Source organism: Suncus etruscus, chromosome X (genome assembly GCF_024139225.1).
Source record: "Suncus etruscus isolate mSunEtr1 chromosome X, mSunEtr1.pri.cur, whole genome shotgun sequence".
Classification (NCBI taxonomy): domain Eukaryota; kingdom Metazoa; phylum Chordata; class Mammalia; order Eulipotyphla; family Soricidae; genus Suncus; species Suncus etruscus.
Genome location: NC_064868.1, coordinates 62,711,267 through 62,782,659, shown reverse-complemented (window position 1 = coordinate 62,782,659; position 71,393 = coordinate 62,711,267). Strand labels below are relative to the sequence as shown.

The following is a 71,393-nucleotide window of genomic DNA, read 5'->3' as shown; positions in this document are numbered from 1 at the left end:
TGATCAGAGTAGGTAGGGCTCTTTTTTTTGTAAGCCAGTTACATGGGTTCTGTCCTTCACACCCATATGGTACTCTGACACCTGCCAGGTATGCAGAGTGGGAGTCAACCCTTAGCTCTCTTGTGCATGTCGCTAATCCAAAGAAAGAACACACAAGAAGACTCGTTTCATGCTTCAAAGGGCTATAGCACATATGCTTTGCCTTCTGAATCTCGGGTTTGAGTACAGCAGTGATTGTCCTCTTCATCACCATCTGGAATTGTGCCACCCAAAGTAAAAGTTTTAAATGTAGGTGGCTTGGGGCCAGGACGTTGGTGCTAGAGGTAAGGTTTCTGCCTTGCAAAGTGCTAGTGTAGCATGGACCACGGTCAATCGCCCAGCGTCCCATATGGTCCTTGTAAGCCCGGTGCGATTTCTGAGTGCATAACCCGACTAACCCCTGAGTGTCAAACCGGTGTGGCCCCAAAACCAAAATAAAATAAAAAAATAAATAAATATAGGTGGCTTAATTTGCCAAGAACCCTTGATGCGTGGAAAGTGCTATATCAAGAATCAATCTACCATGTTCAAGGGGTTTGTTCGATTCTGAACTCCTCCTGAAGAGGAGCTATAGCTTGGGATCACTAAATTCATAACTGGACATTGGGTCACCTCAAACTACTGGGGTTTCTGGAGTTCCTCTCTGGGAAGACTAGGACAGTCTAAATCTCCTGTGAATTTCAATTGAATATGAGCCGGAAGCACAGGTACCTGAGAGTGGCTACATTATACCTCATCTTGGTGTAAGAGTCTCCTTTGGTTGGTACCGAATGTGTGCTAAAAGGACATATATCGGATGAGAAATTATGAGTGACTGAAACTGGACATTTGTACACTTTGACTCTTGCATTCTTATATTCTCACCCTGTTTATATATAATATGAAGCCAGATGGACAGACTATCAAAAATGGCATGGGACAATGACCTTCCTTAGGCCCAGGTTGAAATATTCTTAATCTTTGTTAAAATACTTTATTTAAACAGTATGGTTTACAAAGTGGTTCAGAATATATTTGATTCTGGCATTCATTCAGTGTCCCAAACACCAGGCCCACCACCAAAGCAACATTCCTTCCACCATTGGCCCCAGTTTCCAACCTATCTCCAATACTGCCCCCTGGCACGCACAAAATCATGCAGGAATGTGGGGAGACTTTCCAGGTGTCAGTGTTGTTCACTGAGATACAGCACATTTGTGACTGTCAAGAAGACAAGCATGAACCATGGTGGAGAAGGTAGGGATGGGAGGGACTTGTGCTTGAAGGCAACATGAAAGCTATGGACATGACCCTTAGTGTCTTACTCACCCCAGTCTCCCATCCCTTCTCTGAGTACACTGGCTTCTTTTCTATATTCACAATAAGTGTGCTCACCCACTCTGCTATAAACATGTACACACAAAAGATGGCCCACCTCAGGATTTTTCATTTCCAGGGAAAATTTGAGACAAACTGTGGCGCTTAGATTACAGAAATATATATGGGCCCCAAGCCAAAGGACATGGTCACAACCTCTCCTGACTCAGTATGCCCCCAGTATATCCCACTCTAGTCTGCTCTGCATTCATGGAAGCAATGGCAGCTGCCCAGAACACTGGGGTTGACCCTTTTCATCCTGCTTCTGTCTGGGCTATGTAGCTCATGCATCTCAGCACACATACACACCACCGTCAACACATCCCACCATGATTGCTCTCTATGGACATTTAGCAGAGGTTGGTGAACCCAAGAATAGTCAGAAGAACTGAGAGACCTGAGTGAGCAATTCTCGGCGTGGCTTTGGCTTTTTAGTTTGCTGTACTCTCTCATACAAACATTTTAGTGACCATTCAAGATTTTGAAGAACATCGTGAATTTTATAGGGTCTGCATTGAATATATAATACTTAATGTTGAAATCATTTTATTTCATTCTGTGCAGTATCATGGCCTGCTCCAGAATAGAGAGCACTGCCCTGCTGACTCTTGCTCACTGAATTGCTCACTCACATTCCACCTTACCTGGAGACTGCAGAGGAGGCACCCTATTCTGAGTTCAGAGTTCAAAGTCAGCTTAAAGGGAAATATGAGAGTGCTGGCATGCTGGTTATGGGGACTTTTATTCAGGTCCCACCATTTCAGCTAAATCAAGGCCAGGTACACAGCTCATCCAAACTCCAGAGCTCAGTTTGAGCAGATTAGCCACTGAAACTTCATTCTTCCATGGTGCATTGCAATGAACCCATCAGAACAGAAAGTGTCTGGAGAGAATCTTCCCATTTTAGGGTGAGTTATGGAGCAACCCTAAATGGATCTACAACATTAGCCCTCGGATGCTACACAGGTTTGTTACATATCTGATTCCAGGAACTGGGATATGTACATCTTTGGGAACCATTACTCCACGCACCACACTCAACTCTCTAGTGTTCAAACCTCTAACATTTCTTGGTTTAGCCAATTTCTGAGCAACAGTTACAGTCAGTAACTTTCGTGGTGTTTGATGATGTTTGGGGCAGTGTGAGGAGGTGGGAATGGGTTGATATGAACGTCACAAGCCCCCTCAAAAAAGCAGATTCAAGAGGATGGGCCTCAGTGTTCTCTTGGTCAGTTACCATCGCATTCCTGAATGCAGAGGAGACTTGAGCGGGAAAGGCTGCAGGGCATGTCCCCATGCCTTTCTTGTCCCCCATCCAATATAAGTTCTTGTGTCCCCCTGCTTCTTCCCAGTCACAAATTTGCATGACCTCTCACTGGGCAGAAATACCACATGGAAATTCTCCCCAAAGTCTTCCATGTGGACTGTACTGTACTGAATTATTACTCTCCCCCCAAAATAATCACTACATGGTTGCCCAGGCTTAGTCTGTGAACTCAAACCCACTCCTTCAACTGAGTTAAGAAAATAAACTTAAGTTAAGAAAATAAACCCCTTAAGAATGATCAAGCATGATCCCGATGAAGGTGATTGCCCGATGAATGCCATGTGTAGAGGCCACAGTGATCACACAGTGGGTCCAGTGTTTGTCTTGCACATGGCTGACCCATATTTTCCCCAGAATCCCATAAGTCCCCTATTGTCTTCCGGAAATTGTTCCTGAATGCATGGACCAGAAGTAAGCCTGAATTACTGCTGGGTGCCTCCCTACAACAAGAAAGAGCAATGCCATGTATGATGGTCTGTCTGATTTCACATTAAAATGCCCTGAAGAGACACTAAGAATACAGAAAGGCTGTAAAGAAAAATGCGGACGATTCCAGCTGTAGTTCACTCATCATTTCTGGACTCACTCATGTCCTATTATCACATTTTGGGGTGCCACCCATATGAGATGCCTGCTTTTGAAGGTAAGGTGTATTGCAGCCACTCTCAGGTAACTGTCCTAGGGTTTACATTCTATAGACATCACAGGAACTTTCAGACTTTTTAATTTCCCCAGAATGACTCAAAGCTTTCTCCAGTGATTTCAATATTTTGAGCTGATGCAATGCCCAGGTATAGTTTTTGTGATCACCCAGGTCATACCCCTTCTCCAGTGTTAAGAATTGAACCAACCTTTGAAAACATTACCCCGGTTCTTTATATGGCTCTTTCCATGGCTTGAAGGTTCTTTGATTTTTGTGACAGTTAAAAAAATTAAATCTTTTATTTTGGGTGGCTCAACTCCATGTGGTGATGGGACACGAGCAGTGCATGTACTAAAACGTGGGATGATGGCAAGCAAAATGTATGCTCCCTAGCCCTTTGAAGTATCTCCCTGGTCCTCTTGTGGGCTCTTTGTTTTGGGGCCACACTCAGAGGTTGTCAAGGCCGTCTCCTCTCTGCTCACAGGATTCACAACTAGTAGGGCTCCGGGGACCATATGGAGTGCCAAGTACCAAAACCGTGTCATCTCCATCTAAGGGAAGTTCCCTACACTTGCACTATCATCCTTTCCCTAAGCTGTGTGTTTTTTGACGAAATTGCTCTTCATTCACTGAAAAACATCACTGTTTATTGAAGGATTATCCTCAATTTAATCACAAATCCATATAGACTTATATTCAACATCAACTTTAGATAGTTTGAAAACATCATCTTGCCTTGGGGCATTACATATCCAGTCTTGGTGTCTTGACAGCCACACTTGAACACAGTTTGGGAAAATTCAAAATGTAATTGTTTATCTAAAAAATTACTTTATTTAAACACTGTGTGTTCAGGGGAGTTAATGGTACAGTTTTTTTTGAGAAAAGGCACTGTAAACACACTTTTATTTAAAATTAAGATTTCTCAAGTAACTACATTAAGAGTGGTATCATAGATCTCCAGCTAAATAAGATATAGAACTAAAATGACTATTAATTTTAATGCTTATGGGTTCTCCTTTAAAGCACCACTTAAAACTTACATTCTCTAAAAAACTAAATATAGAAACTCTTTTTAAAGTGAGAAAGCACAAGGAGGCAAGTTTTAAACCCCTGGTTATTAATACTCATGAAATACTAAGTTCAAAGCCATTGAGAATTTCCTACATTATTCACTTATAGGAAAACAAATACAAAGCTGTCTAAGAATTTCTTGGTACATTTATAGCCTCGAAAGCACTACAACTTTGCATAAATATAGTTACTGGCCAGAGGATTTCTAAATTTTTAATCTGTCATTCCAAAAAGGTGATATATTGAATTTTTAAGTATTTTATTTTTTTGGAGAAATTTTGGAAAAATGACCACAATTGCAGCACATCATGAATATTAGAATTAATTTTGACAATAACTGAATACTCTGAGGTTCTAGATTTATTCTGAAACTAACTTCCAAACAAAATAGGATAAAAATAATACATATGTATATTGTGCTGTTAAAGCAGCTTAAACCAGCCAACATATTTTCAGGGTAAGGGCTTTTGTGTCGATTTTCTTGAGTTTCTGGGTCATTTTCTGCTTGTCCCAACAAAAGAACCTCTGTAAAAAGAAAATCACTTGTAGCTATTTATTTTGGCAGGTCAAGGGCTTTTGCTCAAGAACCTCTGCACAATTCTGATTCCAGACAGATTAGCATGAGGTGCTGGGTGGTATCTGGCTGTTTCTTCCTGGTCTCATCACTTTCTGGAGCGCTTTTCACTCTTCTCCTTCCTGCTTCGCTCCCTTGACCTAGATGAGGAAGCTTGGGCGGAATCTCTGGCTTGATCACTGTGCTTGTAGGGGTGGGGTCGGTGCTTCTTTGGGTTTTCTTCTTTCTGGCCTGGCTTTTCACCGGCTCCTTCTACTGCCTTCTTTTTGCTCCTGCTTTTGCTCTTTATGGGAGGGCAATGTGTTCTTAATTGTGTTAAGGAGAAATCTCTTATTTGTGCCAGCAAGAGGACACTTCATCCAACCCATTGTTCCCATTGTTTCTGCTCTTGTTTTCCCACATTTTGCCTCTTTAAGCAGTTCTTCAATTGCTTTCCTCTCCAGTTCCAGGTCGTCTTCCATCACGAGAGACGACGCTTCCGGGACTCAGGAGGTGCCAGCGGCGCCGAGGCTCGGCTCCATAACGAGCAACGTGCGCGAGCGAAGCAGGAAGGAAGCGAGGACTGCTGTTTTTCTTTTGTTACGAAATTGTTCATGATTGTTTCCGTCATACAATGTACAATATATGTCACCAGTGCACATTTCCCATAACCATTATCCCAGTTTTCACTCACCCTTCGTCCTGTCTGCATCTGTGGTGGACATTTCTCTTCTCTCTCTTTCTTTATTTAGACACTATGGTTTGTAATATTGCTAGTGCACGGGTATCATGTATATCAATGTATATCCTTTGGGCACCCAGTCTTTGTCCAGAGTGATCATTTACATTATTATTGTCACATTGATCCCTTCTCTGTCTGAACTGCAACCCCAGGATTTGTGGCAAGCTTCGTACACTGGATTGGTTCTCCTAGCCCTATTAGAAACAATTGGTTTCTAATGTGTCTGATTATTACTTTAATAATTTTATATCCCACAAATGAGTGTGATTATCCTTCTTTTTAATTTTTTTATTTATTTAAAGAAAATGTATCATATAGTTCATATGACTGATCATAATACATTTGTTTTCAGGATAACAGAAAGCAAAAGTTATTTAGAAATAGAAATAGAGTAGAAAATTGAAAACAATGGGGAAAGACAGGGAGAGAGTTCATTAGCAGTTATAATTGTGAAAATTTTTGTATCACCAATTAAGTCATTTATTCAATAGCCGAAGGTTTAGTTTGCTCCTTCCCTTTTATTTCCTTAGAGGATGAAAAAAACTAAAACAAGCTGTCCATGTGTGTGTGTGCATGTGCGTGTGTGTGTGTCTGGCAATTGCTGTTTGCATAGTCAAATCAAAATATGGGAGTAAGTGGAACGAAAGACCTTGGGCCTAAAACACAGGGAGATCTTACCCCCAAAGTACTTTGGCATAAGACTAACTTAGTGTTCCAAGGATTCTCGGTTGTCCAAAACCCCTAGTCATTCTCGGTTGTCATCTCTTCAGCCTCGCAGTTTTTGCTGTCAGGTTTCTGTAGTGATAGATACTGGTTCCTGTACACATCCCGTGTTGAAGACCTGGTGCTGTGTAGTGTCTTCTGGTTCCGTCTCACCATCAGTTAGCATTTAAATTAAAGATTAAAATTCATGAAATATCAACATACGCTAGCCATTAACTATTTGTTAAATAATTCTTTATGCACCCTTTGTTTATCCGTTCATATTGTCACTCCCCTTTTGGAACACATTAGTGTGTTTTATGTTGTTCCACAGGCCTCTTGGGTTTGTTCTTCTCTCTTCCTTTCTGCACCTTTCAGTTGCTTACTCTGGATAATGGCATTGACCCTATCTTCAACTTTTCTGAGTCTTTGTTCACTTTGCTCTATACTGCTACATTGCTCTATACTGCTAGTGAACGTGGTGTTGCATATTCAGCTCCAGAGTGGCCATTCCGCTTGTGGTCTCTTTTTTGTATTTTCAGTTTTTATTTTGTTGTTTGTTTATCCTGTGTGGTTTTGTGTTTCTTCTGCTCTTTGAGAATACTTTCCTTGAGCTCGTTAAGCATATGCTGGCATACCAGAATAAAAATCTGCTAGAAGTTTCTCTACAGATTCCACAAAAGACAATTACTGTGGATTTCTTTTATACATTGGATGTGTTTTTATTCTTTATTTCCACACTCAAATGATTTAAAACGTTTATTGAGGGTCTTAAGAGGTAGTACATTGGGTAGAGAATTTACCTTGCAAGGGCCAGTCATATTTCCATCCCTGGCACCACAAGTGGTCCTGCAGGCCCTGAAAGGAGTGATCCCAGAGCCCAGACACAGGGAGTTATCCCTGAGCACTGCTGTCTTTGGCTCCCAAACTCAAACTATTTGGAGATTTTGTGGTTTGTCATTCTATTCGTAGTGGTTTTGCACACACATAATTCCACCACCAATACAGTGATGAAAAGTGAAAACTTTGGTATAAACTGTTAATACTGAAAATCATATTCAATTTTTTGGGGATCTCTGTTTGCTGTGAGATGAAGACCCATTAATTAGTTGGTGGCATCCAAATCCACTTTACAATCTGTATCCTTTGTCATGTATGATCGTTGTTCATCTCACTTGCATTGAACTCGTGTTTGGTCAAAGATTCCTTGAAATACATGAGGAGAAAGACAGAAAACTAAAAACAGAATAATAGGAAGATCAACAAAACCATGGGAAGAACTGGAAGAGGAGGCGGCACTGGAGGAAGAAGAGGATGAGGAGATGGAAAGGAAGGAGTGGGTAAGGAGGAGCAGGAGTAGAAGGAAGACGAGGGTAAAATCCAAATGAGGGATAACTATATGTGGTATATAGAATACTAGATGAGGACATGCAGAGCCGGTGGTCTTGAACCTCACTGGGTGTGACCCAGAGCAAAACAAATGAAAAATATACAGTAACGAGGGGATACCTCCATCCCCCTCGTTCCAAGATACAGGAGGTAAATGAAATGAATAGAGTGGAGGGGAGAGCGTGAAGAGACAGATGATAGCAAAAGGAGTCAAAGGGTTTCAAGTTCATCAGAGGTGTAATGAAGTGATAGAGGTTAATATGAAAACCACAAAATCATCAAACTTTAAAGCATGGGACCTAACCTTTAACAACCAAATTGAAAACCATGTCTATCAACAAAGAAGCTTGGGGAGGGAGGAATCCTGGGAACATGGTAGGAAGAAAGTTGACATTGGAGGTCGGAATGGTGTGAAAATATTATATGACTTTGGAAGTCATTATGCTTTAATAGAATACAAAACAGAAGACATAAGAGGAAGAGGAAGATGAAAAATAGAGGGAGATGGAAGAAGACAAGAGGAGGCAAGAACAGAGGAGTGAGAGGAAGAAAACGCGGACGATTTTGACTTTGCATATTAACTTGCTCTGACTCTCCCTCAGTGATCATCGAGGCCATTTAAGAAAACACATACCGACCTCCACTTCCTGCTTGGTGTGAATATATAGATCAGGCTAGAGTCGAAAACTTTGGGTGGTCTCAGGAAGTTCCTGAGCATTTGATCTGTTTTTGGACATGCATTCATATTTGTAAATTCCCCAGTAAACACAGGAACTTTGTGATTCACACATTCCCCACCCACACCTCCACCACCATCCACCACCACCCCACCACCCATCCCACCATCCACCCCATCTTTTCCTCCCGGTTATCAGCACTGCCTCAAGCTCCTCAACCAGAAAATGTTGCTTCAGGTGGCTGTGGATCATGCACCTTAAAATGTTGTCTAGAAGTAGATAACTGCACTTCGGCACCGAGTTGCTTGTGAGTAAGGTGCAAGTTCCTTCAGGTAGACCCGAGACAGACGAGAAAGAACAGCAGTTCTTTAAAACTAAGTTTTCTGTGCTCCCTTCAGTATCAGGGGTCTAGAGTCCCTCGAGAGAATGTGAACTGTAGTTCTCAAGCATGATGTGAGCCAGGAGGAGTGTGGTCCAAACACAAGCAAACACCAGAGAGGTATCATGCCTCCTTTGGCGTTGCTTTTCCTTGTTTTAGCATTGGCCTAGTGCAGAACATTTTGACTCCTTTCAAGAAATCTGTAAAGTGAGTCTTGCCATTTTTGCTTGATTGATTTCTACTCAGTGAGGAACTGGCCCGTGAAGGAAATCTGCTTCATTCACTTTCGCAGAAGTCAGTCACAAAAAGTGACAACAGACTTTTTTTTCACTCAGGTGGAAAAATCAATTCAAAGAAGAAAAGACAGTCACATATCAAAGTTTGACTATACATATGCAGAAAAACTGGAGTCATAACCAGACATCACGAGGCATATAAAACTTAATTCACAACAGACTACATAGCTGTGTGTAAACACTGTACACGTGAAGACTATACACAAGAAGGAAGCCTAAGGGAAAATCCTCATGGCCTGAGGTCAGGTAAAGTATTTTTTGAAATAACTCTGAACGGCTGATGCAGAGGAAGGGAAACATTGGTCCAAATGCATCTCATCAGTTATAAAATTATTCTCTCAGATGTTCCACAACATTAGCCACTAGAAAAGCACAAATTAAAGCCACAAGGGGCTACCACGAAATCCCTAGGTAAAATGTTTTAAAAAAGATTCTGCTAATTTCACACGCTGACAACTTTGCAGTAAAACTCAAAATGCACTCTGGGAGCGATAGCTCAGCAGTAGGGCATTTGGCTTGCACGTGGCTGATCCAGGATGGACCTCAGTTCGATGCCCAGCATCCCATATGGTCCTCCCAGCCAGGAGCGATTACTGCGCACATAGCCAAGAGTAACCCCTGAGCATCACCAGGTGTCCCCCACCCAAAAAAAAAAAAACATACGAGAATATTGGGGCCTGAGAGATAGCATGGAATTAGGGCATTAGCCTGGCATGCAGAAGCACAGTGGTTGGAATCCCGGCATCCCATATGGTCCCGAGCCTGCAGGAGAGATTTCTGAGCATAGAGCATAGAGCCAGGAGTAAACCCCCAAGCTGAGCGCTGCCGGGTGTGAACCCCCCACCAAAAAAAAAATAGCAAAAAAACCAAAAGAAGGGATTGCAGAAGTTATGTTGACTCCGTGAAAGAGCTTGCTAGTGTGTTTGAAAGTGTCACTGGAACACGGGTTCAGCCGCAGAAAGGCAGGTAGGTGTCTCACGCCTGTCCTAGCAAGACCCTCCCAACCGGGAGCCTTAAGTGATAGAAGAAGTTGTGCGAACAGGAAGAGGTTAGGGTCAATGCTCATCAATCGCCACTCCGAGGTGTGCCCAGCTCCCAAACTCCAGTGTCCCACATAGTGCGCTGGGCCTTTAAGAGAAGGCCCAAGTGCAGAGTGCTGAGGTTGGAGGGAAATGGTGTCTGGCCAATGAGAGAGAGGCACTAGCATGGGCAGCAGTGGCTGATGACTTCACAGATGTGGTGCAGAATTCCCCCCACCCCCAGGCGTTACCTGCAGCAACCGATTGCCTGTGGCGTCCATCTGGGGCCCAGAGTTTGCTGAAAACTTGCCTCTGCCTCCAGCAAGGAATAGGCCCATTTGTTTCTCCCCACAGTCAGGGCTACCTAAACTCGGAACATGAGTGCCCCGGAAGATGAGGACAAAGATGAGGTGACATTGCGTGGAGGGAATGAGGGCCTCGAAGGTGAGGAGCTGGCCAGCGTTGGGGGGAACAGGCTTCAAAGGCCCTTCCACACCTGGAATAGGCCTCAACCTGGGGGTTCTTCTAAGAAGCAAAGCTGAGGGAGGCGTCCAGGGCCTCTGGGGCTCCGAGTGGGAGCCCAAAGACCTGGCATGTGGGAGAAGCAGTGCTTTATGGCCAGAAAGGCCTCATGGCACCTCTGCTAACCGTCGCCATGACCCGTGGGATGATTTGGGATGATGATGGCCCTGACCCAGTGGCTTTAGTGCCCCCGACTACCCAGGAGTCCGGGGCAGCCAGGATGCCCCAGGTGCTCTACACAGAGCTACAGGATGTCGAGAGAAGCCTGTCTCCAATGAGCTGCTGGGATGAGGATTTCCACCCCTTGGCGGGGGCTCAACTCAGTGACTAGGGCTCCATTTCCCCCGGGGCCATGGAGAAGCATGGCCCGCACTTGGCCAACCCTCCCTTGCTCCTAGGGTGCAAGGGTGGCCGAGGTGCGAGAATGACCGGGAGAGGCTCCAGGGGTGGGTGGAGTCCTCCTAGGGACAAGCAGGGCCCTTTTGCGGTCAGCCTGGCCAAGCAGCCTTCTGAGCCCGAGTCACCAGGTGATATTGGGGAGCTACAGAGGGTGAGAGATGGGAAGGCAGCCTCCAGGGTAGGGGCCTCAAGAGGAAGGGGCCCAACCATTACCCATGGCCCCGTGAGTTCCAGCATTGCAGGCAGACAGTCTAAATTACCCTGGCGTGAAAATGTGCTTTCCATGCGAGGATCCACACCACCCTCCCTTCCCCGAAGGGGCACTACATCTTTAGAGAGGTGGGCTGTAGCAGGTCAGGACAAATCTGCCAGCAAGACTTTGCCTAATGTGGTGCTCGGCAAGAGCCAGGACAAGTCCAGCTACTCTGGAGTGTCTCTAACAAGCAGCCCTCCTCAGAGCACTACAAAGATGTAACCCAAGATAAGAAATACCCTAGGGGTCCCTCCAAATTGACTCTGGGGAGAGGTACTCCTTCCTGGGGCAGAGAACAGTACCAGCTCCCCAGCAGCCTGCCACCTTCCCACCAATTTCTGGTGTTAAATTTTCTGGGGGGGCCTGAGCGGGGTTCCTTGGTGCCACTGCCAAGCAAGCAGCCAAAGCAGACTGGTGCCAGTGGGAAGAAATATGAGACCTGGAGGCCAAGAGAGTACGAGCAGTTGGCTAGAGATGATGATCCAAATAGAGATCAGGTCCCCCAAGGGCCAGGTGAGTAGATCAGCTTTTCCCTTTCTCTACTCCCTTTCCTCACTCCTTCTCTGGATCTTGATCCCACTGTCCTATCTGGGTCATTGAGCGCCCTAGCACTTGGGTGCCCACAATCTCTAAGATGCCAGATGGTGCTTGTTTGCTTGTTGTGGGACAAAGGTGAAGCCAGCAATCCAGTATGCCAGACCGTTTTCTGCTACCTGGCAGGGGTTTTTTTTTCCTTCTCTTGCCTCCTTCCCAGGGAGGGAGTGCTGGAAACTAATTTAGTTTGGGGCAGTTCTGCAAAGACTGGTCCACAGAACTTCTGATTTTTTAGGTCCCTTTACTTCCCAGAACCTATCATATTTTGACCTGGATATATTTTTTTAATCATGGACTTCTTAGTTTGTGTGTGTGAATTTATCTTTGGTCCCCCTTCACTCGGCCCTGCCCCCTTGAACTGACTGATAGGGCTGTCCTGGGAAGAAGGAGCCTTAGACCTGACCCTATGAATTTCCTCTACTTCCCTCAGTCAGCCTCGCCTGTAAAAGTACACCCCTATTTCAAATCTGTGAAAAATGTTTGTTTTAGATCCAAGAAACCAGGCTGAAGCTTTCTGGCCAGAGGATGCACGTTGCACAAGGTGGCAATGGCAGTTGTGACATCAAAACCGAGAAAACTCCTGGAGATATTCCGGCCTTCGTACTGAACCAAGGGCAAATTATGGCCCGAGGGCCTGCTCGTTCAGGTGAGTTTCGTGGAGTGGCAGTGGAAGAAGGCAGGGAAAATGCAAAATGGAACCTGTACTTGTGGGGTTCTCAGCCTTGCCTTCCCTGGGAATTTGTTTAGAGAAACTGCAGTCCAAGAAGACAGTATCCTTTCCCTTAGGCTGTGTGGCAGAGATATTGTGTAGTAGTATCATTAACAATAGGATGTGGACTTTCAGTGGAACTTACAGGTAAAGTACTGTTAAGACATCCTGCAAACTCAGTGGCAGCAATGACCGCAGCTGTGTGTCTAAATCAGGACCACAAACATTGGGGCCCACAGTTCACAGACCACTTTTGGTCTCCATGGGACATTCTGGAGATGCTGAGCAGGGCAGAAGGCCCCTCACTGCCAGAGATGTTGCCTCATGTTACACTCCCTCCTCACTCTGCTCTGAGCCTTGGAGGCTGGAGAGTGTTTCTCTTCCAGGGGACCTGGAGCAACCTGAATATTCCCGCAGGACCAGAACTTCTGCACCTAGCACCTGAAAGTGACAACTGTCCACGGGTAATGCTCCCTCTGGCTCCTAGAAATGGAGGCCCCAAGCAAATGATGAGATCTGAGTCAGGGTGAAACTCTAACTCCCCCTTCCACTTCCCACATCCCACTGTGGCAACTCCTCCAATGAAGACTCCCTTCCCCTTCTAAACAGTGGGCTTTGTGATGCAAGATCCACATGGAGTGAACTAATCTTTTCTCTCCATCATCCAGTGTACTGTGCTACAGGGGGAAGTCGAAAGCCTCAAGAAGAGAATAGGTAGGCCACACTGGCTGGGGCAGTGAAGGGTGCTGGGTCTTAGTGTCCAATATGAGCAGAGGGGGCTATGGGAAGATAGGAGATGTAGCTACCCTCAAAGAAAATAAGAACCTGGGGAGAACAGAACCCAACAGGTCTGGCCTGGCCCTGCACCCTTCTCTGAATTGAATGCTAAGTGTGATCTACAGAGAGGAAAGCCTCTCTGTTTGCTTTGCCAGTGAAAATGAGACCTGGAGGAGGCATCCTTCTCTTCCCATGTTGGAAGGTCTCTCCCCTAGATTGTGTTTAATAGCTCCCTGGTATGGCTTGTACAGTGTGTGACTTTGGGGTGCTTTTTGTTTAACAAGTCTGAATGGGGTCCGATGTGCCCCAGAGATTGAGAACTGCACTTCTGTTTTTGGTGCCTTTTGGAAAACATTTGCACATGATTGAGTGGATGTGATGGTTGAGTTAGGCAGGTCCAGGGTTTCCTACGTGGGGCTGGCAGGGTTTCAGATTGCAGGGCTATGTGTTTTCCCCCAGGAAGACAGGGGCCCCAGGCAGTTTTTAGATACCTCTCTAAATGTGTCTGGAGTCTGGAATGCCTGTTAATGTACTTTTACTCTTTCAGCTAAAATGGAGAACCTAGCTGACAGACTGCAGGACATTTTTCGTATGTAATACACACAGCAGTCACTTGTCCCTTCTGGGATAGCCACTTGCCCTAGCTGAGGTGAGATCTGCGAGCTTGCCCTGACTTCGGGTCCTTCCCTGATTGTGCTCAGTTTTATAAGGTTGAACAGACGTCTTTATGAAGAAGCATCTTTTGCCCTTGGCGCCGACGTTCTGAAGACAAGCTGGTCTACTGCTGTTCTGTCCAAATCGCCTCCATGTATTTTGACCCACCTACAACCTTGGTTTAATGACATTTTTTGAATAAAGTGCTTCACATGATCAGTTGTCTGGTGTGTGTGTGTGTGTGTGTGTTTGTGTGTGTGTGTGTTGGGACTGGGATTATCACAGCCTCTTCCAGACCAGTATCTTTTCTCTTGATCACTCTATACCTGTCTCCCAGCAGGAACCCAATCTTGCCTGGAACTGCTTCTGTGTGGGTTCTGCCTGGCCTTGGTACATCTCCTTTCCTGGAAGGTCTCTTCCTTGTTATCACCTAACCCCTTTGTATGTGTGGTACCACCCTTCCCATTTATGGTTTTTGTTCTCTTCTATCTTGAGCCAGAAAACAGGACTCCTTTACAGGCTCCTTTTCATGTCCCTTGATTGAAATTTGTTTGATTCCCATAAAGAGTGAGTGTGATAGGTCTTGATGCTCTGCTTTGTACTTACTTCTATGGAAGTAGTCTCTTCCTCTTCTCCCTCACAGAGATTCTAGCAGACAGATATTTGTATGTCTCAGTGCCAAATTTCCCCTGTGGTTCTCCAGTCTGAACTCTTACAATTATCCCTCACTGTTATGTGGAGCTCCTTTCCTTCAGCTACCACCTAGAGTTCTCTCAGTGAATCTCTGGGTGAGATTCAGGCATAGACTTACGTTAAATTGTAATTGCATAGGTTCTGTGACATTCAGACTTCATCATAAAGGACTGGGTTTTTATAGCACATAAGGAAAACCAATCTTGATATACTAAGTTCGGTGTGTGAATGTGGTTTTCTATGTGTCTCTGTGAGTAAAATTTATCACTGAAGTGCAAATTATGTGACTGGGTGAGATAAAAGAGTTTGGGGACTAGAGTCATAAAACTCTCAAGAGGGGACCACAGAGATCAGAGTAGGTAGGGCTCATTTTTTGGTAAGGCTGTTAAATGAATTCTATCCCCCACACCCGTATGGTACTCTGAGACCTGCCAGGTATGATTTTCTGCAAGCAGAGTTGGAGTCAACCCTTAGCTCTCTTGTGCGTGTCCCCTAAACCAAGGAAAGAACACACAAGAAGACTCGATTCATGCTTCAAAGGGCTATAACACATATGCTTTGTCTTCTGAGTCTCAGGTTTGAGTACAGCAGTGATTGTCCCTTCATTGCCATCTGGAGTTGTGCCACTGAAAGTGAAAATTTTAAATGTAGGTGGTTTAAATTTACAAGAACCCTTGATGCGTGGAAAGTGCTATATCGAGAATCAGTCTACCATTTTTAAGGATTTGTTCGATTAACTCCTGAAGAGGAGGTATAGCTTGTGGGTCACTAAATTTATAACTGGAAATTGGGTCACCTCAAAATACTGGGGTTACTAGAGTTCCTCTCTGGGAAGACTAGACAGTCTAAAAGCTCCTGTGAACATCAATTGAATATGAGCCGGAAGGACAGGTACCTGAGAGTGGCTACATTACACCTCCTCTTTGAAGTAAGAGCCTCATATGGTTGGAACCCCCGATGTGTGCTAAAATGACATATATGCACCTTAAAATGTTGTCTAGAAGTAGATAAACTGCATGTACTTGTGAGTAAGGTACAAGGGTCCTTCGGATAGACGCCAGGCAGACTACAAAGAACATCAGTTCTTTAAAAATAAGTCTTCTCTGATCCCTTCGTTACCAAGGGTTTGGAGTCCCTTAAGAGAATGTGAACTGCAGTGCTCAAGACATGCACTGAGCCAGGGAGGGGTATGGTCCCAAGCAGAAGCAAAACACCAGAGGGTATCCTGTCTCCTTTGGCATTGCTTTCCCTTGTTTTAGCATGGGCCTGGTGCTGAATATTTTGACTGCATTCAAGAAATCTGAGTCTCACCATCTTTGCCGATTGGTTTCTACTCAGTGGAGGAACTGGTCCTTGAACGAATCTGCTTCGTCACCTTCACAGAAGTCAGCCACCAAAAGTGACAACAGATACTTTTGACACATGTGGGAAATCAATTTAAAAAGAAAAGAGTGTCTTCAAAAATAACTTATCAAAGTTTGATTATCCACATGCAGAAAAACTGGAGCCATAACCAGACATCACATGGCAATCAAAACTTAATTCTCAACAGACTACGCAACTGTGTGCAAACACTGTACATGTGAAGATTGTACACAAGAAGGAAGCCCAAGGGGAAAATCCTCATGGCCAGAGGACAGGTAAAGAATTCTTTAAAATAACTCTGAACTGCTGATGCAGAGGCAGGAAAACATTGATCCAAATGGATCTCATCAGTTAAAAGAATGATTCTCTCAGATGTTTAACATCATTTACCATTAGAAAAGCAGAAATTAAAGCCACAAGGAGGTATCACGGAATCTCTAGTAAAATGTCTTAAAAGAGATACCAACAATTCCATGCGCTGATGACTTTGCAGTACAATGCAAATGCATTCTGGATAGAAGGGATTGCAGATGGTATATTCACTCGGCAAAAGAGCTTGCTAGTTTTTTGCAAGTGTCATAGGAACTCGGGTTCAGCCACAGCAAGGCAATCGCCTCACTTTTGTGCTAGCAAGAACCGCCCAACAGTTAGCCTTAAGTGATGGAAGAAGTTGTGCTAGAGAAAGACATCAGGGTCAATGCTCAAAAATCGCCATTCCGTGGCAGGAGCAGATCCCAATCTCCAGGGATCCACATAGTGCTCCGGGCCTTTCAGAGAAGGCCCGAGTGCAGAGTGCGCTGCTTGGGGGGAAATGGTGTCTGGCCAATGAGAAGGAGGCAGCAGTGCTGGCGGCGGCAACTGATGACGTCACAGCTGTGCAGACCATATCTTTTTTCTTGATCACTCTATACCTGTCTCCCAGCACGAACCCAATCTTGCCTGGGACTGGCTTCTGTGTGGGTTCTGCCTGGCCTTGGTACATCTCCTTTCCTGGAAGGTCTCTTCCTTGTTATCACTTAACCCCCTCTTATTTGGGGTATCACATTTCCCATTTATGGTCTTTGTTCTCTCCCATCTTCAGCCAGAAAACAGGACTCCTTTACAGGCTCATTTTCATGTCCCTTGGTTGAAATTTCTTTGAATCCCATATTTAGTGAATGTGATAGGTCTTGATGCTCTGATTTGTACTTATTCTATGGAAGTAGTCTCTTCCTCTTCCCCTTTGCAGAGATTCGTGCAGACAGATATTTGTATGACCCAGTTTAAGTCCCAATTTCCCCTTTGGTTCTCCAGTCTGAACTCTTAAAATGATCTCTCACATTCATCAGGAGCTCCCTTCCTTCAGCTGCCACCTAGAGTTCTCTCAATGAATCTCTAGGTGAGATTCAGTCACAGACTTATGTTAAATTGTAATCGCATAAGTTCTGTGACATTCGGACTTCATCATAAAGGACTGGGTTTTTTATAGCACATAAGGAAAACCTAACTTGATATACTAAGTTCGGTGTGTGAATGTGGTTTTCTATGTGTCTCTGTGAATAAAATTTATCACTGAAGTGCAAATTATGTGATTGGGTGAGTTAAAGGAGTTTGGGGATTATGGTCATAAAACTCTCAAGAGGGGACCAGAGTGATCAGAGTAGGTAGGGCTCTTTTTTTTGTAAGCCAGTTACATGGGTTCTGTCCTTCACACCCATATGGTACTCTGACACCTGCCAGGTATGCAGAGTGGGAGTCAACCCTTAGCTCTCTTGTGCATGTCCGCTAATCCAAAGAAAGAACACACAAGAAGACTCGTTTCATGCTTCAAAGGGCTATAGCACATATGCTTTGCCTTCTGAATCTCGGGTTTGAGTACAGCAGTGATTGTCCTTTCATCACCATCTGGAATTGTGCCACCCAAAGTAAAAGTTTTAAATGTAGGTGGCTTGGGGCCAGGACGTTGGTGCTAGAGGTAAGGTTTCTGCCTTGCAAGTGCTAGTGTAGCATGGACCACGGTTCAATCCCCCAGCGTCCCATATGGTCCTTGTAAGCCAGGTGCGATTTCTGAGTGCATAACCCGACTAACCCCTGAGTGTCAAACCGGTGTGGCCCCAAAACCAAAATAAATAAAAAAAATAAATAAATATAGGTGGCTTAATTTGCCAAGAACCCTTGATGCGTGGAAAGTGCTATATCAAGAATCAATCTACCATGTTCAAGGGTTTGTTCGATTCTGAACTCCTCCTGAAGAGGAGCTATAGCTTGGGGATCACTAAATTCATAACTGGACATTGGGTCACCTCAAACTACTGGGGTTTCTGGAGTTCCTCTCTGGGAAGACTAGACAGTCTAAATCTCCTGTGAATTTCAATTGAATATGAGCCGGAAGCACAGGTACCTGAGAGTGGCTACATTATACCTCATCTTGGTGTAAGAGTCTCCTTTGGTTGGTACCGGAATGTGTGCTAAAAGGACATATATCGGATGAGAAATTATGAGTGACTGAAACTGGACATTTGTACACTTTGACTCTTGCATTCTTATATTCTCACCCTGTTTATATATAATATGAAGCCAGATGGACAGACTATCAAAAATGGCATGGGACAATGACCTTCCTTAGGCCCAGGTTGAAATATTCTTAATCTTTGTTAAAATACTTTATTTAAACAGTATGGTTTACAAAGTGGTTCAGAATATATTTGATTCTGGCATTCATTCAGTGTCCCAACACCAGGCCCACCACCAAAGCAACATTCCTTCCACCATTGGCCCCAGTTTCCAACCTATCTCCAATACTGCCCCCTGGCACGCACAAAATCATGCAGGAATGTGGGGAGACTTTCCAGGTGTCAGTGTTGTTCACTGAGATACAGCACATTTGTGACTGTCAAGAAGACAAGCATGAACCATGGTGGAGAAGGTGAGGATGGGAGGGACTTGTGCTTGAAGGCAACATGAAAGCTATGGACATGACCCTTAGTGTCTTACTCACCCAGTCTCCCATCCCTTCTCTGAGTACACTGGCTTCTTTTCTATATTCACAATAAGTGTTGCTCACCACTCTGCTATAAACATGTACACACAAAAGATGGCCCACCTCAGGATTTTTCATTTCCAGGGAAAATTTGAGACAAACTTTGGCGCTTAGATTACAGAAATATATATGGGCCCCAAGCCAAAGGACATGGTCACAACCTCTCCTGACTCAGTATGCCCCCAGTATATCCCACTCTAGTCTGCTCTGCATTCATGGAAGCAATGGCAGCTGCCCAGAACACTGGGGTTGACCCTTTTCATCCTGCTTCTGTCTGGGCTATGTAGCTCATGCATCTCAGCACACATACACACCACCGTCAACACATCCCACCATGATTGCTCTCTATGGACATTTAGCAGAGGTTGGTGAACCCAAGAATAGTCAGAAGAACTGAGAGACCTGAGTGAGCAATTCTCGGCGTGGCTTTGGCTTTTTAGTTTGCTGTACTCTCTCATACAAACATTTTAGTGACCATTCAAGATTTTGAAGAACATCGTGAATTTTATAGGGTCTGCATTGAATATATAATACTTAATGTTGAAATCATTTTATTTCATTCTGTGCAGTATCATGGCCTGCTCCAGAATAGAGAGCACTGCCCCTGCTGACTCTTGCTCACTGAATTGCTCACTCACATTCCACCTTACCTGGAGACTGCAGAGGAGGCACCCTATTCTGAGTTTCAGAGTTCAAAGTCAGCTTAAAGGGAAATATGAGAGTGCTGGCATGCTGGTTATGGGGACTTTTATTCAGGTCCCACCATTTCAGCTAAATCAAGGCCAGGTACACAGCTCATCCAAACTCCAGAGCTCAGTTTGAGCAGATTAGCCACTGAAACTTCATTCTTCCATGGTGCATTGCAATGAACCCATCAGAACAGAAAGTGTCTGGAGAGAATCTTCCCATTTTAGGGTGAGTTATGGAGCAACCCTAAATGGATCTACAACATTAGCCCTCGGATGCTACACAGGTTTGTTACATATCTGATTCCAGGAACTGGGATATGTACATCTTTGGGAACCATTACTCCACGCACCACACTCAACTCTCTAGTGTTCAAACCTCTAACATTTCTTGGTTTAGCCAATTTCTAGCAACAGTTACAGTCAGTAACTTTCGTGGTGTTTGATGATGTTGGGGCAGTGTGAGGAGGTGGGAATGGGTTGATATGAACGTTCACAAGCCCCCTCAAAAAAGCAGATTCAAGAGGATGGGCCTCAGTGTTCTCTTGGTCAGTTACCATCGCATTCCTGAATGCAGAGGAGACTTGAGCGGGAAAGGCTGCAGGGCATGTCCCCATGCCTTTCTTGTCCCCATCCAATATAAGTTCTTGTGTCCCCTGCTTCTTCCCAGTCACAAATTTGCATGACCTCTCACTGGGCAGAAATACCACATGGAAATTCTCCCCAAAGTCTTCCATGTGGACTGTACTGTACTGAATTATTACTCTCCCCCCCAAAATAATCACTACATGGTTGCCCAGGCTTAGTCTGTGAACTCAAACCCACTCCTTCAACTGAGTTAAGAAAATAAACTTAAGTTAAGAAAATAAACCCCTTAAGAATGATCAAGCATGATCCCGATGAAGGTGATTGCCCGATGAATGCCATGTGTAGAGGCCACAGTGATCACACAGTGGGTCCAGTGTTTGTCTTGCACATGGCTGACCCATATTTTCCCCAGAATCCCATAAGTCCCCTATTGTCTTCCGGAAATTGTTCCTGAATGCATGGACCAGAAGTAAGCCCTGAATTACTGCTGGGTGCCTCCCTACAACAAGAAAGAGCAATGCCATGTATGATGGTCTGTCTGATTTCACATTAAAATGCCCTGAAGAGACACTAAGAATACAGAAAGGCTGTAAAGAAAAATGCGGACGATTCCAGCTGTAGTTCACTCATCATTTCTGGACTCACTCATGTCCTATTATCACATTTTGGGGTGCCACCCATATGAGATGCCTGCTTTGAAGGTAAGGTGTATTGCAGCCACTCTCAGGTAACTGTCCTAGGGTTTACATTCTATAGACAATCACAGGAACTTTCAGACTTTTTAATTTCCCCAGAATGACTCAAAGCTTTCTCCAGTGATTTCAATATTTTGAGCTGATGCAATGCCCAGGTATAGTTTTTGTGATCACCCAGGTCATACCCCTTCTCCAGTGTTAAGAATTGAACCAACCTTTGAAAACATTACCCCGGTTCTTTATATGGCTCTTTCCATGGCTTGAAGGTTCTTTGATTTTTGTGACAGTTAAAAAAATTAAATCTTTTATTTTGGGTGGCTCAACTCCATGTGGTGATGGGACACGAGCAGTGCATGTACTAAAACGTGGGATGATGGCAAGCAAAATGTATGCTCCCTAGCCCTTTGAAGTATCTCCCTGGTCCTCTTGTGGGCTCTTTGTTTTGGGGCCACACTCAGAGGTTGTCAAGGCCCGTCTCCTCTCTGCTCACAGGATTCACAACTAGTAGGGCTCCGGGGACCATATGGAGGTGCCAAGTACCAAAACCGTGTCATCTCCATCTAAGGGAAGTTCCCTACACTTGCACTATCATCCTTTCCCTAAGCTGTGTGTTTTTTGACGAAATTGCTCTTCATTCACTGAAAAACATCACTGTTTATTGAAGATTATCCTCAATTTAATCACAAATCCATATAGACTTATATTCAACATCAACTTTAGATAGTTTGAAAACATCATCTTGCCTTGGGGCATTACATATCCAGTCTTGGTGTCTTGACAGCCACACTTGAACACAGTTTGGGAAAATTCAAAATGTAATTGTTTATCTAAAAAATTACTTTATTTAAACACTGTGTGTTCAGGGGAGTTAATGGTACAGTTTTTTTTTGAGAAAAGGCACTGTAAACACACTTTTATTTAAAATTAAGATTTCTCAAGTAACTACATTAAGAGTGGTATCATAGATCTCCAGCTAAATAAGATATAGAACTAAAATGACTATTAATTTTAATGCTTATGGGTTCTCCTTTAAAGCACCACTTAAAACTTACATTCTCTAAAAAACTAAATATAGAAACTCTTTTTAAAGTGAGAAAGCACAAGGAGGCAAGTTTTAAACCCCTGGTTATTAATACTCATGAAATACTAAGTTCAAAGCCATTGAGAATTTCCTACATTATTCACTTATAGGAAAACAAATACAAAGCTGTCTAAGAATTTCTTGGTACATTTATAGCCTCGAAAGCACTACAACTTTGCATAAATATAGTTACTGGCCAGAGGATTTCTAAATTTTTAATCTGTCATTCCAAAAAGTGATATATTGAATTTTTAAGTATTTTATTTTTTTGGAGAAATTTTGGAAAAATGACCACAATTGCAGCACATCATGAATATTAGAATTAATTTTGACAATAACTGAATACTCTGAGGTTCTAGATTTATTCTGAAACTAACTTCCAAACAAAATAGGATAAAAATAATACATATGTATATTGTGCTGTTAAAGCAGCTTAAACCAGCCAACATATTTTCAGGGTAAGGGCTTTTGTGTCGATTTTCTTGAGTTTCTGGGTCATTTTCTGCTTGTCCCAACAAAAGAACCTCTGTAAAAAGAAAATCACTTGTAGCTATTTATTTTGGCAGGTCAAGGCTTTTGCTCAAGAACCTCTGCACAATTCTGATTCCAGACAGATTAGCATGAGGTGCTGGTGGTATCTGGCTGTTTCTTCCTGGTCTCATCACTTTCTGGAGCGCTTTTCACTCTTCTCCTTCCTGCTTCGCTCCCTTGACCTAGATGAGGAAGCTTGGGCGGAATCTCTGGCTTGATCACTGTGCTTGTAGGGGTGGGGTCGGTGCTTCTTTGGGTTTTCTTCTTTCTGGGCCTGGCTTTTCACCGGCTCCTTACTGCCTTCTTTTTGCTCCTGCTTTTGCTCTTTATGGGAGGGCAATGTGTTCTTAATTGTGTTAAGGAGAAATCTCTTATTTGTGCCAGCAAGAGGACACTTCATCCAACCCATTGTTCCCATTGTTTCTGCTCTTGTTTTCCCACATTTTGCCTCTTTAAGCAGTTCTTCAATTGCTTTCCTCTCCAGTTCCAGGTCGTCTTCCATCACGAGAGACGACGCTTCCGGGACTCAGGAGGTGCCAGCGGCGCCGAGGCTCGGCTCCATAACGAGCAACGTGCGCGAGCGAAGCAGGAAGGAAGCGAGGACTGCTGTTTTTCTTTTGTTACGAAATTGTTCATGATTGTTTCCGTCATACAATGTACAATATATGTCACCAGTGCACATTTCCCATAACCATTATCCCCAGTTTTCACTCACCCTTCGTCCTGTCTGCATCTGTGGTGGACATTTCTCTTCTCTCTCTTTCTTTATTTAGACACTATGGTTTGTAATATTGCTAGTGCACGGGTATCATGTATATCAATGTATATCCTTTGGGCACCCAGTCTTTGTCCAGAGTGATCATTTACAATTATTATTGTCACATTGATCCCTTCTCTGTCTGAACTGCACACCCCAGGATTTGTGGCAAGCTTCGTACACTGGATTGGTTCTCCTAGCCCTATTAGAAACAATTGGTTTCTAATGTGTCTGATTATTACTTTAATAATTTTATATCCCACAAATGAGTGTGATTATCCTTCTTTTTAATTTTTTTATTTATTTAAAGAAAATGTATCATATAGTTCATATGACTGATCATAATACATTTGTTTCAGGATAACAGAAAGCAAAGTTATTTAGAAATAGAAATAGAGTAGAAAATTGAAAACAATGGGGAAAGACAGGGAGAGAGTTCATTAGCAGTTATAATTGTGAAAATTTTTGTATCACCAATTAAGTCATTTATTCAATAGCCGAAGGTTTAGTTTGCTCCTTCCCTTTTATTTCCTTAGAGATGAAAAAAACTAAAACAAGCTGTCCATGTGTGTGTGTGCATGTGCGTGTGTGTGTGTCTGGCAATTGCTGTTTGCATAGTCAAATCAAAATATGGGAGTAAGTGGAACGAAAGACCTTGGGCCTAAAACACAGGGAGATCTTACCCCCAAAGTACTTTGGCATAAGACTAACTTAGTGTTCCAAGGATTCTCGGTTGTCCAAACCCCTAGTCATTCTCGGTTGTCATCTCTTCAGCCTCGCAGTTTTTGCTGTCAGGTTTCTGTAGTGATAGATACTGGTTCCTGTACACATCCCGTGTTGAAGACCTGGTGCTGTGTAGTGTCTTCTGGTTCCGTCTCACCATCAGTTAGCATTTAAATTAAAGATTAAAATTCATGAAATATCAACATACGCTAGCCATTAACTATTTGTTAATTATTCTTTATGCACCCTTTGTTTATCCGTTCATATTGTCACTCCCTTTTGGAACACATTAGTGTGTTTTATGTTGTTCCACAGGCCTCTTGGGTTTGTTCTTCTCTCTTCCTTTCTGCACCTTTCAGTTGCTTACTCTGGATAATGGCATTGACCCTATCTTCAACTTTTCTGAGTCTTTGTTCACTTTGCTCTATACTGCTACATTGCTCTATACTGCTAGTGAACGTGTGTTGCATATTCAGCTCCAGAGTGGCCATTCCGCTTGTGGTCTCTTTTTTGTATTTTCAGTTTTTATTTTGTTGTTTGTTTATCCTGTGTGGTTTTGTGTTTCTTCTGCTCTTTGAGAATACTTTCCTTGAGCTCGTTAAGCATATGCTGGCATACCAGAATAAAAATCTGCTAGAAGTTTCTCTACAGATTCCACAAAAGACAATTACTGTGGATTTCTTTTATACATTGGATGTGTTTTTATTCTTTATTTCCACACTCAATGATTTAAAACGTTTATTGAGGGTCTTAAGAGGTAGTACATTGGGTAGAGAATTTACCTTGCAAGGGCCAGTCATATTTCCATCCCTGGCACCACAAGTGGTCCTGCAGGCCCTGAAAGGAGTGATCCCAGAGCCCAGACACAGGAGTTATCCCTGAGCACTGCTGTCTTTGGCTCCCAAACTCAAACTATTTGGAGATTTTGTGGTTTGTCATTCTATTCGTAGTGGTTTTGCACACACATAATTCCAACACCAATACAGTGATGAAAAGTGAAAACTTTGTATAAACTGTTAATACTGAAAATCATATTCAATTTTTTGGGGATCTCCTGTTTGCTGTGAGATGAAGACCCATTAATTAGTTGGTGGCATCCCAAATCCACTTTACAATCTGTATCCTTTGTCATGTATGATCGTTGTTCATCTCACTTGCATTGAACTCGTGTTTGGTCAAAGATTCCTTGAAATACATGAGGAGAAAGACAGAAAACTAAAAACCAGAATAATAGGAAGATCAACAAAACCATGGGAAGAACTGGAAGAGGAGGCGGCACTGGAGGAAGAAGAGGATGAGGAGATGGAAAGGAAGGAGTGGGTAAGGAGGAGCAGGAGTAGAAGGAAGACGAGGGTAAAATCCAAATGAGGATAACTATATGTGGTATATAGAATAACTAGATGAGGACATGCAGAGCCGGTGGTCTTGAACCTCACTGGGTGTGACCCAGAGCAAAACAAATGAAAATATACAGTAAAGAGGGGATACCTCCATCCCCCTCGTTCCAAGAATACAGGAGGTAAATGAAATGAATAGAGTGGAGGGGAGAGCGTGAAGAGACAGATGAATAGCAAAAGGAGTCAAAGGGTTTCAAGTTCATCAGAGGTGTAATGAAGTGATAGAGGTTAATATGAAAACCACAAAATCATCAAACTTTAAAGCATGGGACCTAACTTTAACAACCAAATTGAAAACCATGTCTATCAACAAAGAAGCTTGGGGAGGGAGGAATCCTGGGAACATGGTAGGAAGAAAGTTGACATTGGAGGTCGGAATGGTGTGAAAATATTATATGACTTTGGAAGTCATTATGCTTTAATAGAATACAAAACAGAAGACATAAGAGGAAGAGGAAGATGAAAAATAGAGGGAGATGGAAGAAGACAAGAAGGAGGCAAGAACAGAGGAGTGAGAGGAAGAAAACGCGGACGATTTTTGACTTTGCATATTAACTTGCTCTGACTCTCCCTCAGTGATCATCGAGGCCATTTAAGAAAACACATACCGACCTCCACTTCCTGCTTGGTGTGAATATATAGATCAGGCTAGAGTCGAAAACTTTGGGTGGTCTCAGGAAGTTCCTGAGCATTTGATCTGTTTTGGACATGCATTCATATTTGTAAATTCCCCAGTAAACACAGGAACTTTGTGATTCACACATTCCCCACCCACACCTCCACCACCATCACCACCACCCCACCACCCATCCACCCATCCACCCCCATCTTTTCCTCCCGGTTATCAGCACTGCCTCAAGCTCCTCAACCAGAAAATGTTGCTTCAGGTGGCTGTGGATCATGCACCTTAAAATGTTGTCTAGAAGTAGATAACTGCACTTCGGCACCGAGTTGCTTGTGAGTAAGGTGCAAGGTTCCTTCAGGTAGACCCGAGACAGACGAGAAAGAACAGCAGTTCTTTAAAACTAAGTTTTCTGTGCTCCCTTCAGTATCAGGGGTCTAGAGTCCCTCGAGAGAATGTGAACTGTAGTTCTCAAGGCATGATGTGAGCCAGGAGGAGTGTGGTCCAAACACAAGCAAAACACCAGAGAGGTATCATGCCTCCTTTGGCGTTGCTTTTCCTTGTTTTAGCATTGGCCTAGTGCAGAACATTTTGACTCCTTTCAAGAAATCTGTAAAGTGAGTCTTGCCATTTTTGCTTGATTGATTTCTACTCAGTGAGGAACTGGCCCGTGAAGGAATCTGCTTCATTCACTTTCGCAGAAGTCAGTCACAAAAAGTGACAACAGACTTTTTTTTCACTCAGGTGGAAAAATCAATTCAAAGAAGAAAAGACAGTCACATATCAAAGTTTGACTATACATATGCAGAAAAACTGGAGTCATAACCAGACATCACGAGGCATATAAAACTTAATTCACAACAGACTACATAGCTGTGTGTAAACACTGTACACGTGAAGACTATACACAAGAAGGAAGCCTAAGGGAAAATCCTCATGGCCTGAGGTCAGGTAAAGTATTTTTTGAAATAACTCTGAACGGCTGATGCAGAGGAAGGGAAACATTGGTCCAAATGCATCTCATCAGTTATAAAATTATTCTCTCAGATGTTCCACAACATTAGCCACTAGAAAAGCACAAATTAAAGCCACAAGGGGCTACCACGAAATCCCTAGTAAAATGTTTTAAAAAAGATTCTGCTAATTTCACACGCTGACAACTTTGCAGTAAAACTCAAAATGCACTCTGGGAGCGATAGCTCAGCAGTAGGGCATTTGGCTTGCACGTGGCTGATCCAGGATGGACCTCAGTTCGATGCCCAGCATCCCATATGGTCCTCCCAGCCAGGAGCGATTACTGCGCACATAGCCAAGAGTAACCCCTGAGCATCACCAGGTGTCCCCCACCCAAAAAAAAAAAACATACGAGAATATTGGGGCCTGAGAGATAGCATGGAATTAGGGCATTAGCCTGGCATGCAGAAGCACAGTGGTTGGAATCCCGGCATCCCATATGGTCCCGAGCCTGCCAGGAGAGATTTCTGAGCATAGAGCATAGAGCCAGGAGTAACCCCCAAGCTGAGCGCTGCCGGGTGTGAACCCCCCACCAAAAAAAAATAGCAAAAAACCAAAAGAAGGGATTGCAGAAGTTATGTTGACTCCGTGAAAGAGCTTGCTAGTGTGTTGAAAGTGTCACTGGAACACGGGTTCAGCCGCAGAAAGGCAGGTAGGTGTCTCACGCCTGTCCTAGCAAGACCCTCCCAACCGGGAGCCTTAAGTGATAGAAGAAGTTGTGCGAACAGGAAGAGGTTAGGGTCAATGCTCATCAATCGCCACTCCGAGGTGTGCCCAGCTCCCAAACTCCAGTGTCCCACATAGTGCGCTGGGCCTTTAAGAGAAGGCCCAAGTGCAGAGTGCTGAGGTTGGAGGGAAATGGTGTCTGGCCAATGAGAGAGAGGCACTAGCATGGGCAGCAGTGGCTGATGACTTCACAGATGTGCGCAGAATTCCCCCCCACCCCCAGGCGTTACCTGCAGCAACCGATTGCCTGTGGCGTCCATCTGGGGCCCAGAGTTTGCTGAAAACTTGCCTCTGCCTCCAGCAAGGAATAGGCCCATTTGTTTCTCCCCACAGTCAGGGCTACCTAAACTCGGAACATGAGTGCCCCGGAAGATGAGGACAAAGATGAGGTGACATTGCGTGGAGGGAATGAGGGCCTCGAAGGTGAGGAGCTGGCCAGCGTTGGGGGAACAGGCTTCAAAGGCCCTTCCACACCTGGAATAGGCCTCAACCTGGGGGTTCTTCTAAGAAGCAAAGCTGAGGGAGGCGTCCAGGGCCTCTGGGGCTCCGAGTGGGAGCCCAAAGACCTGGCAGTGGGAGAAGCAGTGCTTTATGGCCAGAAAGGCCCTCATGGCACCTCTGCTAACCGTCGCCATGACCCGTGGGATGATTGGGATGATGATGGCCCTGACCCAGTGGCTTTAGTGCCCCCGACTACCCAGGAGTCCGGGGCAGCCAGGATGCCCCAGGTGCTCTACACAGAGCTACAGGATGTCGAGAGAAGCCTGTCTCCAATGAGCTGCTGGGATGAGGATTCCACCCCTTGGCGGGGGCTCAACTCAGTGACTAGGGCTCCATTTCCCCGGGGCCATGGAGAAGCATGGCCGCACTTGGCCAACCCTCCCTTGCTCCTAGGGTGCAAGGGTGGCCGAGGTGCGAGAATGACCGGGAGAGGCTCCAGGGGTGGGTGGAGTCCTCCTAGGGACAAGCAGGGCCCTTTTTGCGGTCAGCCTGGCCAAGCAGCCTTCTGAGCCCGAGTCACCAGGTGATATTGGGGAGCTACAGAGGGTGAGAGATGGGAAGGCAGCCTCCAGGGTAGGGGCCTCAAGAGGAAGGGGCCCAACCATTACCCATGGCCCCGTGAGTTCCAGCATTGCAGGCAGACAGTCTAAATTACCCTGGCGTGAAAATGTGCTTTCCATGCGAGGATCCACACCACCCTCCCTTCCCCGAAGGGGCACTACATCTTTAGAGAGGTGGGCTGTAGCAGGTCAGGACAAATCTGCCAGCAAGACTTTGCCTAATGTGGTGCTCGGCAAGAGCCAGGACAAGTCCAGCTACTCTGGAGTGTCTCTAACAAGCAGCCCTCCTCAGAGCACTACAAAGATGGTAACCCAAGATAAGAAATACCCTAGGGGTCCCTCCAAATTGACTCTGGGGAGAGGTACTCCTTCCTGGGGGCAGAGAACAGTACCAGCTCCCCAGCAGCCTGCCACCTTCCCACCAATTTCTGGTGTTAAATTTTCTGGGGGGCCTGAGCGGGGTTCCTTGGTGCCACTGCCAAGCAAGCAGCCAAAGCAGACTGGTGCCAGTGGGAAGAAATATGAGACCTGGAGGCCAAGAGAGTACGAGCAGTTGGCTAGAGATGATGATCCAAATAGAGATCGGTCCCCCAAGGGCCAGGTGAGTAGATCAGCTTTTCCCTTTCTCTACTCCCTTTCCTCACTCCTTCTCTGGATCTTGATCCCACTGTCCTATCTGGGTCATTGAGCGCCCTAGCACTTGGGTGCCCACAATCTCTAAGATGCCAGATGGTGCTTGTTTGCTTGTTGTGGGACAAAGGTGAAGCCAGCATCCAGTATGCCAGACCGTTTTCTGCTACCTGGCAGGGTTTTTTTTTCCTTCTCTTGCCTCCTTCCCAGGGAGGGAGTGCTGGAAACTAATTTAGTTTGGGGCAGTTCTGCAAAGACTGGTCCACAGAACTTCTGATTTTTTAGGTCCCTTTACTTCCCAGAACCTATCATATTTTGACCTGGATATATTTTTTTAATCATGGACTTCTTAGTTTGTGTGTGTGAATTTATCTTTGGTCCCCCTTCACTCGGCCCTGCCCCCTTGAACTGACTGATAGGCTGTCCTGGGAAGAAGGAGCCTTAGACCTGACCCTATGAATTTCCTCTACTTCCCTCAGTCAGCCTCGCCTGTAAAAGTACACCCCTATTTCAAATCTGTGAAAAATGTTTGTTTTAGATCCAAGAAACCAGGCTGAAGCTTTCTGGCCAGAGGATGCACGTTGCACAAGGTGGCAATGGCAGTTGTGACATCAAAACCGAGAAAACTCCTGGAGATATTCCGGCCTTCGTACTGAACCAAGGGCAAATTATGGCCCGAGGGCCTGCTCGTTCAGGTGAGTTTGTGGAGTGGCAGTGGAAGAAGGCAGGGAAAATGCAAAATGGAACCTGTACTTGTGGGGTTCTCAGCCTTGCCTTCCCTGGGAATTTGTTTAGAGAAACTGCAGTCCAAGAAGACAGTATCCTTTCCCTTAGGCTGTGTGGCAGAGATATTGTGTAGTAGTATCATTAACAATAGGATGTGGACTTTCAGTGGAACTTACAGGTAAAGTACTGTTAAGACATCCTGCAAACTCAGTGGCAGCAATGACCGCAGCTGTGTGTCTAAATCAGGACCACAAACATTGGGGCCCACAGTTCCACAGACCACTTTTGTCTCCATGGGACATTCTGGAGATGCTGAGCAGGGCAGAGGCCCCTCACTGCCAGAGATGTTGCCTCATGTTACACTCCCTCCTCACTCTGCTCTGAGCCTTGGAGGCTGGAGAGTGTTTCTCTTCCAGGGGACCTGGAGCAACCTGAATATTCCCCAGGACCAGAACTTCTGCACCTAGCACCTGAAAGTGACAACTGTCCACGGGTAATGCTCCCTCTGGCTCCTAGAAATGGAGGCCCCAAGCAAATGATGAGATCTGAGTCAGGGTGAAACTCTAACTCCCCCCTTCCACTTCCCACATCCCACTGTGGCAACTCCTCCAATGAAGACTCCCTTCCCCTTCTAAACAGTGGGCTTTGTGATGCAAGATCCACATGGAGTGAACTAATCTTTTCTCTCCATCATCCAGTGTACTGTGCTACAGGGGGAAGTCGAAAGCCTCAAGAAGAGAATAGGTAGGCCACACTGGCTGGGGCAGTGAAGGGTGCTGGGTCTTAGTGTCCAATATGAGCAGAGGGGGCTATGGGAAGATAGGAGATGTAGCTACCCTCAAAGAAAATAAGAACCTGGGGAGAACAGAACCCAACAGGTCTGGCCTGGCCCTGCACCCTTCTCTGAATTGAATGCTAAGTGTGATCTACAGAGAGGAAAGCCTCTCTGTTTGCTTTGCCAGTGAAAATGAGACCTGGAGGAGGCATCCTTCTCTTCCCATGTTGGAAGGTCTCTCCCCTAGATTGTGTTTAATAGCTCCCTGGTATGGCTTGTACAGTGTGTGACTTTGGGGTGCTTTTGTTTAACAAGTCTGAATGGGTCCGATGTGCCCCAGAGATTGAGAACTGCACTTCTGTTTTTGTTGCCTTTTGGAAAACATTTGCACATGATTGAGTGGATGTGATGGTTGAGTTAGGCAGGTCCAGGGTTTCCTACGTGGGGCTGGCAGGGTTTCAGATTGCAGGGCTATGTGTTTCCCCCAGGAAGACAGGGGCCCCAGGCAGTTTTTAGATACCTCTCTAAATGTGTCTGGAGTCTGGAATGCCTGTTAATGTACTTTTACTCTTTCAGCTAAAATGGAGAACCTAGCTGACAGACTGCAGGACATTTTTCGTATGTAATACACACAGCAGTCACTTGTCCCTTCTGGGATAGCCACTTGCCCTAGCTGAGGTGAGATCTGCGAGCTTGCCCTGACTTCGGGTCCTTCCCTGATTGTGCTCAGTTTATAAGGTTGAACAGACGTCTTTATGAAGAAGCATCTTTTGCCCTTGGCGCCGACGTTCTGAAGACAAGCTGGTCTACTGCTGTTCTGTCCAAATCGCCTCCATGTATTTTGACCCACCTACAACCTTGGTTTAATGACATTTTTTGAATAAAGTGCTTCACATGATCAGTTGTCTGGTGTGTGTGTGTGTGTGTGTGTTTGTGTGTGTGTGTGTTGGGACTGGGATTATCACAGCCTCTTCCAGACCAGTATCTTTTCTCTTGATCACTCTATACCTGTCTCCCAGCAGGAACCCAATCTTGCCTGGAACTGGCTTCTGTGTGGGTTCTGCCTGGCCTTGGTACATCTCCTTTCCTGGAAGGTCTCTTCCTTGTTATCACCTAACCCCTTTGTATGTGTGGTACCACCCTTCCCATTTATGGTTTTTGTTCTCTTCTATCTTGAGCCAGAAAACAGGACTCCTTTACAGGCTCCTTTTCATGTCCCTTGATTGAAATTTGTTTGATTCCCATAAAGAGTGAGTGTGATAGGTCTTGATGCTCTGCTTTGTACTTACTTCTATGGAAGTAGTCTCTTCCTCTTCTCCCTCACAGAGATTCTAGCAGACAGATATTTGTATGTCTCAGTGCCAAATTTCCCCTGTGGTTCTCCAGTCTGAACTCTTACAATTATCCCTCACTGTTATGTGGAGCTCCTTTCCTTCAGCTACCACCTAGAGTTCTCTCAGTGAATCTCTGGGTGAGATTCAGGCATAGACTTACGTTAAATTGTAATTGCATAGGTTCTGTGACATTCAGACTTCATCATAAAGGACTGGGTTTTTATAGCACATAAGGAAAACCAATCTTGATATACTAAGTTCGGTGTGTGAATGTGGTTTTCTATGTGTCTCTGTGAGTAAAATTTATCACTGAAGTGCAAATTATGTGACTGGGTGAGATAAAAGAGTTTGGGGACTAGAGTCATAAAACTCTCAAGAGGGGACCACAGAGATCAGAGTAGGTAGGGCTCATTTTTTGGTAAGGCTGTTAAATGAATTCTATCCCCCACACCCGTATGGTACTCTGAGACCTGCCAGGTATGATTTTCTGCAAGCAGAGTTGGAGTCAACCCTTAGCTCTCTTGTGCGTGTCCCCTAAACCAAGGAAAGAACACACAAGAAGACTCGATTCATGCTTCAAAGGGCTATAACACATATGCTTTGTCTTCTGAGTCTCAGGTTTGAGTACAGCAGTGATTGTCCCTTCATTGCCATCTGGAGTTGTGCCACTGAAAGTGAAAATTTTAAATGTAGGTGGTTTAAATTTACAAGAACCCTTGATGCGTGGAAAGTGCTATATCGAGAATCAGTCTACCATTTTTAAGGATTTGTTCGATTAACTCCTGAAGAGGAGGTATAGCTTGTGGGTCACTAAATTTATAACTGGAAATTGGGTCACCTCAAAATACTGGGGTTACTAGAGTTCCTCTCTGGGAAGACTAGACAGTCTAAAAGCTCCTGTGAACATCAATTGAATATGAGCCGGAAGGACAGGTACCTGAGAGTGGCTACATTACACCTCCTCTTTGAAGTAAGAGCCTCATATGGTTGGAACCCCCGATGTGTGCTAAAATGACATATATGCACCTTAAAATGTTGTCTAGAAGTAGATAAACTGCATGTACTTGTGAGTAAGGTACAAGGGTCCTTCGGATAGACGCCAGGCAGACTACAAAGAACATCAGTTCTTTAAAAATAAGTCTTCTCTGATCCCTTCGTTACCAAGGGTTTGGAGTCCCTTAAGAGAATGTGAACTGCAGTGCTCAAGACATGCACTGAGCCAGGGAGGGGTATGGTCCAAGCAGAAGCAAAACACCAGAGGGTATCCTGTCTCCTTTGGCATTGCTTTCCCTTGTTTTAGCATGGGCCTGGTGCTGAATATTTTGACTGCATTCAAGAAATCTGAGTCTCACCATCTTTGCCGATTGGTTTCTACTCAGTGGAGGAACTGGTCCTTGAACGAATCTGCTTCGTCACCTTCACAGAAGTCAGCCACCAAAAGTGACAACAGATACTTTTGACACATGTGGGAAATCAATTTAAAAAGAAAAGAGTGTCTTCAAAAATAACTTATCAAAGTTTGATTATCCACATGCAGAAAAACTGGAGCCATAACCAGACATCACATGGCAATCAAAACTTAATTCTCAACAGACTACGCAACTGTGTGCAAACACTGTACATGTGAAGATTGTACACAAGAAGGAAGCCCAAGGGGAAAATCCTCATGGCCAGAGGACAGGTAAAGAATTCTTTAAAATAACTCTGAACTGCTGATGCAGAGGCAGGAAAACATTGATCCAAATGGATCTCATCAGTTAAAAGAATGATTCTCTCAGATGTTTAACATCATTTACCATTAGAAAAGCAGAAATTAAAGCCACAAGGAGGTATCACGGAATCTCTAGTAAAATGTCTTAAAAGAGATACCAACAATTCCATGCGCTGATGACTTTGCAGTACAATGCAAATGCATTCTGGATAGAATGGATTGCAGAAGGTATATTCACTCGGCAAAAGAGCTTGCTAGTTTTTTTTGCAAGTGTCATAGGAACTCGGGTTCAGCCACAGCAAGGCAATCGCCTCACTCTTGTGCTAGCAAGAACCGCCCAACAGTTAGCCTTAAGTGATGGAAGGAGTTGTGCTAGAGAAAGATATCAGGGTCAATGCTCAAAAATCGCCATTCCGTGGCAGGAGCAGATCCCAATCTCCAAGGATCTACATAGTGCGCTGGGCCTTTCAGAGAAGGCCCGAGTGCTGAGTGCTCTGCTTGGAGGGAAATGGTGTCTGGCTAATGAGAAGGAGGCAGCAGTGCTGGCGGAGGCAGCTGGTGACGTCACAGCTGTGCACAGAACTCCCCGGGGTTATCCGACGTAAAGCAAATGGTTGCCTGAGGCACCTGGGACCACAGAGTTTGCCAAACTCGCCTGTGCCTCGAGCAAGGAGTAGGCCCGTTCCTTCTCTCCCCACAGTCAGGGCTACCTAGACCCGGAAGATGAGGACGAAGGTGAGCTGACATTGCGTGGAGGGAATGTGGGCCTCAAGGGTGAGGAGCTGGCCGGTTTTGGCGGAACAGGCCTCAGAAGCTCTTGGGCACCTGGAGTAGGCCTCAACCTGGGGCTTCTTCTGAGAAGCAGAGCTGAGGGAGGCTTCCAGAGCCCCTGTGACACCGAGTGGGAGCCCGAAGACCTGGCAGCGGGAGAAGCGGTGCTTTATGGCCAGGGAGGCCCTCATGGCACCTCTGCTAACCGTCGCCATGACCCATGGGATGATTGGGATGATGATGGCCCTAACCCAGTGGCTTTAGTGCCCCCGACTACCCAGGAGTCTAGGGCAGCCAGCATGCCCCAGGTGCTCTACCCAGAGGCACAGGATGTCGAGAGAAGCCCTTCCCCGGAGAGCTCCTGGGATGAGGAGCCCCTGGTGGGGGCTGAACTCAGTGACCTGTGCTAGGGCCCCCTTCCCCCAGGGCCATGGAGAAGCACAGCCGCCCTTGGCCAAACCTCGCTTGCTCCGAGGGTGCAAGGATCGCCCTGACGGGAGAATGATCGGGTTAAGCGCCTAGGGCGGGTGGAGTCCTCCGAGGGACACGCAAGGCCCCTTTGCAGTAGGCCTGGCCACGCTGCCTTCTGAGCTCAAGACACCGGGTGACTTTGGGGAGCTACAGATGGGGAGAGATGGGAAGACAGCCTCCAGGGCAGGGTCCTCAAGAGGAAGGGGCCCAACTATTACCCATGGCCCCGTGAGTTCCAGCATTGCAGGCAGACAGTCTAAAGTACTCTGGAGTGAGGATGGGCTTTCCATGCGAGGATCCACACCACCCTGCCTTCCCCGAAGAGGCCCCACGTCTTGGGAGAGGCGGGCTGTAGCAGGTCGGGACAACCGTGCCAGCAAGACTTTGCCTAATGTGGTGCTCGGCAAGGGCCAGGACAAGTCCAAGTACAGCTACTCTGGAGCTTCTCTAACAACCAGCCCTCCCCAGACCACTGCAAAGATGGTGACCCGAGATAAGAAAAACCCTAGGGGTCTCTCCAAATTGGCCAGGGGGAGAGCCGCTCCTTCCAGGCGGCAGAGCACCATATCAGCTCCCCAGGAGCCAGCCACCTTCCCACCAATTTCTGGTGTTAAACTTTCTGGGGGGCCCGAGCGGGGTTCCTTGGTGTCTCTGCCAAGCAAGCAGCCGAAGCAGACTGGTGCCAGTGGGAAGAAATCTCAGACCTGGAGGCCAAGAGAGTACAAGCAGGTGGCCGGAGATGATGATCCAAATAGAGATCTGTCCCCCAAGGGCCAGGTGAGTAGATCAGCTTTTCCCTTTCTCTACTCCCTTTCCTCACCCCTTCTCTGGATCTTGCTCCCACTGTCCTATCCTGGGTCATTGAGTGCCCTAGCACTTGGGTGCCCACAATCACTAAGATGCCTTTGCTTGTGGAGATACAAAGGTGAAGCCAGCCTCCTACAAGCCAGACTGTTTTCTGCTACCTGGCAGGGTTTTTTTCCCCTTCTCTTGCCTCCTCCCCAGGGAGGGAGTGCTGGAGACTGAATTAGTTTGGGGCACTTCTGCAAAGACTGGTCCACAGAACTTGTGATTTTTTTCAGATCCTTTTACTTCCCAGAACCTACCATGTTCTTACCTGGCTTTTTTAAAATTCTGGACTTCGTTGAGAGAGAGAGAGAGAGAGAGAGACAGAGAGACAGACAGAGACAGAGAGAGAGACAGAGAGAGAGACAGAGACAGAGAGAGACAAAGAGAGACAGAGAGACAGAGAGAGAGAGACAGAGAGAGACAGAGAGACAGAGAGACAGAGAGAGAGAGTGTGTGTGTGTGTGTGAATTTTTTTTGGTTTCCTTCATTCAGCCCTGCACCCTTGAAATGCTTGAAACGCTGACCTGGGATTAAGGAGCCTTAGACCTGACCCTCTGCATTTAAGCTCCTTCCCTGTCTCAGCCCTGCCTGTAAAAGTGCACCCCTATTCCAAATCTGAAAAATTCTTCTTTTAGATTCAAGCAACCAGGCTAAAGCTTTCTGGCCAGAGGATGCACGTTGCACAAGGTGGCAGTGGCAGTTTCGACATCAAAACCCCGAAAACTCCAGGAGATACTTGGGCCTTCGTACTGAACCAAGGGCAGATTATGGCCCGAGGACCTGCTCGCTCAGGTGAGTTTGTGGGGTGGCAGTGGAAGAAGGCAGGGAAAAGGCAATGTGGAATCTGTACTTGTGAGGTTCTCAGCCTTGACTTCATGGGACATTCTGGAGATGCTGAGCAGGGCAGAGGCCCCTCACTGCCAGCAGAGGGAGATATTGCCTCATGTTACAATGCCTCCTCACCCTGCTCTGAGCCTTGGAGGCTGGAGTGTGTTTCTCTTCCAGGGGACCTGGAACAACCTGAAGATTCCCCAGGACCAGAACTTCTGCAGCTAGCTCCTGAAAGTGTCAACTGTCCACGGGTAATGCTCCCTCTGGCTCCTAGAAATGGAGGCCCCATGCAAATGATGAGATCTGAGTCAGGGTGAAACTCTAACTCCCCCTTCCACTTCCCACATCCCACTGTGGCAACTCCTCCAATGAAGACTCCCTTACCCTTCTTTTTTTTTTTTTTTTTGTTTTTTGGGCCACACCCTGTGACGCTCAGGGGTTACTCCTGGCTATGCGCTCAGAAGTTGCTCCTGGCTTCTTGGGGGACCATATGGGATGCCGGGGATCGAACCGCGGTCCGTCCTAGGCTAGCGCAGGCAAGGCCCGCACCTTACCTCCAGCGCCACCGTCCGGCCCCGCCCTTACCCTTCTAAACAGTGGGCTTTGCAAGACCCACATGGAGTGAACTAATCTTTTCCCTCTCCCCCCCCTCTTCCATCATCCAGTGTACTGTGCTACAGGAGGAAGTCGAAAGCCTAAAGAAGAGAATAGGTAGGCCACACTGGCTGGGGCAGTGAAGAGTGCTGGGTCTTAGTGGAGACCCAGAGCGGAGGGGGCTCTGGGAAGGTAGCAGATGCAGCTACCCTCAAAGAAAATCAGAACCTCGGGAGAACAGAACCCAACAGGTCTGGCCTGGCCCTGCACCCTTCTCTGAATTGAATGCTAAGTGTGATCTACAGAGAGGAAAGCCTCTCTGTTTGCTTTGCCAGTGAAAATGAGACCTGGAGGAGGCATCCTTCTCTTCCCATGTTGGAAGGTGTCTCCCCTAGATTGTCTTTAATGGCTCCCTGGTATGGCTTGTACAGTGTGTGTCTTTGGGGTGCTTTTGTTTAACAAGTCTGAATGGGTCCGATGTGCCCCAGAGCTTGAGAACTGCACTTCTATTTTGTTGCCTTTGGAAAACATTTGCACATGATTGAGTGGATGTGATGGTTGAGTTAGACAGGTCCAGGGTTTGCTACATGGGGCTGTCAGGATTTCTGATTGCAGGGCTAGGGCTAGGTCTTTCCCCCAGAAAGACAGTGCCCCAGGAGGTTTTCAGATCCCTCTCTAGATGTGTCTGGAGTCTGGGATGCCTGTTAATGTCTTTTTCTATTTCAGCTGACATGAAGAACCTGGCTGGCACACTGCAGGACATTCTTAGTATGTAATACACACTGCAGTCACTGTCCCTTCACACAGTCCTGGCTGAGGTGAGATCTGGGAGCTTGCCCTGACTTTGGGTCCTTCGCTGATTGTGCTCCGTTTCTCAGGTTGAGCAGACATCTTTATAATGAAGAAGCAGCCTGTGCCCTTGGAGCTGAAGTTCTGCAGACAAGCTGATCACCTTCAGCTCTACCCAAATCCCCTCCTTGTTTGTTGACCCTCCTGTGACCTTGCTTTAATGATAGTTTGTGATAAAAGTGCTTCTCATGATCGGTTGTCTGCTCTGTGTGTGTGTGTGTGTGTGTGTGTGTGTGTGTGTGTGTGTGTGTGTTTTGGGACTGGGATTATCACAGCCTCTTCCAGACCAGTATCTTTTCTCTTGGTCACTCTATACCTGTCTCCCAGCATGAACCCAATCTTGCCTGGGACTGGCTTCTGTGTGGGTTCTGCCTGGCCTTGGTACATCTCCTTTCCTGGAAGGTCTCTTCCTTGTTATCACCTAACCCCTTCGTATGTGGGGTACCACGCTTCCCATTTATGGTCTTTGTTCTCTTCCATCTTGAGCCAGAAAACAGGACTCCTTTACAGGCTCATTTTCATGTCCCTTGATTGAAATTTGTTTGATTCCCATAGATAGTGAATGTGATAGGTCTTGATGCTCTGATTTGTACTTATTCTATGGAAGTAGTCTCTTCCTCTTCTCCTTCGCAGAGATTCGTGCAGACAGATTTTTGTATGTCCAGTATAAATCCCAATTTCCCCTTTGGTTCTCCAGTCTGAACTCTTAAAATTATCTCTCACAGTCATCAGGAGCACCTTCCTTCAGCTGCCACCTAGAGTTCTCTCAGTGAATCTCTAGGTGAGATTCAGGCACAGACTTATGTTAAATTGTAATTGCATAAATTCTATGACATTCAGACTTTATAATGAAGGACTGGGTTTTTATAGCACATAAGGAATACCTAACTTGATATACTAAGTTCGGTGTGTGAATGTTGTTTCTATGTGTCTCTGTGAATAAAATTTATCACTGAAGTGCAAATTATGTGATTGGGTGAGTTAAAGGAGTTTGGGGATTATGGTCATAAAACTCTCAAGAGGGGACCAGAGTGATCAGAGTAGGTAGGGCTCTTTTTTGTAAGCCAGTTACATGGGTTCTGTCCTTCACACACAGATGGTACTCTGACACCTGCCCGGTATGCAGAGTGGGAGTCAACCCTTAGCTCACTTGTATGTGTCCCCTAATCCAAGGAAAGAACACACAAGAAGACTTGTTTCATGCTTCAAAGGGCTATAGCACATAGCTTTGCCTCGTGAATCTCGGGTTTGAGTACAGCAGTGATTGTCCTTTCATCACCATCTGGAATTGTGCCACCCAAAGTAAAAATTTTAAATGTATGTGGCTTGGGGCCTGGACGTTGGTGCTAGAGGTAAGGTTTCTGCCTTGCAAGTGCTAGCGTAGCAGGGACCACGGTTCAATCCCTCAGCGTCCCATATGATCCTCGTAAGCCAGGTGCGATTTCTGAGTGCATAGCCCGAGTAACCCCTGAGTGTCAAACGGGTGTGGCCACAAAACCAAAATAAATAAATAAATAAATAAATAAATAAATAAATAAATAAATAAATATAGGTGGCTTAATTTGCCAAGAACCCTTGATGCGTGGAAAGTGCTATATCAAGAATCAATCTACCATTTTCAAGGGTTTGTTCGATTCTGAACTCCTCCTGAAGAGGAGCTATAGCTTGGGGAACACTAAATTCAAACTGGACATTGGATCACCTCAAACTACTGGGGTTTCTGGAGTTCCTCTCTGGGAAGAATAGACAGTCTAAAGCTCCTGTGAATTTCAATTGAATATGAGCCGGAAGCACAGGTACCTGAGAGTGGCTACATTATACCTCATCTTGGTGTATGAGTCTCATTTGGTTGGTACCCGAATGTGTGCTAAAAGGACATATATGAGATGAGAAATTATGAGTGACTGAAACTGGAAATTTGTACACTTTGACTCTTGCATTCTTATATTCTCACCCTGTTTATATATAATATGAAGTCAGATGGACAGACTATCAAAAATGGCATGGGACAAGGACCTTCCTTAGGCCCAGGTTGAAATATTCTTAATCTTTGTTAAAATACTTTATTTAAACAGTATGGTTTACAAAGTGGTTCAGAATATAGTTGATTCTGGCATTCATTCAGTGTCCCAACACCAGGCCCATCACCAAAGTAATATTCCTTCCACCATTGGCCCCAGTTTCCAACCCATCCCCAATACTGCCCCCTGGCATGCACAAAATCATGCAGGAATGTGGGGAGACTTTCCAGGTGTCAGTGTTGCTCACTGAGATACAGCAAATTTGTGACTGTGAAGAAGACAAGCATGAACCATGGTGGAGAGGGCGAGGATAGGAGGGACTTGTGCTTGAAGGCAACATGAAAGCTATGGACATGACCCTTAGTGTCTTACTCACCCAGTCTCCCATCCCTTCTCTGAGTACACTGGCTGCTTTATTATATTCCAATAAGTGTTGCTCACCACTCTGCTATAAACATGTACACACAAAAGATGGCTCACCTCAGGATCTTTCATTTCCAGGGAAAATTTGAGACAGACATTGGCGCTTAGATTACAGAAATATATATGGGCCCCAAGCCAAAGGACATGGACACATCCTCTGCTGACTCAGTATGCCCCAGGTTATCCCACTCTAGTCTGCTCTGCATTCATGGAAGCAATGGCAGCTGCCCAGAACACTGGGGTTGACCCTTTTCATCCTGCTTCTGTCTGGGCTATGTAGCTCATGCATCTCAGCACACATACACACCACCGTCAACACATCCCACCATGATTGCTCTCTATGGACATTTAGCAGAGGTTGGTGAACCCAAGAATAGTCAGAAGAACTGAGAGACCTGAGTGAGCAATTCTCGGCGTGGCTTTGGCTTTTTAGTTTGCTGTACTCTCTCATACAAACATTTTAGTGACCATTCAAGATTTTGAAGAACATCGTGAATTTTATAGGGTCTGCATTGAATATATAATACTTAATGTTGAAATCATTTTATTTCATTCTGTGCAGTATCATGGCCTGCTCCAGAATAGAGAGCACTGCCCCTGCTGACTCTTGCTCACTGAATTGCTCACTCACATTCCACCTTACCTGGAGACTGCAGAGGAGGCACCCTATTCTGAGTTCAGAGTTCAAAGTCAGCTTAAAGGGAAATATGAGAGTGCTGGCATGCTGGTTATGGGGACTTTTATTCAGGTCCCACCATTTCAGCTAAATCAAGGCCAGGTACACAGCTCATCCAATCTCCAGAGCTCAGTTTGAGCAGAGTAGCCACTGAAACTTCATTCTTCCATGGTGCATTGCAATGAACCCATCAGAACAGAAAGTGTCTGGAGAGAATCTTCCCATTTTAGGGTGAGTTATGGAGCAACCCTAAATGGATCTGCAACATTAGCCCTCGGATGCCACACAGGTTTGTTACATATCTGATTCCAGGAACTGGGATATGTACATCTTTGGGAACCATTACTTCACGCACCACACTCAACTCTCTAGTGTTCAAACCTCTAACATTTCTTGGTTTAGCCAATCTCTAGCAACAGTTACAGTCTGTAACTTTCGTGGTGTTTGATGATGTTGGGGCAGTGTGAGGAGGTGAGAATGGGTTGCTATGAATGTTCTCAGGCCCCCCAAAAAAGCAGATTGAATAGGATGGGCCCCAGTGTTCTCTTGGTCAGTTACCATTGCATTTCTGAATGCAGAGGAGACTTGAGTGGGAAAGGCTGCAGGGCATGTCCCCATGCCTTTCTTGTCCCCATCCAATATAATTTCTTGTGTCCCCTGCCCTCCACATAGATCATGCTTGCCTTCTTCCCAGTCACAAATTTGCATGACCTCTCACTGGGCAGAAATACCACATGGAAATTCTCCCCAAAGTCTTCCATGTGGACTGTAATGTACTGAATTATTACTCTCCCCCCAAAATAATCACTACATGGTTGCCCAGGCTTAGTCTGTGAACTCAAACCCACTCCTTCAACTGAGTTAAGAAAATAAACTTAAGTTAAGAAAATAAACCCCTTAAGAATGATCAAGCATGATCCCGATGAAAGTGATTGCCTGATGAATTCCATGTGTAGAGGCCACAGTGATCACACAGTGGGTCCAGTGTTTGTCTTGCACATGGCTGATCCATATTTTATCCGGAATCCCATAAGTCCCCTATCATCTTCCGGAAATTGTTCCTGATTGCAGGATCAAAAGTAAGCCCGGAATTATTGCTGGGTGCCTCCCTACAACAAGAAAGAGCAATGCCATGTGTGATGGTCTGTCTGATTTCACATTAAAAAGCCCTGAAGAGACACTAAGAATACAGAAAGGCTGTAAAGAATAATGCGGACGATTCCAGCTGTAGTTCACTCATCATTTCTGGACTCAGTCATGTCCTATTATCACAGTTTGGGGTGCCACCCATATGAGATGCCTGCTTTGAAGATAAGGTGTATTGCAGCCACTCTCAGGTAACTGTCCTTGGGTTTACATTCTATAGACAATCACAGGAACTTTCAGACTTTCTAGTTTCCCCAGAATGACTCAAAGCTTTCAATACTTTGAGCTGATGCAATGCCCAGGTATAGGTGTTGTGATCACCCAGGTCATACCCCTTCTCCAGTGTTAAGAATTGAACCAAGTTTTGAAAACATTACCCCGGTTCTTTATATGGCTCTTTCCATGGCTTGAAGGTTCTTTGATTTTTGTGACAGTTAAAAAAATAAAGTTTTTATTTTGGGTGGCTCAACTCCAGGTGGTGATGGGACACGAGCAGTGAATGTACTAAAACGTGGGACGATGGCAAGCATAATGTATGCCCCCTAGCCCTTTGAAGTATCTCCCTGGTCCTCTTGTGGGCTCTTTGTTTTGGGGCCACACTCAGAGGTTGTCAAGGCTGTCTCCTCTCTGCTCACAGGATTCACTACTAGTAGGGCTCCGGGGACCATATGGAGTGCCAAGTACCAAAACCATGTCATCTCCATCTAAAGGAAGTTCCCTACACTTGCACTATCATGCTTTCCGTAATCTGTGTGTTTTTTGACAAAATTGCTCTTCATTCACTGAAAAACATCACTGTTAATTGAAGGAGATTATCCTCAATTTAATCACAAATCCATATAGACTTATATTCAACATCAACTTTAGATAGTTTGAAAACATAATCTTGCCTTGGGGCATTACATATCCAGTCTTGGTGTCTTGACAGAGTCTATACAGCCACACTTGAACACAGTTTGGAAAATTCAAAAAGTAATTGTTTATCTAAAAAATTACTTTATTTAAACACTGTGTTCAGGGGAGTTAATAGTACAGTTGTTTTTCTTTTGTTACAAAATTGTTCATGACTGTTTCCGTCATACAATGTAAAATATACGTCACCAGTGCACATTTCCCATAACCATTATCCCCAGTTTTCACTCACCCTCCGTCCTGTCTGCATCTGTGATGGACATTTCTCTTCTCTCTCTTTCTTTATTTAGACACTATGGTTTGTAATATTGCTAGTGCACGGGTAACATGTATATCAATGTATCTCCTTTGGGCACCCAGTTCTTGTCCAGAGTGATCATTTACAATTATTATTGTCACAGTGGTCCCTTCTCTGTCTGAACTGCACACCCCAGGATTTGTGGCAAGCTTCATTCACTTTGTTGGTTCTCCTAGCCCTATTAGAAACAATTGGTTTCTAATGTGTCTGATTATTACTTTAATAATTTTATATCCCACAAATGAGTGTGATTATCCTTGTTTTTATTTTTTATTTATTCAAAGAAAATGTATCATATAGTTGATATGACTGATCATAATATATTTGTTTCAGGATAACAGAAAGCAAAGTTATTTAGAAATAGAAATAGAGTAGAAAATTGAAAACAATGGGGAAAGAAAGGGAGAGAGTTCATTAGCAGTTATATTTGTAAAAATTATTGTATCACCAATTAAGTCATTTATTCAATAGCCGAAGGTTTAGTTTGCTCCTTCCCTTTTATTTCCTTAGAGATGGAAAAAACTAAAACAAGCTGTCCATGTGTGTGTGTGTGCATGTGCGTGTGCGTGTGTGTGTGTGTGTGTGTGTGTGTGTCTGGCAATTGCCGTTTGCGTAGTCAAATCAAAATATGGGAGTAAGTGGAACGAAAGACCTTGGGCCTAAAACACAGGGAGATCTTACCCCCAAAGTACTTTGGCATAAGACTAACTTAGGGCTCCAGGGATACTCGGTTGTCCAAACCCCTAGTCATTCTCGGTTGTCATCTCTTCAGCCTCGTAGTTTTTGCTGTCAGGTTTCTGTAGTGATAGATCCTGGTTCCTGTACACATCCCGTGTTGAAGACCTGGTGTTGTGTAGTGTCTTCTGGTTCCGTCTCACCATCAGTTAGCATTTAAATTAAAGATTAAAATTCATGAAATATCAACATATGCTAGCCAATAACTATTCGTTAATTATTCTTTATGCACCCTTTGTTTATCCATTCATATTGTCACTACTTTTTGGAACACATTAGTGTGTTTTATGGTGTTCCACAGGCCTCTTGGGTTTGTTCTTCTCTCTTCCTTTCTGCACCTTTCAGTTGCTTACTCTGGATAATGGCATTGACCCTATCTTCAACTTTTCTGAGTCTTTGTTCACTTTGCTCTATACTGCTACATTGCTCTATACTGCTAGTGAACGTGTGTTGCATATTCAGCTCCAGAGTGGCCATTCCGCTTGTGGTCTCTTTTTTGTATTTTCAGTTTTTATTTTGTTGTTTGTTTATCCTGTGTGGTTTTGTGTTTCTTCTGCTCTTTGAGAATACTTTCCTTGAGCTCGTTAAGCATATGCTGGCATACCAGAATAAAAATCTGCTAGAAGTTTCTCTACAGATTCCACAAAAGACAATTACTGTGGATTTCTTTTATACATTGGATGTGTTTTTATTCTTTATTTCCACACTCAATGATTTAAAACGTTTATTGAGGGTCTTAAGAGGTAGTACATTGGGTAGAGAATTTACCTTGCAAGGGCCAGTCATATTTCCATCCCTGGCACCACAAGTGGTCCTGCAGGCCCTGAAAGGAGTGATCCCAGAGCCCAGACACAGGAGTTATCCCTGAGCACTGCTGTCTTTGGCTCCCAAACTCAAACTATTTGGAGATTTTATGGTTTGTCATTCTATTCGTAGTGGTTTTGCACACACATAATTCCAACACCAATACAGTGATGAAAAGTGAAAACTTTGTATAAACTGTTAACATTGAAAACCATATTCAATTTTTTGGGGATCTCCTGTTTGCTGTGAGATGAAGACCCATTAATTAGTTGGTGGCATCCCAAATCCACTTTAAAATCTGTATCCTATGTCATGTCTGATCGTTGTTCATCTCACTTGCATTGAACTCGTGTTTGGTCAAAGATTCCTTGAAATACATGAGGAGAAAGAGAGAAAACTAAAAACCACAATAATAGGGAGATCAACAAAACTATGGGAAGAACTGGAAGAGTAGGAGGTACTGGAGAAAGAAGAGGATGAGGAGATGGAAGGAAGTAGTGGGATAAGTAGAAGCAGAAGTAGAAGGAAGACGAGGGTAAAATCCAAATGAGGATAACTCCTTTCTTGGGAGCCGGGAGTCTAGCAGGAGGGGGTTTGGCAGGCTCCTGCCATGCCGGAGGCCTTCCTAACCAGGCCTAGTGGGGGTGCGGGACTTGGTTAACCCCAGCACCCCTCTACCACCTTGCTCCAGATCTCCAGGTCTTCCCCGGGCCACATGCCTGGGCAAGCCGGTTTGTTGGGCCCCTTGGGGGAGCTTGAAGGTACCCTAGGCTTCCCCCATTATCCATTCAGCTCCTTAGGAAGGGTTTGGGTGGGGCCCTGAACTTCTGGCCTCCCAGATTCTTGAAGGATCTCTCCTTCTTGGGAGCCGGGAGTCTAGCAGGAGGGGTTTTGGCAGGCTCCCGCCATGCTGGAGCCTTCCTAACCAGGCCTAGTGGGGGTGCGGGACTTGGGTAACCCCAGCAACCCTCTACCACCTTGCTCCAGATCTCCAGGGCTTCCCCAGGCCACATGCCTGGGCAAGCCGGTGAGTTGGGCCCCTTGGTGGAGCTTGAAGGTACCCTAGGCTTTCCCCCATTATCCATTCAGCTCCTTAGGGAGGGTTTGGGTGGGGCCCTGAACTTCTGGCCTCCCAACTTCTTGAAGTCACTGGTAACCTCTGTCCAGTCTATATTTTCAAATTCGCACAAGAAACATTAATAGTACTCACTATCATTGAATTTTGTTTTTATATATGCAGAATGTCCAGTTTGTACTCTGCCCTTTTGCATGCCCCTTCATAAGATCATATTTCTCTTTAACTTCCTTAACTCCTACCATCATTACTCCTCATTTACCCTTTCTAACTTAAGTACTGTAGAGTCGTAAGTCACAGATCAAAGTGGTGCCTGGGAGTTAACACCCACCCAACTATTTTAAAAGGCATAAAAAGGACACTTATGTCTCTTCACATTTTATGGGTGTTTTCTTTGATCGCTATAACTTTTGCTGAATATTTTCTTATACAGTGATGATCCCCCCCATGATTTTTATCTTCTCTTTGTGAACTGCTCAATATGAAATTTGATGTGAAAGAATCCCTCAGTTTAATGCTTATGTTTGAACCAAGTCATGGGTATTGTTGGAAATGTTCTTACGCCCCCATATATCTGATAGCACCACGTGGCTTTATTTTTTGTTTGCTTAGGCACACTAAAATGGGAAAATACTATACATACCAATAAGTTCTTATCTAATAGAGATGGGAACACACAAATCTTGTAGTGCAATGAGAACTTACACCCTGAACATTGACATAAAGACCTGGTACAGGCCTCAGAAGAATGGGCATTCTCCATTCACCCCTGATCTAGAGAAGACATCTACAAAACATCCAAGGTTGTACATAACATCACCTGGAGGCATTCCTCTACCAGGGAAGACCCTACAGCTGCTCTGACATCGATCTACTCAAAAAAGACTTCCCTTAACACTAAGAAGACTTAACAAAAACAATGACTTGCTTACTGGACAGGGTTGCTGTATTGCCCCTTAATTGTGAGGTTTGTCTATAACATCACCTGGAAGCAATCCTCTACCACGGAAGACCCTACCACTGCCCAGACATCATCCTGCTGAAAAGAGACTTCCCTTAACAATGAGAAGACTTAACTACGACCTGCTTAGAGGAAAGGGCTTCCTGCATTGCCCTTTCATGGTGAGATGAAACGAGAAGACACTCCACATCATGACTTCAATTTAGGATATGCAGATTCCAGAATCTTTAATACAGAAACATGATACCAACAACAGAGACTGTGTGAAAAGTGTGTTGGCACTACAGACAATGTCTTGGATTGGACGATAACTTGCCTGAAGCCTAGAGTTGGTCTTATGCCAGGAAACTTCAGAGGTAGGATCTCTTTGGATTTAGGCCAAGGTTATTCCTTTCCATGCCTCTCATATTTTGGTGGGCCTATGCAAACAACAACTGCCTCTCTAACACCGTTTTTACTGTGCTCCTTTGACTCTAATCTTTAAAAATGCACCCACTTAAAATTTGAGGTTAACTTAAGCTAATATGCATGTACATGGAAATGTAAAATTTACTATGCCTCTAATGTTTAAGGAGTTACATAAGTTTTATGGCTTTATATTGCCTTGAGTGCTGTTAAGAAATATTATAATGTGCTACAATCTGGGGACTTGAGGGACAAAGTAATTGTACATGGATTCTGTTTTATTTATCTTTATGTTCTTTGGCTGAAAGTTCAAAGTTAAGATATCAGCAAGGGGACTTCTTCTGAGAATTATGTTATGGCTGATTGTCCTTCCACTGTAACGTTACCTTGTCCTCTTTCTTTGCATCTTTTGTTCTCATAATTCAAAATAAAAATAATTAATAAAAAATGAGGATAACTCTTATATGCGGTATATAGAGTAACTGGATGAGGACATGCAGAGCCGATGGTCTTGAACCTCACTGGGTGTGACCCAGAGGAAAAAAATGAAAATATACAGTAAAGAGCGAATACCTCCATTCCCCTCGTTCCAAGAATACAGGAGGTAAAGGAAATGAATAGAGTGGAGGGGAGAGTGTGAAGAGACAGATGAATAGCAACAGGAGTCAAAGGGTTTCAAGTTCATCAGAGGTGTAAAGAAGTGATAGAGATCAATATGAAAACCACAAAATCGTCAAACTTTAAAGCATGGGACCTAACTTTAACAACCAAATTGAAAACCATGTCTATCAACAAAGAAGCTTGGGGAGGGAGGAATCCTGGGAACATGGTTGGAAGAAAGTTGACATTGGAGGTCAGAATGGTGTGAAAATATTATATGACTTTGAAAGACATGATACTTTAATAGAATAGAAAACAGAAGACAGAAGAGGAAGATGAAAAGTAGAGGGAGATGGAAGAAGACAAGAAGGAGGCAAGAACAGAGGAGTGAGAGAAAGAAAACGCGGACAATTTTTGACTTTGCATATTAACTTGCTCTGACTCTCCCTCAGTGATTATCGAGGCCATTTAAGAAAACACATACCGACCTCCACTTCCTGCTTGGTGTGAATCTATAGATCAGGCTAGAGTCGAAAACTTTGGGTGGTCTCAGGAAGTTCCTGAGCATTTGATCTGTTTTGGACATGCATTCATATTTGTAAATTCCCTAGTAAACACAGGAACTTTGTAATTCACACATTCCCCACCCACACCTCCACCACCATCACCACCACCCCACCACCCATCCACCCATCCTTCCCTATCTTTTCGTCCCGGCTTTCAGCACTGCCTCAAGCTCCTCAACTAGAAAATGTTGCTTCAGGTGGCTGTGGATCATGCACCTTAAATGTTGTCTAGAAGTAGATAACTGCACTTCGGCACCGAGTTGCTTGTGAGTAAGGTGCAAGGTTCCTTCAGGTAAACCCGAGACAGACGAGAAAGAACAGCAGTTCTTTAAAACTAAGTTTTCTGTGCTCCCTTCAGTATCAGGGGTCTAGAGTCCCTCGAGAGAATGTGAACTGTAGTTCTCAAGGCATGATGTGAGCCAGGAGGAGTGTGGTCCAAACACAAGCAAAACACCAGAGAGGTATCGTGCCTCCTTTGGCGTTGCTTTCCTTGTTTTAGCATTGGCCTGGTGCAGAACATTTTGACTCCTTTCAAGAAATCTGTAAAGTGAGTCTTGCCATTTTTGCTTGATTGGTTTCTACTCAGTGGAGGAACTGGCCCTTGAAGGAATCTGCTTCATTCTCTTTCGCAGAAGTCAGTCACAAAAAGTGACAACAGACTTTTATTTTCACACAGGTGGAAAAATCAATTCAAAGAAGAAAAGACAGTCACATATCAAAGTTTGACTATACATATGCAGAAAAACTGGAGCCATAATCAGACATCACATGGCTTACAAAACTTAATTCACAACAGACTACATAGCTGTGTGTAAACACTGTACACGTGAAGACTATACACAAGAAGGAAGCCTAAGGGAAAATCCTCATGGCCTGAGGTCAGGTAAAGTATTTTTTGAAATAACTCTGAATGGCTGATGCAGAGGAAGGGAAACATTGGTCCAAATGCATCTCATCAGTTATAAAATTATTCTCTCAGATGTTCCACAACATTAGCCACTAGAAAAGCACAAATTAAAGCCACAAGGGGCTACCACGAAATCTCTAGTAAAATGTTTTATAAAAGATTCTGCTAATTTCACACGCTGACGACTTTGCAGTAAAACTCAAAATGCACTCTGGGAGCGATAGCTCAGCAGTAGGGCATTTGGCTTGCACATGGCTGATCCAGGATGGACCTCGGTTCGATGCCCAGCGTCCCATATGGTGCTCCCAGCCAGGAGCGATTACTGAGCACATAGCCAGGAGTAACCCCTGATCGTCACCAGGTTGTCCCCCCCCCAAATAAAACAAAAACCAAAAACATACCAGAAAATTGGGGCCTGAGAGATAGCATGGAGTTAGGGCATTAGTCTGGCATGCAGAAGGACAGTGGTTGGAATCCCGGTATCCCATATGGTCCTGAGCCTGCCAGGAGAGATTTCTGAGCATAGAGCATAGAGCCAGGAGTAACCCCCAAGCTGAGCGCTGCCGGGTGTGAACCCCCCACAAAAAAAAAAATAGCAAAAAACCAAAAGAAGGGATTGCAGAAGTTATGTTGACTCCATGAAAGAGCTTGCTAGTGTGTTGAAAGTGTCACTGGAACACGGGTTCAGCCGCAGAAAGGCAGGTAGGTGTCTTACGCCTGTCCTAGCAAGACCCTCCCAACCGGGAGCCTTAAGTGATAGAAGAAGTTGTGCGAACAGGAAGAGGTTAGGGTCAATGCTCATCAATCGCCACTCCGAGGTATGCCCAGCTCCCAAACTCCAGTGTCCCACATAGTGCGCTGGGCCTTTAAGAGAAGGCCCAAGTGCAGAGTGCTGAGGTTGGAGGGAAATGGTGTCTGGCCAATGAGAGAGAGGCACTAGCATGGGCAGCAGTGGCTGATGACTTCACAGATGTGCGCAGAATTCCCCCCACCCCCAGGCGTTACCTGCAGCAACCGATTGCCTGTGGCGTCCATCTGGGGCCCAGAGTTTGCTGAAAACTTGCCTCTGCCTCCAGCAAGGAATAGGCCCATTTGTTTCTCCCCACAGTCAGGGCTACCTAAACTCGGAACATGAGTGCCCCGGAAGATGAGGACAAAGATGAGGTGACATTGCGTGGAGGGAATGAGGGCCTCGAAGGTGAGGAGCTGGCCAGCGTTGGGGGAACAGGCTTCAAAGGCCCTTCCACACCTGGAATAGGCCTCAACCTGGGGGTTCTTCTAAGAAGCAAAGCTGAGGGAGGCGTCCAGGGCCTCTGGGGCTCCGAGTGGGAGCCCAAAGACCTGGCAGTGGGAGAAGCAGTGCTTTATGGCCAGGGAGGCCCTCATGGCACCTCTGCTAACCGTCGCCATGACCCGTGGGATGATTGGGATGATGATGGCCCTGACCCAGTGGCTTTAGTGCCCCCGACTACCCAGGAGTCCGGGGCAGCCAGGATGCCCCAGGTGCTCTACACAGAGCTACAGGATGTCGAGAGAAGCCTGTCCCCAATGAGCTGCTGGGATGAGGATTCCACCCCTTGGCGGGGGCTCAACTCAGTGACTAGGGCTCCATTTCCCCGGGGCCATGGAGAAGCATGGCCGCACTTGGCCAACCCTCCCTTGCTCCTAGGGTGCAAGGATGGCCGAGGTGGGAGAATGACCGGGAGAGGCTCCAGGGGTGGGTGGAGTCCTCCTAGGGACAAGCAGGGCCCTTTTGCAGTAGGCCTGGCCAAGCTGCCTTCTGAGCCCGAGTCACCAGGTGACTTTGGGGAGCTACAGAGGAGGAGAGACGGGAAGGCAGCCTCCAGGGCAGGGGCCTCAAGAGGAAGGGGCCCAAGCATTACCCATGGCCCCGTGAGTTCCAGCATTGCAGGCAGACAGTCTAAATTTCCCTGGAGTGAGAATGTGCTTTCCATGCGAGGATCCACACCACGCTCCCTTCCCCGAAGGGGCACTACATCTTTAGAGAGGTGGGCTGTAGCAGGTCAGGACAAATCTGCCAGCAAGACTTTGCCTAATGTGGTGCTCGGCAAGAGCCAGGACAAGTCCAGCTACTCTGGAGTGTCTCTATCAACCAGCCCTCCCCAGAGTACTACAAAGATGGTAACCCAAGATAAGAAATACCTTAGGGGTCCCTCCAAATTGACCCTGGGGAGAGGTACTCCTTCCTGGGGGCAGAGAACAGTACCAGCTCCCAAGCAGCCTGCCACCTTCCCACCAATTTCTGGTGTTAAATTTTCTGGGGGGCCCGAGCGGGGTTCCTTGGTGCCACTACCAAGCAAGCAGCCAAAGCAGACTGGTGCCAGTGGGAAGAAATATGAGACCTGGAGGCCAAGAGAGTATGAGCAGTTGGCCAGAGATGATGATCCAAATAGAGATCGGTCCCCCATGGGCCAGGTTAGTAGATCATCTTCTCCCTTTCTCTACTCCCTTTCCTCACCTCTTCTCTGTATCTTGCTCCCACTGTCCTCTCCTGGGTCATTGAGCGCCCTAGCACTTGGGTGCCCACAATCTCTAAGTTGCCAGATGGTGCTTGTTTGCTTGTTTTGGGACAAAGCTGAAGCCAGCATCCAGTTTGCCAGACCCTTTTCTGCTACCTTGCCTCCTCCCCAGAGAGGGAGTGCTGGAACCTGTTTTATTTGGGGCAGTTCTGCAAAGACTGTTCCACAGAACTTCTGATTTTTTAGGTCCCTTTACTTCCCAGAACCTATCATATTTTGACCTGGATTTTTTTAAATCATGGACTTCTTATTTTGTGTGTGTGTTAATTTTTATTTTGGTTCCCCTTCATTCGGCCCTGCTCCCTTGAACTGACTGATAGGCTGTCTTGGGAAGAAGGAGCCATAGACCTGAACCTATGAATTTCCTCTACTTCCCTGACTCAGCCTCGCCTGTAAAAGTACACTCTTGTTCCCAATCTGTGAAAAATGTTTGTTTTAGATCCAAGAAACCAGGCTGAAGCTTTCTGGCCAGAGGGTGCATGTTGCACAAGGTGGCAGTGGCAATTCCGACATCAAAATCCAGAAAACTCCTGGAGATATTGGGGCCTTCGTACTGAACCAAGGGCAAATTATGGCCCGAGGGCCTGCTCGTTCAGGTGAGTTTGTGGAGGGCAGTGGAAGAAGGCAGGGGAAATGCAAAATGGAACCTGTACCGGTGGGGTTCTCAGCCTTGCCTTCCCTGGGAATTTGTTTAGAGAAACTGCAGTCCAAGAAGACAGTATCCTTTCCCTTAGGCTGTGTGGCAGAGATATTGTGTAGTAGTATCATTAACAATAGGATGTGGACTTTCAGTGAAACTAACAAGTAAAGTACTGTTAAGACATCCTGCAAACTCAGTGGCAGCAATGACAACAGCTGTGTGAGTGTCTAAATCAGGACCACAATCATTGGGGCCCACAGTTCCACAGACCACTGTTGTCTCCATGGGACATTCTGGAGATGCTGAGCAGGGCAGATGCCCCTCACTTCCAGAAATGTTGCCTCATGTTACACTCCCTCCTCACTCTGCTCTGAGCCTTGGAGGCTGGAGAGTGTTTCTCTTCCAGGGGACCTGGAACAACCTGAAGATTCCCCAGAACCAGAACTTCTGCAGCTAGCTCCTGAAAGTGTCAACTGTCCACGGGTAATGCTCCCTCTGGCTCCTAGAAATGGAGGCCCCAAGCAAATAATGAGATCTGAGTCAGGGTGAAACTCTAACTCCCCCTTCCACTTCCCACATCCCACTGTGGCAACTCCTCCAATGAAGACTCCCTTCCCCTTCTAAACAGTGGGCTTTGTGATGCAAGATCCACATGGAGTGAACTAATCTTTTCTCTCCATCATCCAGTGTACTGTGCTACAGGGGGAAGTCGAAAGCCTCAAGAAGAGAATAGGTAGGCCACACTGGCTGGGGCAGTGAAGGGTGCTGGGTCTTAGTGTCCAATATGAGCGGAGGGGGCTCTGGGAAGGTAGCAGATGCAGCTACCCTCAAAGAAAATAAGAACTTCGGGAGAACAGAACCCAACAAGTCTGGCCTGGCCCTGCACCCTTCTCTGAATTGAATTCTAAGTGTGATCTACAGAGAGGAAATCTTCTCTGTTTGCTTTGCCAGTGAAAATGAGACCTGGAGGAGGCATCCTTCTCTTCCCATGTTGGAAGGTGTCTCCCCTAGATTGTCTTTAATAGCTCCCTGGTATGGCTTGTACAGTGTGTGACTTTGGGGTGCTTTTGTTTAACAAGTCTGAATGGGTCCGATGTGCCCCAGAGCTTGAGAACTGCACTACTATTTTGTTGCCTTTTGGAAAACATTTGCACATGAATGAGTGGATGTGATGGTTGAGTTAGGCAGGTCCAGGGTATCTTACGTGGGGCTGGCAGGGTTTCTGATTCAGAGCTATGTGTTTCCCCAGGAAGACAGGGCCCCCGGGCGGTTTTCAGATCCCTCTCTAGATGTGTCTGGAGACTGGAATGGCTGTTAATGCCCTTTTTCTATTTCAGCTAAAATGGAGAACCTGGCTGACAGACTGCAGGACATTTTTAGTATGTAATACACACAGCAGTCACTTGTCCCTTCTGTGATAGCCACTTGCCCTAGCTGAGGTGAGATCTGCGAGCTTGCCTTGACTTCAGGTCCTTCCCTGATTGTGCTCAGTTTCTCAGGTTGAACAGATGTCTTTATGATGAAGAAGCATCGTGTGCCCTTGGAGCTGACTTTCTGAAGACAAGCTGTTCTCCTGCAGTTCCGTCCAAATCACCACCATATATTTTGACCCTCCTGCAACCACGGTTTAATGACAGTTTGTGATTAAAGTGCTTCTCATGATCTGTTGTCTGGTGTGTGTGTGTGTGTGTGTGTGATTTGTGTCTGTGTGTGTGTGTGTGTGTTGGGACTGGGTTTATCACAGCGTCTTCCAGACCAGTATCTTTTCTCTTGGTCACTCTATACCTGTCTACCAGCAGGAACCCAATCTTGCCTGGAACTGGCTTCTGTGTAAGCTCTGCCTGGCTTTGGTACATCTCCTTTCCTGGAAGGTCTCTTCCTTGTTATCACCTAACCCCCTCGTATGTGGGGTATCACGCTTCCCATTTATGATCTTTGTTCTCTTCCATCTTCAGCTAGAAAACAGGACTCCATTACAGGCTTCTTTTCATGTCCCTTCCTTGAAATTTGTTTGATTCCCAAAAAGAGTGAGTGTGATAGGTCTTGATGCTCTGCTTTTTACTTACTTCTATGGAAGTAGTCTCTTCCTCTTCCCCCTCGAAGAGATTCTAGCAGACAGATATTTGTATGTCCCAGTTTAAGTGCCAAATTTCCCCTTTGGGTTTCCAGTCTGAACTCTTACAATTATCCCTCACTGTTATGAGGAGTTCCTTTCCTTCAGCTACTACCTAGAGTTCTCTCAGTATATCTTTAGGTGAGATTCAGGCACAGACTTATGTTAAATTGTAATTACATAGGTTCTGTGACATTCAGAGTTCATCATAAAGGACTGGGTTTTTATAGCACATAAGGAAAACCAATCTTGATATACTAAGTTCGGTGTGTGAATGTGGTTTTCTATGTGTCTTTGTGAATAAAATTTATCACTGAAGTGCAAATTATGTGATTGGCTGAGTTAAAGAGTTTAGGGACTATGGTTATAAAACTCTCAAGAGGGCACCACAGTGATCGGAGTAGGTAGGGCTCTTATTTTGTAAGCCAGTTGCATGGGTTCTATCCTTCACACCCATATGGTACTCTGACACCTGCCTGGTATGCAGAGTGGAAGTGAACCATTAGCTCTCTTGTGCGTGTTCCCTAAACCAAGGAAAGAACACACAAGAAGACTTCTTTCATGCTTCAAAGGGCTATAGCACATAGCTTTGCCTTGTGAATCTCGGGTTTCAGTACAGCAGTGATTGTCCCTTTATCACCATTTGGAGTTGTGCCACCAAAAGTAAATTTTTAAATGTAGGTGGCTTGGGGCTAGGGCGTTGGTGCTAGAGGTAAGGTTTCTGCCTTTCAAATGCTAGTGTAGGACGGACCACGGTTCAATTCCTTGGCGTCCCATATGGTCCCCCAAGCCAAGGGCAATTTCTGAGTGCATAGCCCTAGTAACCCCTGAGCGTCAAACGGGTGTGGCACAAAAACCAAAATAAATAAATAAATAAATAAATAAATAAATATAGGTGGCTTAATTTGCCAAGAACCCTTGATGCGTGGAAAGTGCTATATCAAGAATCAATCTACCATGTTCAAGGGTTTGTTCGATTCTTAACTCCTGAAGAGGAGCTATAGCTTGGGGATCACTAAATTCATAACTGGACATTGGGTCACCTCAAACTACTGGGGTTTCTGGAGTTCCTCTCTGGGAAGACTAGACAGTCTAACGCTCCTGTGAATTTCAATTGAATATGAGCCGGAAGCACAGGTACCTGAGAGTGGCTACATTACACCTCATCTTGTTGAGTCTCATTTGATTGGTACCCCGAATGTGTGCTAAAAGGACTTATATGGGATGAGAAATTATGAGTGACTGAACCTGGAAATTTGTACACTTTTACTCTTGCATTCTTATATTCTCACCCTGTTTATATATAATATGAAGTCAGATGGACAGACTATCAAAAATGGCATGGGACAAGGACCTTCCTCAGGCCCAGGTTGAAATATTCTTAATCTTTGTTAAAATATTTAAACAGTATGGTTTACAAAGTGGTTCAGAAGATAGTTGATTCTGGCATTCATTCAGTGTCCCAACACCAGGCCCACCACCAAAGTAACATTCCTTTCACCATTGGCCCCAGTTTCCAACCCATCCCCAATACTGCCCCCTGGTACGCACAAAATCATGCATGAATGTGGGAACACTTTCCAGGTGTCAGTGTTGCTCACTGAGATACAGCAAATTTGTGACTGTGAAGAAGATAAGCATGAACCATGGTGGAGAGGGCAAGGATGGGAGGGACTTGTGCTTGAAGGCAATATGAAAGCATTGACATGACCCTTAGTGTCTTACTCACCCAGTCTCCCATCTCTTCTCTGAGTACACTGGCTTCTTTTCTATATTCACAATACGTGTTACTCACCACTCTGCTATAAACATGTACACACAAAAGATGGCCCACCTCAGGATCTTTCATTTCCAGGGAAAATTTGAGATAGACCTTGGCGCTTAGATTACAGAAATATATATGGGCCCCAAGCCAAAGACATAGTCACAACCTCTCCTGACTCAGTATGCCCCCAGGTTATCCCACTCTAGTCTGCTCTGCATTCATGGAGGCAATGGCAGCTGCCCAGAACACTGGGGTTGACCCTTTTCATCCTGCTTCTGTCTGGGCTATGTAGCTCATGCATCTCAGCACACATACACACCACCGTCGACACATCCCACCATGATTGCTCTCAATGGACATTTAGCAGAGGTTGGTGAACCCAAGAATAGTCAGAAGAACTGAGAGACCTGAGTGAGCAATTCTCATATGGCTTTGGCTTTTTAGTGTGCTGTACACTCTCATACAAATATTTTAGTGACCATTCAAGTTTTTGAAGAACATCATGAATTTTATAGGGTCTGCATTGAATATATAATACTTAATGTTGACATTTTATTTCATTCAGTGCAGTATCTTGGTCTGCTCCAAGAAAAGAGAGGGCTTCCCCTGCTGACTCTTGCTCACTCAGTTGCTCACTCACATTCCACCCTACCTGGAGACTGCAGAGGAGGCAACCTATTCTGAGTTCAGAGTTCAAAGTCAGCTTAAAGGGAAAATTGAGAGTGCTGGCATGCTGGCCATGGGGACTTTTATTCAGGCCCCACCATTTCAGCTAAATCAAGGCCAGGTACACAGCTCATCCAATCTCCAGAGCTCAGTTTGAGCAGAGTAGCCACTGAAACTTCATTCTTCCATGGTGCATTGCAATGAACCCTTCAGAACAGAAAACATCTGGAGAGAATCTTCCCATTTTAGGGTGAGTTATGGAGCAACCCTAAATGGATCTGCAACATTAGCCCTCGGATGCCACACAGGTTTGTTACATATCTGATTCCAGGAACTGGGATATGTACATCTTTGGGAACCATTACTCCACGCATCACACTCAACTCTCTAGTGTTCAAACCTCTGACATTTCTTGGTTTAGCCAATCTCTAGCAACAGTTACAGTCACAGTTACAGTTACAGTTACAGTATGATGGTGTTGGGGCAGTGTGAGGAGGTGGGAATGGGTTGATATGAACGTTCTCAGGCCCCCCAAAAAAGCAGATTGAATAGGATGGGCCCCAGTGTTCTCTTGGTCAGTTACCATTGCATTCCTGAATGCAGAGGAGACTTGAGTGGGAAAGGCTGCAGGGCATGTCCCCATGCCTTTCTTGTCCCCATCCAATATAAGTTCTTGTGTCCCCTGCCACTCCACATAGATCATGCTTGCCTTCTTCCCAGTCACAAATTTGCATGACCTCTCACTGGGCAGAAATACCACATGGAAATTCTCCCCAAAGTCTTTCATGTGGACTGTACTTCACTGAATTACTAATCCCCCCCCAAAAATAATCATTACATGGTTGCCCAGGCTTAGTCTGTGAACTCAAACCCACTCTTTCACCTGAGTTAAGAAAATAAACTTAAGTTAAGAAAATAAACCCCTTAAGAATGATCAAGCATGATCCTGACGAAGGTGATTGCCCGATGAATGCCATGTGTAGAGGCCACAGTGATCATACAGTGGGTCAAGATTTTGTCTTGCACATGGCTGACCCATATTTTATCCGGAATCCCATAAGTTCCCTATCGTCTTCCGGAAATTGTTCCTGATTGCAGGACCAGAAGTAAGCCCTGAATTACTGCTGGGTGCCTCCCTACAACAAGAAAGAGCAATGCCATGTGTGATGGTCTGTCTGATTTCACATTAAAAAGCCCTGAAAAGACACTAAGAATACAGAAAGGCTGTAAAGAAAAATGCGGACGATTCCAGCTGTAGTTCACTCATCATTTCTGGACTCACTCATGTCCCATTATCACAGTTTGGGGTGCCACCCATATGAGATGCCTGCTTTGAAGATAAGGTGTATTGCAGCCACTCTCAGGTAACTGTCCTTGGGTTTACATTCTATAGACAATCACAGGAACTTTCAGAGTTTCTAGTTTCCTCAAAGTGACCCAAAGCTTTCTCCAGTGATTTCAACATTTTGAGCTGATGCAATGCCCAGGTTTTGTGATCACCCAGGTCATACCCCTTCTCCAGTGTTAAGAATTGAACCAAGTTTTGAAAACATTACCCCGGTTCTTTATATGGCTCTTTCCATGGCTTGAAGGTAATTTGATTTTTGTGAGTTAAAATATTAAATCTTTTATTTTGGGTGGCTCAACTCCAGGTGGTGATGGGACACGAGCAGTGCATGTACTCAAACGTGGGACGATGGCAAGCAAAATGTATGCCCCCTAGACTTTTGAAGTATCTCCCTGGTCCTCTTGTGGGCTCTTTGTTTTGGGGCCACACTCAGAGGTTGTCAAGGCTGTCTCCTCTCTGCTCACAGGATTCACTACTAGTAGGGCTCCAGGAACCATATGGAGTGCCAAGTACCAAAACCGTGTCATCTCCATCTAAAGGAATTTCCCTAATCCTGCGCTATCATCCTTTCCCTATGTTGTGTGTGTTTTGACGAAATTGCTCTTCATTAACTGAAAATCATCACTGTTTATTGAAAGAGATTATCCTCAATTTAATCACAAATCCATATAGACATATTCCACATCAACTTTAAATTGTTTGAAAACATCATCTTGCCTTTGGGGCATTACTTATCCATTCTTGGTGTCTTGCCAGAATCTATACAGCCACACTTGAACACAGTTTGAGAAAATTCAAAAAGTAATTGTTTATCTAAAAAATTACTTTATTTAAACACTGTGTGTTCAGGGGAGTAATAGTACAGTTGTTGTTCTTTTGTTACAAAGTTGTTCATGATTGTTTCCTTCATCCAATGTACAATATACTTCACCAGTGCACATTTCCCATCACCATTGTCCCCAGTTTTCACCCACCCTCCGTCCTGTCTGCATCTGTGGTGGACATTTCTCTTCTTTCTATTTCTTTTTTTAGACACTATGGTTTGTAATATTGCTAGTGCACGGGTAACATGTATATCAACGTATCTCCTTTGGGCACCCAGTTCTTGTCCAGAGTGATCATTTACAATTATTATTGTCACAGTGGTCCCTTCTCTGTCTGAACTGCACACCCCAGGATTTGTGGCAAGCTTCATTCACTTTGTTGGTTCTCCTAGCCCTATTAGAAACAATTGGTTTCTAATGTGTCTGATTATTACTTTAATAATTTTATATCCCACAAATGAGTGTGATTATCCTTGTTTTTATTTTTTATTTATTTAAAGAAAATGTATCTTATAGTTGACATGACTGATCATAATACATTTGATTCAGGATAACAGAAAGCAAAGTTATTTAGAAATAGAAATAGAATAGAGAATTGAAAACAATGGGTAAAGAAAGGGAGAGTTCATTAGCAGTTATATTTGTGAAAATTATTGTATCACCAATAAAAATCATTAATACAATAGCCGAAGGTTTACCATGCTCCTTCCCTTTTATTTCCTTAGAGATGGAAAAAACTAAAACAAGCTCTCTGTGTGTGTGTGTGTGCGTGCATGTGTATGTGTGTGTGTGTGTGTGTGTGTGTCTGGTAGTTGCCGTTTGCGTAATCAAATCAAAATATGGGAGTAACTGGAAAGAAAGACCTTGGGCTTAATAAACAGGGCGATTTTACCCCCAATGTACTTTGGCATAAGACCAACTTAGGACTCTACGCATACTCAGTTTTCCATCCCCGTAGTCATTCTCGATCGTCATCTCTTCAGCCTCATAGTTGTTGCTGTCAGGTTTCTGTAGTTATAGATCCTGTTTTCTGTACACATCCCGTGCTGAAGACCTGGTGGTGTGTAGTGTTTTCTGGTTCTGTCTCACCATCAGTTTGCATTGCTGCGAATCCTGCCCTAAATCAGACTGTTGGTGTTCCCCCCCTATCAGGGTGATAGAAGAACAGTCTTTGGAGTTAATCAGAGCCCTGGCAGTAGTGGGGCCTTCTCTGGTAGAATTTATGTTCTTGGCGCTGCTGTGGGAAATTCTGTTTCCGTGGGTGGTATACTTGGTTCAGGGGTGAATGGTCAACATCCAGTCCACTGGAGTCTAAGCCAAGGCACTATGCCAAATGTTTAGTGCGCAGGGTCCCACTGCAGCATAAAAAATTGTGTGCTCCGGGCCCGGAGAGATAGTACAGTGGCGTTTGCCTTGCAAGCAGCCGATCCAGGACCAAAGGTGATTGGTTCAAATCCCGGTGTCCCATATGGTCCCCCGTGCCTGCCAGGAACTATTTCTGAGCAGACAGCCAGGAGTAACCCCGGAGCCGCCGGGTGTGGCCCAAAAACCAAAAAAAAAAAAAAATTGTGTGTTCCCATCTCTAATAGACAAAAACTTGTTTGCATCTGTAAACTATTCCCATTTTGATGTGCCCAAGCAAAAGGGGACAATGCCACAAAGAATTTCTGGTGCATGTGGGGGGAGGGCTGAGTTGTCAAAACCTACAGTCCCTAGAGCCTTTTGTTTACATGTGCTCTGAACAGAGATTTGTCTACTGGTATACTGTATTGAATGGAATCCGAGGATAGGGGAAATTGCCGCTCTAGGAGAAGATATTCGATACTGGTTATTCCTATTAAAGGGGTGTATCTAAAAGAAATATTCAAAGGAAATTTACATGTCCTCTTTAAAGCATTTGAAATAGGCAGGGAAGGGGTAAGATCTGGGGTGCAAATTCAATCTGTGATCTTGTTTTCTGGAGTCTAGGGAAGACGTCCCTAATCAGGACTCTCCCTTTTTCTTTTGCTTGTAGCCCTTTGATTACAATCTGATTGGCTGTAATCATGATCTTGCTTTTCCTTTTAAGGTGATTGAATTCATTGAACTTTTCAAAGTGCATTTTTTGTTAGATGTAGGATGTTTTGGACTACTCTTTATTAAATATTATATTTAAATTAAAGATTAAAATTCATGAAATATCAACATACGCTAGCCAATAACTATTCGTTAATTATTCTTTATGTACCCTTTGTTTATCCATTCATATTGTCACTCCCTTTTGGAACATATTAGTGTGTTTTATGGTATTCCACAGGCCTCTTGGGTTTGTTCTTCTCTCTTCCTTTCTGGACCTTTCAGTTGCTTACTCTGGATAATGGCATTGACCCTATCTTCAACTTTTCTGAGTCTTTGTTCACTTTGCTCTATACTGCTACTTTGCTCTATACTGTTAGTGAACTTGCCACGTGTGTTGCATGTTCAACTCCCGAGTGGCCATTCCGCTTGTGGTCTTATTTTTTTGTATTTTCAGTTTTTATTTTGTTGTTTGTTTATCCTGTGTGGTTTTGAGTTTCTTCAGCTCTTTGAGAATACTTTCCTTGAGCTCGTTAAGCATATGCTGGCATACCAGAATAAAAATCTGCTAGAAGTTTCTCCACAGATTCCACAAAAGACAATTACTGTGGATTTCTCTTATACATTGGATATATTTTTATTCTTTATTTCCACATTCAATGATTTAAAATGTTTATTGAGGATCTTAAGAGGTAGTACATTGGGTAGGGAATTTACCTTACATGGGCCAGTCGTATTTCCATCCCTGGCACCACAAGTGGTCCCATAGGCCCTGAAAGGAGTGATCCCAGAGTCCAGACACAGGAGTTATCCCTGAGCACTGCTGTCTTTGGCTCCCAAACTCAAACTATTTGGATATTTTGTGGTTTGTCATTCTATTCGTAGTGGTTTTGCACACACATAATTCCAACACCAATACAGTGATGAAAAGCGAAAACTTTGTATAAACTGTTAACCCTAAAAATCATATTCAATTTCTTGGGGATCTGTTTGCTGTGAGATGAAGACCCATTAATTAGTTGGTGGTTCCCCAAATCCACTTTACAATCTGTATCCTTTGTCATGTATAATCATTGTTCATCTCACTTGTATTAAACTCGTGTTTGGTCAAAGACTCCTTGAAATACATGAGGAGGAAGAGAGGAAGAAGACTATGATGGGTTTGGTGGAGCTAGCAATCAGTAGCTTGAGATCAAATGTGCACTTTAACACTTTTACATTAATTTAACACTTTAAATTGTTCCAGTTGAGCTCGAACAAATGTTCATGAAAGCCTGCTTAAAAATATGGAAGAAATTGGAACAAAAGACCTTGACCCTAAAAAAAACAAGGAAATATTACCCCCAAAGTACTTTGGCATAAGACCAACTCAAGGCTCCAAGTCTTGAACAACCGAGTATGATAGACATTTTCTATGTCTATCATTCTTTCTCTGATTAATTTTGCTTAGCATATTCCTCCATATCCATTCATTCAAATAATATTTCTTACTAATGACACAAAAGGTGACCATGTGAAATAAGAGGTCAGGCATAGAAATATCATGTATATTAAAATCTGTGTAAAGGTGGGGTGATCAAACAGACTTCCATGATTTGTGACTTCTGCTACTACTTATCTACTGAAATCAAGAATGGAAAATCAAGAATGGAAAATCCACAAGATTTGCCACCCACTGTCAAGGGTAGGAATTAAATTGATTGAGATAAAATGATACCTGAATGTTCCGGAGCCTGTCAAAGGGAGATAAGGACTGCACAGATAGGACTGGACCTATGATGGGTTTGATGGAGCTAGCAATTAAGAGATTGAGCTCAAATGTGCAGTTTAACACTTTAACCTCAATTTAATACTTTACGTTGTTCCAGCTTGAGCTGGAACAACTGTTGATGAAAGCCTGCTGACAGTCAGGCATGGGAAATTCAGGGTGCTCATGACACAAAGCAGGGTGAGCTTGTAAAAGCAGAACAACTATCCCTGTGAGGGAAGAGAAGAGGCATTAGAGTCTGAAGGGAGTCCTGAATTCTGGATAAAAGAAAGAAGCAACAGTAGTGAATATTGGGAAGCCTAACACCCTCAATGAGTAGGAGATAAGCTGAGAACACTCAGAAGATTTGCAGAGGGAAGGAGGAGACGCATCATGGCCAGGGAGAAGCAACACACAAGCCTGAACTAGACAGGGTGGGGGCCTGATTGCAAGGCTCCTACTCAGGGTCAGGCCTGGAGTCCATCAGGGAACATGAAAAACACAGTATGTCACAGGCACTGATCTAGAAGAGCATCTAAAAAGAAGCAGTTTCTCTCAGTGTCCCAGAGAGCTGGCTGACAACAGATCATGAGAAGTATTTTAATTACAAAGTGTCATTAAACCAGGCTTGCAAGTGGATCTGATGAACAAGGAGCATGTTTGAGCAGAAGTGAGGTTGATCAACTTGTCCATAGATCCTGGGTTACAAGGGCACAGCCTACTTCTTCAGTCTGAAAAACAGAAAACATGGTCATAGAAGGGTGTCAAGCCAGGGTCAGCTAGGCAAGGATGGTACGAAAGGAAAGTATGGTGTGTAACACTCACTGCAAAGTTCCTGTAATTTTTCAACCAGGGATTCCATAATGGCTGAAACAGAAAGAGGCATTAGCAGTCACTCCGGACACAATGAAGTTTCTGAAAATTCTCTGGGGAATATGAAACCCTCATCTTTAAGTAGGAAGCCAGGGGACTAACTTATCCATCACAGATATTCAGAGTGCAAATGTTTCCTAAGTTGTAACACAAATAGTACTGCAGCTTTCAAGCTCTAGGAGACATAAGACCCATTCAGAACTTGTCAAACAAGCATCCATTAGAAATCACACACTGTATAAGCCACACCAAGGGGCTGTTGAAGTCAAGATAGGTGATGGATCTTCAAATATGTGAAGAGAAGTTCTCCAGAGCTCATTATTGGGAAAGCAAACAGAGAGGCTAAACAAGATACTGACTAAACAAGACATTCCCCTCTATAAATACACACTTAGTGCATAGGTGGTTCAGTGGTAGAATTCTCGCCTGCCACATTTAGCTGTCAAGGTTCTAGGACCGGGCATGCTGACTTCTCTTCTCCCAGAATTTGTTTCCTTGAGGTTATGCTCATTTGGTCCTCTCCCAATAGACTCCCTCCCCTCATATTGGACACTAGGTCCCAGCACAATTCCCTGATCCTGCCTAAGAGCAGGTCTTCATACCAAGTCTCTTCTTGAGGCTATCCACTTCAGTGTGTAGCACAATACACTAGACAGACAGGGAAGAGAAAAGATTAGTAAATTAGTAAAATTAGTAAATCCTCTTTCTCTATCATTGCTTCCTATCCCCACGCCTGGCCTTATATCACATATCCCAGTGTCTAGAGTGGCAATATCTCCTCAAAGAGGTGCCCTCTCTGTAGGGTATGAGATAGGGGACAGATTATTCCTAACTTGGGTCCCATTATTTGTTCTGGATCTTCATTTCTAAACATCGAAGGCAGCATTACCCGTGAACAGCCTGATCTTCCAGGAGGTAGATATGAATATTCTGGTCTCAGAGAATATTCAGGTTGTTGCTGGTCCCCTAAAAGAGAAATACACATCCAGCATCCAATGCTAACTTCAGGATGGGACTGTCTACCAGAGCATAATGTAAAGAAGCATCTCCCTCTGCAGGCAATGTGAGACCCGCCCTGCTCAGCAGCTCTAGCAGTTCCAGCAGCTCCAGAATGTCCACAGAGAGACCTGCTGCAACAGTGATTCCCAGTAACCATTTTTCTGGTTTGGACATTTGCACAGCTGCAGTCACAGCCAGCCAATGAATTAAGAAAAATGGCTGAATAGGAATTCACATGACAGGATCAATTCCACTGAATTTGCACATCCAAGATTCAGTTAGTGATACTGCTACAAAGCACCTCTGCCAAACAACTTAGGTAAAGGATGTGGTAGCTTCATGATATCCACTTGGGACCCCAGTTCCAGTAACCAAACTGCCATGGTAGGCAAACATAAGTCCCTCAAAAGCTAGAGATTTTTCTATCACCTCTTCAACTAATAAATTCAAAGACTTACCTGAATGAGTGGGTTCTTTGATCATCATGTCTCTTTTGTTAAGTACCAAAGCATTAGTATTTCCTGGAATTTCATTAACTATGAAGTCGAGGCTGCTGAGGCTCCTGCTATTGTCTTCTGCAAAATGTGTTCTCTGACCCGGTTGTTTTGGCATGGCTGAATGGATCTAAAACAAGATTTTCTCACAGGTAGAAGCTAGGGGTATGGGCTATGATGATGCAAATAATTAAAGAGGGGACTAAGAGTGTAACCTCAATCAGAATTTCTCCCCCACTCAGCACAAGTCAGGCAAGGAGAAAGGGCTGAGGTAGGAAAAACAGAGGTACACAGAGAATACATAGGAAACTAAAAAAGTAGATTCTGAAAGTACCAGAAAACAACAATTAGAATCCCATCAGATCAGAATAAATATAAAAAGTTTGCTAGAAAATATTTTCAAAATTACTATGAGCTATATCATTTGCCATCCCACCCTCCCTGGGGAAAGAAGCAAAAGAAAAAAGAAACCCTGCCAGGTTGTAGAAAAGCAGTATGGCATGCAGGATGCCAGCTTCACCTTTGTCCCTAAATAAGAACCATCTGCATTTTAGTGATTGTGGGCACTTAAATGCTAGGGCACTCAATGACCCAGGATAGAACAGTGCAAACAAGATATAGAGAAGAGATGAAGAAAGGGAGTAGAAGCTTTGGTTTTTGAAGGAACCCCCAGGTTGAGGCCTACTCCAAGTACGGACACTTTCTGCAGCCTGTTCCCCAAAACATGACCAGGTCCTCATCCTCTAGGCCGACATTCCCTCCACACAATGTCACCTCATCTTTATCTTCATTTTCCGGGGAACTCATGTTCTGAGTCTAGGGTAGCCCTGACTGTGGTTAGAGAATGGGCCTAGTCCTTGCTGGAGGCAGAGGTGAGTGTTTAGCAAACTCTGTGTACTAGGACACCACAAACAATTGGTTGCCCCAGGTAACCCCCAAGGGGAGAGCAGAATACTGAGCACAGATGTGACATCATCAGCCACAGCCACCATTATTCTTGCTGAGAACTCTGAGGCATCCTTGGGGGAAGGGAGGAGGGGCCAAGTCTCTGCCCTGCCAAATATCCAGCAGCTGTATCCACACCCCCACAGTGGCTGACTTGCTAATAGCCCAACTTCAATGCTTCATGACTAATCTCTGCAGAGAATACTGACTGATGAAAAATCCAGGTGTATCCATTTGAGTTTAAAATCTCTGAAGTCTTTTTGGTAATTGGGAGCCCCCTTCCCAATTACCCATATTGCCCAGTAGCCATCCATATCCCACAATCATGGTCATGTAAACTCACTGACCAGGTTCTACAGTTCCTGGAGTTCCTGGAGTTCCTGGAGTGTGTGGTTGTATATGTGGCCATGTGAAACCACGAAATTCTTCAGTATTGACACCCCAGTAGGAACATACATATCATAGTACATAGGAAAGTAGCATAGAAGCCAACTAAACTCAACAGCAGCAGCAGCAGCAGCAACAATAACAAAAACCTAGAATGTTCAACTAGCAACAAACAGCTTATTAGCCTTGAGATAATGAATGACCCCATTGTGAGATATAACGATTTTTAGAATTTTTTTTTTACTGAAGTACTGTTAGATAATTTCATTAGAAATTATGTTGTAGAGACATTTGGGGACTTCTCCTGGCATCCCCTGACGGCTTGCCTCGGCTGAGGTGAGTGTTTGGGGGCCAGAGTTGCGGATCAGGCTGACTGCTGGACCCCTAGGCCCGGCAGACATTTTGGGACCTCCCCCAGCCTGCATCAACCTGGGAACTTTGACCTCCTTCAGCATTAATCCCTTCAAGGCGTGTCTCGGCTGAGGCTGTGTTTTCTGTTGGAGTTGTGGATTGTGCTGGTTTCCTTAGCTTGGCAGACATTTGGGGACTTCTCCTGGCATCCCCTGATGGCTTGCCTCGGCTGAGGTGAGTGTTTGGGGGCCGGAGCGCAGCCGCTCCGCTGCGCTTCGTGGCCGCGCACTCCACCTAGCCAATGAGTACCACCACAACACGTAGAAAAACCCACAGTGTAAGCGTGACAATGGGGAGACTACGCAGACCAACTTCAACCATAGAGAATGAAGATGGAAACTCTGATGACCCAACAATGGCCAACTACCTAAGCAGTCTTTCAGAAATGGAGTTTAGAGACGAAATATGGAGGTTGCTAACAGAAATCAAAGAAAGTATAAATCAGAACACTAATAAAAATCAAGAGAATATGAAGATAGAAACCAGAAAACTCCAAACTGAAATATCAGGTCAGATAACAGCTCTGAAAACTCAGTAGACGAATTGAAGAACATAATGGATGAGCTTTCCACAGCAGAATGGATGTGCTTTCCACAGCAGAAGAGATTGGAAAAAAGCCTCAAATCAAATGATCAGACAATGGAAAATTTACTCAAAGAATATGAGCAGATGAAAATAGAAGTCTTTGATAAGCTCAACAGAAACAACTTTAGAATCATTGGAGTTCCAGAGACCCAAGAAGAAAATCTTCAGGAAGAATCAATGGTTAAGAACATCATCACAGAGAAACTACCAGAGCTAAAGAAAACATGTGACCAAATCCTGCATGCCCGAAGAGTACCAGCTAAAAAAGACCCCAGTAGAAACACCCCAAGACACATCCTAGTCACCATGATGAAACCCACCGATAGAGATAGAATACTGCAAGCAGCAAGATCGAAAAGGGAAATTACATTCCAGGGAGCATCCTTGAAATTTACAGCAGACCTGTCACCAGAAACACTCAAGGCCAGAAGGCAGTGGTGGGACGTAGTGGCAAAACTCAATGAAATGAATGCTTCGCCAAGAATACTGCACCCTGCAAAACTAAGTTTCAGGTTTGAAGGATGTATACACGGCTTCACAGATAAACAACAGCTCAAAATCTTTGCAGACTCAAAACCAGCATTAAAAGAAAAACTGAAAGATCTACTCTAAAAACAAGACAGAACAAAAAACACACCAAACTTCTACACAAAGATGGCAATAAATCCCATGACAATTATTTCTCTCAATGTCAATGGACTAAATGCACCAGTTAAGAGGCACAGAGTGGCGAAATGGATCAAAAAGCTGAAGCCAACCTTCTGCTGCCTACAAGAAACACACCTGAATAGTCAGAATAAACATAGACTCAAAATCAAAGGCTGGAGGAAAATCATTCAAGCAAACAACACCCTTAAAAAAGCGGGGGTGGCCATACTAATATCAGATGACACAAACTTTATACTCAGAAAAGTTGTAAGGGACAAAGATGGATATTATGTACTAATCAAGGGATTTGTACAGCAAGAAGAAATCACTCTCCTAAACATATACGCACCGAATGAGGGTCCAGCAAAGTATTTAATACAATTGTTGACAAATCTGAAGAAGGATATCAATAATAACACAATAATTGTGGGAGACCTCAACACAGGCTTGTCAACACTTGATAGGTCAACCAAATGGAAACCCAACAAAAATATACTAGACCTGAAAAGAGAAATGGATGAAAGAGGCCTAGTAGATATATATAGGGCACTCTATCCTCAGAAACCTGGATACACATTCTTTTCCAATGTACATGGATCATTCTCCAGGATAGATCACGTGCTGGCACATAAAACATACCTCCATAAAATAAAAAAGATAGACATTTTGCAGGCTGCCTTTGCTGACCACAAGGCTCTGAAGTTAGATGTGAACTGCAAAGGGACACAGAAGAAAAACTTTAACACCTGGAAGTTAAACAGCCTCATACTCAATAACCAGTGGGTCTGAGATGAAATCAAGGAGGAAATCAAAAGGTTCCTGGAAACAAATGACAATAAAGACACAAACTATCAGAACTTATGGGACACAGCAAAAGCAGTACTGAGAGGAAAATTTATAGCTTTGCAAGCACACATCAGGAAGGAAGAAGGAGCTTACCTGAGTAGCTTAATGACACAGCTAATAGAACTAGAAAGTGCTCAACAAAAGGACCCAAAAATAGGGAGACAGAAGGAAATAACAAAGCTGAGAGCAGAAATCAACGAAGTGGAAACCCAAAAAACAATCTGAAAGATCAACAAAAGCAGAAGTTGGTTCTTTGAAAAAATAAACAAGATTGATAGACCATTGGCAAAACTCACAAAGCAAAAGAAAGAGAGAAACTTGATAACGCGTATTAGAAATGAAAAGGGGGAGATCACTACAGATACTGCAGAGATTCAAAGGGTATTCAGAGAATACTTTGAGAAACTCTATGCCACTAAATATGAGAACCTGGAAGAAATGGATAGATTTCTGAACTCATATAACCTTCCACGGTTGAATAAAGAAGAGGTAGCATATCTAAACACCCCTATCACTATTGAGGAAATTAAAACCGTAATCAAAAATTTACCCAAAAACAAAAGCCCAGGCCCTGATGGATTCACGAATGAATTCTTTCAAACCTTTCAAGAGGAAATACTACCAATTCTGGCCAGGCTCTTTTATGAAATCGAAAAAACAGGAATACTTCCAAATAGCTTTTATGAAGCCAACATCACCTTAATACCAAAACCTGATAGAGATGCTGCCAAAAAAGAAAATTACAGACCAATATCCCTGATGAACACAGATGCAAAGATCCTCAACAAAATCCTGGCGAACAGGATCCAGTGCCTCATCAAGAAGATCATTCACTTTGATCAAGTAGGTTTCATCCCAGGAATGCAAGGCTGGTTTAACATCTGTAAATCTATCAATATAATACACAACATAAACAACAACAAAAATAAAAATCACATGGTCATATCAATAGATGCAGAAAAAGCATTTGATAAGGTTCAACACCCATTCTTGATGAAAACTCTCAGCAAGATAGGAATAAAAGGAACCTTTCTCAATATAGTCAAAGCCATCTACCAGAAGCCAGTGGCAAATATTATCCTCAATGGAGAAAAACTAAAATCCTTTCCTCTAAATTCTGGTACAAGACAAGGCTGTCCTCTCTCACCACTCCTATTCAACATAGCACTGGAAGTACTTGCTATAGCGATTAGGCAAGAAAAGGATATCAAGGGAATCCAGATAGGAAAGGAAGAAGTCAAGCTCTCACTGTTTGCAGATGACATGATACTCTACTTAGAAAACCCTAAAGACTCTACCAAAAAGCTTCTAGAAATAATAGATTTGTATAGCAAAGTAGCAGGATACAAAATTAACACACAAAAATCAATGGCCT

At 44.5% G+C, this 71,393-nt stretch overlaps 3 protein-coding genes and 1 pseudogene across 3 annotated transcripts; 2 read left to right on the top strand and 2 right to left on the bottom strand.

Moving 5' to 3' along the window:
• Positions 1 to 5,079: 5,079 nt before the first annotated feature.
• LOC125999307 (protein POLR1D-like) lies at positions 5,080 to 5,564 on the bottom strand (annotated as a pseudogene).
• Positions 5,565 to 22,493: 16,929 nt separating this feature from the next.
• Positions 22,494 to 23,354, bottom strand: LOC125999306 (protein POLR1D-like). The gene has a single exon (XM_049767384.1). The coding sequence runs from the start codon at positions 23,262 to 23,264 to the stop codon at positions 22,893 to 22,895; it is 372 nt and encodes a 123-aa protein (XP_049623341.1). The 5' UTR covers positions 23,265 to 23,354; the 3' UTR covers positions 22,494 to 22,892.
• A 5,003-nt stretch (positions 23,355 to 28,357) lies between these two features.
• On the top strand, positions 28,358 to 33,306 carry LOC125998874 (uncharacterized protein CXorf49 homolog). The gene is made up of 5 exons (XM_049766913.1): positions 28,358 to 28,913; positions 28,963 to 29,663; positions 30,231 to 30,387; positions 31,770 to 31,811; positions 33,146 to 33,306. The coding sequence occupies exons 1-5, from the start codon at positions 28,358 to 28,360 to the stop codon at positions 33,304 to 33,306; spliced, it is 1,617 nt and encodes a 538-aa protein (XP_049622870.1).
• Positions 33,307 to 51,263: 17,957 nt separating this feature from the next.
• Positions 51,264 to 58,966, top strand: LOC125998873 (uncharacterized protein CXorf49 homolog). The gene is made up of 5 exons (XM_049766912.1): positions 51,264 to 52,568; positions 53,112 to 53,268; positions 53,719 to 53,795; positions 57,819 to 57,977; positions 58,955 to 58,966. The coding sequence occupies exons 1-5, from the start codon at positions 51,264 to 51,266 to the stop codon at positions 58,964 to 58,966; spliced, it is 1,710 nt and encodes a 569-aa protein (XP_049622869.1).
• The last annotated feature ends 12,427 nt before the right edge of the window (positions 58,967 to 71,393 follow it).

Coding starts and splice junctions, on each gene's coding strand:
- LOC125999306 (XM_049767384.1), bottom strand. CDS start 23,264: ATGGAAGACGACCTGGAACTGGAGAGGAAAGCAATTGAAGAACTGCTT.
- LOC125998874 (XM_049766913.1), top strand. CDS start 28,358: ATGAGTGCCCCGGAAGATGAGGACAAAGATGAGGTGACATTGCGTGGA. Junction 28,914..28,962: donor AGGGTGCAAGGGTGGCCGAG/GTGCGAGAATGA, acceptor GAGTCCTCCTAG/GGACAAGCAGGGCCCTTTTT. Junction 30,388..31,769: donor CCGAGGGCCTGCTCGTTCAG/GTGAGTTTGTGG, acceptor TTACTCTTTCAG/CTAAAATGGAGAACCTAGCT.
- LOC125998873 (XM_049766912.1), top strand. CDS start 51,264: ATGAGTGCCCCGGAAGATGAGGACAAAGATGAGGTGACATTGCGTGGA. Junction 53,269..53,718: donor CCGAGGGCCTGCTCGTTCAG/GTGAGTTTGTGG, acceptor TTTCTCTTCCAG/GGGACCTGGAACAACCTGAA. Junction 53,796..57,818: donor AAAGTGTCAACTGTCCACGG/GTAATGCTCCCT, acceptor TTGCTCACTCAG/TTGCTCACTCACATTCCACC.